Raw genomic sequence first — 72,089 nt, forward strand, 5'->3', positions numbered from 1 at the left:
GACAGATTCAGACATAAAAGATCTCTAACTGGGTCACAGTGTTGGATGGGTATACGTAGGCTTGGGAGAGAGAAAAAAGTATAGAAAGTCAAAATAAAGTTAGTGCTTAAAAAAAAGGTAAAGTCTTTAAAGAGGATCTGAGTACAGATCCTCATCGATCAAAAAATACAAAAAAAATAAGCCACTTAAAATGGAAAATTCACAGAGAATCTGAATTATGCATATTATTGTGTTTTCTTTAAATTTTTTGACTGAAAGAGTTAAGTACAGAGAGACTTTTCATTGTGTGGGCTGCTAAGCCAAACCAGCATGTCTACTCTAGAGGTACCTTGACTTTAGAATTTGGTTCTAAGGATATGATGCTTTGGAAAAGAGGTTCTTTTGTTTTCACAGAAGATGAGAACCCGTGGATTGCTTCCAGACCAATAATATGGTTTCATGGACCCCACCCTCCTGAAAGGTTGCTGTGAACACCCTCAAAAAATTACTTTGCTCAACTGCTGACTGAGAGGAAACTAGCAAGCAGGATACACCATGAAAGATCTGATTAACAGTGTTCCCATACAGCAGGAAGCAGTTTGGAGAGAAAAAACTGTGCCCATATTCCGAAATATTGTTTATAAATGTTCTTTTACATTTAAAGGGGGATAGATATAGATATGAATAATTTACATTGGTATAAATTTTGCCTTGTTGATATAAATTTAAGGTCAATTTTGTTATATGTATATGTATTTCTGATCTAGATTAAGGTATTGTGATTGTGTAGTTTATTTTTAAATGTAATGTTTAATTAGGAAATATAAGTTGTTAATGGATAATCATCAATAATAGTCAAGCTTGTAGTCATGTTAGATTTTCTAGATATATAGAGATATATTTCAGTTAGATAGGCATTCTTCATATCTTTCAAAGACTACAGAATATGGCATTTAAAATATTTTAATAACAGGGCTGTTCATGACAATGAGACACGTCTGCTCCTGGCAGCACTAATCTACTTCAAGAGGAAGATAGGCATTGAAGAGGCTCCTTATGGAGTTGGTTAGCCGTTTGGGCAAGATACTACTCTTGCCTGAACTGTTGCATAAACTGGTCACAATAAACCCACAGAGAGAGGACTGCTGAACTTGCCTAAAGATGAGATGATTTTTCCGGGTTCCTGCTTCATTAAAGAGTCTGCGAGACATTCTGCAGAATACCAAAGAAAATGATTGAACTGTCTTTAAAATTTCCTGCTTCCTGGAAATGTCTGCTGGATACTACAGGCCTAAAGGCTGAAGATGGATGCCCCAACAGTACAAAAGAGCTTTGGGTGATTGTACAGGCAGCGATATGTCTCTGTCATTTCTAGAGTTTCGCAAGTTGCTTACTTCTTGTTTACTTAGGTAATATTATATCCTTCTGAAGTCTTTGATGGAGTTGAAGAATGGATACTTATAGTTTTCCTTAGTTATCATAAAAGATAAAATAGATATAAATATTGTAACTAATTCTTGTGTGATAACTGTTTTATTATATGTAATTTTGCTGTGTTAAAGTGAAAGCCTTTCTATTTTGTTTAAACAGAAAAGGGGGAAATGGTGTAGGAGGTCCTTCTGTATTTCTGTTGCTTTTGTTGGTTAAATAAAGAAACTGCCTTGGCTGTTTGATAGGGCAGTACTTAGATAGGCTGGAAGACAGAACTGAATGCTGGGAGGAGGAAGGCAGACAGGGAGAACCGCCATGAAGTCACCAGGTCAGAGATGCTGAATCTTTCCCAGTAAGCCACGACCTCGTAGTGATACACAGATTAACAGAAATGGGTTAGATCAGGATGTGAGAGTTGACCAAGAAAAGGTCAGGTATAATGGGCCAGGCAGTAATTAAATTAATACAATTTCTTTGTGGTTATTTCGGGGGTTAAGCTAGCCGGGCAGCGGGATGCAGCCTGCTCCTCCATACTACAGTGAGGGCATAAGGCCCTCACTGTCTGACCTCAGTGGAGGAGCTGTTGGCAATTGCTGACTCCTGAGGGAGACAGTCAATCTGGTTACCTTCCAGGTTCCAGTCAACTCTCCTACACCCCTAAACATTGAGGAAACACTAAGTGCATTGAAGAAAGAACAAAGAAAAGGCCCACTATGTTGTGAGAGTAACGTGTTTCCAAGGGTAAGGTGCAATAGGTGAAGGAATATGGAACTTTAAGTAAAAGATGCAACATGCGTGTATTAAATCTCCCCAAATATCATTTTAAAGTTTGTTGGTTTTGTACATGTCCAAACTTATTTTAGCAGTGATTACAGTACCTGAATCTGGCTGTCATGAAGTTTACAGCGGGACAGCACCCTTACAGGGAAGGCCTCATGAGGGAGCAAGTGAGAGGACTCCCGGAGGGCTGAGATGCAAGGACTAAGAAGCTCTGCATCAGTTTGACCTCTGGGAAGAGACAGGGATGGCTTTGCACAGATGAGATGCAGCCAGAGACATCTTGTTTCTTCTTGACTTTGTCATGCCTACAACAGAGGAACCATGTACAGTGGCTTCTCCACCCTCCCCTCTCTCCTACATCCACAGTGATCACAGCTGCTTTAGTTCCTGGTCATCCATCATCATTAAACTTGGGAAAGTTTAATGTCAACTGAACTTGGTGGGTAGAAAGTTACGAGAGACCACATCCTATAATTCCTATCATTTTGTTTTTAAAACAGTTCGTTAACATGTAAATGTGCAAATTAGAGGAATCACAGAGAAATGTGCTTCTGCCTTCAAATTCCATCTCAGTTAATAACTAGAAAGACTGTGTGGTAAGGCTCTCTTTTTAATAATGTCTATGATGTGATCAGCAAGGCACCTAGAAAAAAATGCTGGGCTTGCTATATATGTGAGTCAGTGTTTTCTTACTGCTCGGAGTCTCTGCAGACCTGGGTATCAATTTCCTCAGGACACAGAGGGAGGTTTCCTCATGAATAGAAATGGCCTTATTGGATATATATTTATTCAACAAGAGTATGATTTTTTTTCAGAGCTGCTTTCTATAGAATAAGGGATTAACTTATGTGAGAACTATTGCAGAGACACAGTCTCAGGAGTAGATAGTATAGCAGAGATTCACAAGCTCAGGGAAAAATAATACAGCAAAGGGTAATGCTGTCCAGAGCAGATAGTATCGAAGAGACAAACACTCTCAGGAGTTAATAATATAGCAGAGACTCATAAACTCAGCGGGAATTTCTCGTTTCTCTTAAATTTAAAACCCCTTTCTTTTGAAAGAAAAATAAATTTGAAGGGTCTGAAGACAAGAATAAAAGTATAGAAATAAAAATATAGACACTAAAGATTAGAAGGTAGAAGTTTAGGATGTAGGAAGAAGGACACATAAAGCTGTAAACCTAAGTAAACTATCAACAACTTTCTCAGCAGATCACAGATCAATCTTCACAGGGATTACTTTCTCGGATGCCTGGGAAACGTTAGCTATTTACAACTGACTGTTTTATTACAAGGCCAGAGCATCTCCCTGTAAACTGAGGGTAGTGTCTTGACTGTCCTTAACAAACAGTAGGTGTGAACTGAGTTTAACCCTTAGGAGACAGAGATATGTGACCTCTGACTCAGATACTGTCTCTGTTATGGGAAACTGGCACTACCAGAGGAGAGGCATGACCTCAGTTTGTACTTGGGGATACCAGGAGACAGTGGATAAATAAAAGAAGGTTTAGTTAATGAGCTCTGATAATGAAGGTTGTAAAGTATGGCAGTCAATATTTGAAAATTTACCTAAAAATAATATGAAAGACTTTTCTTCTAAGTTCTCAGTCCAAGAATCCTAATTTATTAACCTTCTAGTGTTACAAGCAGCCCCCTTTCTGACGAATTGCTAAAGATATATGTTTTCTTGCAATTAGTGACTTTCGTTGTAGTCTCTCCTAAAACATATTTCATGATGGCTGCCTAATTACTCATGGACACTAGCACTCACTCCCCTCTTTAGGGTCTCCGCTGACCAACCCAAGGGTCAGGGGCAAGGTTGTAAAATTCTTTTGTTCAGGGATAATGACTGGTGCCCCTGCTATAAAAAGTAGGTTCAAAAACCAGCCGTTTGCCACAGCCTAACAAACACCATTTCTGGCTGTGGTCTCAGCTAGCTGATAAGCTTCTGTGCCCCGCGGTGTTTTATTTTTATTTTTTATTTTTAAGTTTGCTTCTGGTTTTCCTGGGATCTGGTTTCTGGAATAAAGTTTGCTTCTGGTTTATTAGACTTGGTGGTGTTCTCATCCTTGTGCGACCCCCCTGGACCCAACAAATTCACATGTGAAAATTAGAATCTGAAACCTACAGTGTTGTGGACTGTTTAGGGAAAAATGTGTTTCATTTGCTTATGACTTTAACTGTGTAAGGTTGTGTTACATTTGTAAGTACTACTTTTTTAAAAAATGTAAAAATGCCTTGTATCTGTTTCAGCTTGTCTTCCTAAGGCACCTGATTAATAAAACATGGAACCTCTGATACCTAGGTGTAACACCTGATTCTGTGTTACCCCCTCGGTACAGTTCATGTGCCACTGTATCTTATGCAGCCGGACAAGGGCCTGGAGATTGAAAGAACACACAAGAGACCTGGGTCATTCGAGAGGAAATCAGCTGAATGCTGTTTATTCAACTTTTGGGAAATCCTTATATACCAAACTGCTGCACAAGGAATTCCCCCCAGGCAGGTGGGAAATTGCCATACCCAAGATGGAGTAAACAATGCCCTACAGCTAATCACCAGGCGGGGCAGAGGGAGCACAGGAACAAACAGAATGTTTGAGCTGGCTGACCAGAAACTGTCCTCAAGTAACCTCAGGAGCAGGGGCAGACCTGGGGCTTACACTTAGGCCCGAGAGGGATAAGTGGAGCTTACCGGGCAGACTGAATAAATGAGAAGAGGAATCTGGGGTGGGGATAAAGAAGAGAATGAGGGAAAGAGGGACATGCTGGGACCAGTAGCCAGGCAGCCTCCAGTGAGCCATTGGGCAGCAGGAAAGCACAACATAGAGAGAAAAGCAAAGTACGAGGTCCCAAGGCAAAATATAGGCAAAGAGAGTCTAAGTTATAGGAGCTAGCAAGGATGAGCCTAATTTTTGGCCAAACAATTATAAATAATAAGTTTTCGTGTCATGATTTGGAAGCTAGTTTGTTGGTCAATGGAAAGCATGTTAGACTACAGAAGTCATGAACTTCTGTACAGTTAGAACAGACATTGAGAGCAGAACCTGTTGGGTCCAGGGGGGACGCGCAAAGATGAGAGCACCACCAAGTCTAATAAACCAAAAGCAAACTTTATTCCAGAAACCAGATCCCAGGAAAACCAAAAGCAACTCAAAAAAAAAATAAAAAGCAAAAAGTAAAACACCGCGGGGCGCAAAAACTTATCAGCTAGCTGAGACCACAGGCAGAGTTCAGGCTTCTGACACTGTGGCAAACGGCTGGTTTTTGAACCTACTTTTTATAGCAGGGGCACCAGGCATTATCCCTGAACAAAAGAATTTTACAACCTTGCCCCTGACCCTTGGGTTGGTCAGCGGAGACCCTAAAGAGGGGAGTGAGTGCTAGTGTCCATGAGTAATTAGGCAGCCATCATGAAATATGTTTTAGGAGAGACTACAACGAAAGTCACTAATTGCAAGAAAACATATATCTTTAGCAATTCGTCAGAAAGGGGGCTGCTTGTAACACTAGAAGGTTAATAAATTAGGATTCTTGGACTGAGAACTTAGAAGAAAAGTCTTTCACATTATTTTTAGGTAAATTTTCAGATATTGACTGCCATACTTTACAACCTTCATTATCAGAGCTCATTAATTAAACCTTCTTTTATTTATCCACTGTCTCCTGGTATCCCCGAGTACAAACTGAGGTCATGCCTCTCCTCTGATAGTGCCAGTTTCCCATGACAGAGACAGTGTCTGACCCAGAGGTCACATATCTCTGTCTCCTAAAGGTTATACTCAGTTCACATCTACTGCTTATCAAAGATAGTCAAAACACTAGCCTCTCCTCTGGTGGTGTCAGTCTCCCATAACAGAGACAGTGTCTGACTCAGAGGTCACATATCTCTGTCTCCTAAGGGTTAAACTCAGTTCACACCTACTGTTTGTTAAGGACAGTCAAGACACTACCCTCAGTTTACAGGGAGATGCTCTGGCCTTGTAATAAAACAGTCAGTTGTAAATAGCTAACGTGATGGAGATTTCCCAGGCATCCGAGAAAGTAATCCCTGTGAAGATTGATCTGTGATCTGCTGGGAAAGTTGTTGATAGTTTACTTAGGTTTACAGCTTTATGTGTCCTTCTTCCTACATCCTAAACTTCTACCTTCTAATCTTTAGTGTCTATATTTCTATTTCTATATTTTTATTCTTGTCTTCAGACCCTTCAAACCTGAGTATTTCACATCGTATTTGACACTGTCTGCACTGAATATATTTATTTACTAGTACACCATGAAAACTACAATTCATGGCAGATTGGAACCTGAAAATCAGTTATTTTAGGTCCTCTTTGACAACCATGTTCACTACCTGCTTAAATCCTTCCTCATCCCCTAATAGTTAATCTTTATTCTTTTTCTCAACTACATAGTACACGCATACATATTTGTTCACATATGGACATGCATTTATGGTGAACTACATTTTTCAAGTTGGAAAAATATCTGGATGCGTTATCTGTGTTTATACAGACACCTTTACACCTGGAGATAAACAATGATTGTCTTTCTTGGCCATAGGCAGCCCCCTAGCTGTTGTTAATCACACAATGTCTTCTTACTTGTTTTTTGATCTCCTTTTCCCTGTCTCAAAGTAAAGGGCACTGGCTATGGACAGGAGATTTAAAAGACCCTTCGAGATTCAGATGCTTGGGGCTGATGTGGGGACACCAAATCCTAGCCTCAAAGACACATGTTCATATATTGTGGAGGGCCGGACCACATTCTCCATTGCTTCTAGGAACAAAGGTAGAGATTGACCTCTGTGACCCCAAGGTGTGGCGGCACACGCCTTTAGTCCTGATGCCTGGGCGGCAGAGGCAGAGTGACCTCTGTGACCTCAAGGCGTGGTAGTATACGCCTTTGGTCCCAATGCCTGGGAGGCAGAGACAAGCAGATCTCTGTGAGTTCAAGGTGATGTAGCACACGCCTTTAATCCCAGCGCACGTGCTTTGTAACTCTCTACCGCTGCATCCCTGCCTACTCCCGAGGCATCTTCTGGGATAATGGGCAGTGGACCGATCCAAGAGTGACACGTCAGAAGCGAGGACTGTTTCCTTTATAAGGGCTGGGTTCCCCTCATTCGGGGTCTCCGCTTTGGAAGCTGATGCTCTCCCTCTCAAGAGACATTAAAGCTTTACTGCAGAAGTATCCTAAGTGCCCCGCGTCGTTCTTGCTGGCGAGACCGTAGCGCGGGACAATATATGTGTAATATTAGCAATACTCTGAAAGCAGTCGTTTCTATGCATTTAAAAGTAAAAATATAAAGAGGAGTAGTCAGGCTGTTGGGACAGAAAGCAAGGCAGACCACAGTTATAAAACAATGGAATCTCAAGGACAGAGGGAATGCCCTATTAAGAGGAAACCGACTTGAAGACCTATTAGAAACAGGGGCATTAGGGAGCAGTATAACTTCTTTAGCTGGAGAGCCGCACAGCTAAGGAGCCCCCAGCATAGAAAAAGTGGTCCTACACCTATAGTCACTGTGAGTTGGGAGCGGCCTCCCTGGCTCCGTAGTCTGCTGGATGATTAGGGTTTCAGGAGGGTAAAGAGGTGGAGGGTGACTGCTGGGCTACTGCAGTCATGGCAGCTCCAGCTCAGGAACCTCCTGAGACCCCACAGGCTGTCCTTTCTGGGTTCCCTCACCTCGGGCTGTGAGCACAGCAAATTTGCCTTGTATTCAGTCAGTGGGTTCCTTTAAGGTAACCGGAGATTTAATAAAGTTTCTTCAGAGCCTGTTGACCTCAAGCGCCGAAGTATCTGGGATCACTAAGTGCATATTGGATAATTTTCAGCAATTAGAGCAGTTATCAGGATAACATGATGGATGGTGAATGTCACGATATGTAGAATGTATTAAAATAGAAAGGCCACTAGGTGTTGGGCTGAAGAAATATTTTACAAATTTGTCCTTTTGAGGACCTTCTCAGGCTGAGAGATTAATGTAAGAGAGGTTTTGTGGAATAGATTCTTGTGTACACTGTGAAGCTAGGTTGTTGTTAGGGCAACTTCTGATAGGTTTAATAAAAAGCCAAATGGCCAATAGCCTGAACTTCTGAATAGAGATTTTTAGCTTCGCTCAGATTTCTGGGAAATGTAGTCCCGGCGTCAGTGACGTCACAAGGCGCGCTTTAGGAAATCACATTTCCGGATTTGGTCTCGACCTGAGCGACTTCCTCAAAGTTGGATGAGAGTCCCGCCTGCCGTACTTTCCTGTTGCGTCTCTGACGTGGAGGTTGGTCCAGGGTGCAGCGCAGTCTGAGGCACTGTGTGCGGGGTGCGGGGCCGTCTTGGAGGGAGCGGACCTGGGCTGGGTGGGAGGGCGGGAGAAGCTGCCTTGGAGGTGCTGGGCTCAACTGGCTGGGACGCCGGAGGTTGCAGGTCAGGGCTGGGGTGAGGGCGACAGGGACTGCGCCCTGAACAACGGTTTTCTTAGGACGCCACGTGCAGCCCGAGTCCGCCTCGGGCTTCTGGGACAGGAGAGCTGCGCGGAGTAGATGACAGTGCAAGGTCCAGGGTTGCAAGCTAAGAATGGTCAGCTGACTGCCTGCTCCTGAGGGTGAGCTGGGAGCTCACTGAGCAGCTTTGGTGGGGAAGCCTGCTTCACTTCTGACCCATTCTCACAGGGATGCTGTCAGATTTCTCAGTATCTTATTTTTATTTATTTATTTGGTTTCTCCAAACAGTGGTTCTCTGTAGCTTTGGAGCTTGTCTTGGAACTAGTTCTTATAGACCAGGCTGGCTTCGAACTCACCAACATCCAACTGCCTCTGCCTCCCGAGTGCAGGTGTTGGCCTGTGCCGCCAACCCCCAGCTGTGATTTCTTTGTATCTTTAGAGCAGTCGTGGTTTCTGATCCTTCCTTTACTTTGTAACTGGCCTAAATGTATGGTCTTGAGGTTTATGAAGTTTTTATTCTCCAGTAAACCTCTCTGCCTATGCAATAATCCGAATCAGACCACATCAAACCAAATCAAAGCCCAGGTTTAATGGATACCAATGCTCCCTGATGGCTTTCCAGCCACCCAGAGAGAGGAGATGGGGAAGACTGGAAAACCATGTGTTTGTGCTCTAGGGTGCTGTTTAAATACTCTGTGGGAGTGGTGTTGAGCATCTCTGGGGAGGGGTCATTGTTTGGCAGCCTTTCTCTGGGTGGAGTCTGGACTGAGGCAACTCCCAGAGGAGGGGGCTTGGGATGGAACTTCCACCCAAACATTCCAGATTCAGGCTCTATGGATGCCAGGGGCTGAAGTGACCTTAACTGAAACATTCCAGATATCTGTGTTGTGCCCAGATTGCTACCCCCAGAGAGACCACCAGAGAGGCCCAGACTGTAATAAGCCAGGTTTATTTAGCATAATATGCATTAGTTCAATTCCCCCGCTCCATTGCGATGAGTTCTAGAGGAGTTAGATGAGACTCTAGATGAGTCCTCTGTGGGGTAAGCTTTTAAAGGTGTAACTACAAAGAGGTCTTTCGAAGCTCCTTTGGCAGGGGCACAAGTTCTTTTGCTCTGTCACATCCTGCTGTGTCATCTAGTTCTTTGTTTTTAGAGCAAAGCCACCTCGTTCCTGTGTCAGGCCATCTTTATCAGCCTGTACCAGGTGGTTGGGCATAATTTCTCAGGTGGAAGGGGGGAAGACCACTATCTTCCTGGGAACAAGCTAGTCTGGGTTTCTGTTTTTAAAACATTCTGCTAGGAAATTTCTTCTCGCCCCTTTGAGAATGAGGGGTGAGGGCCTCACACCTTTGGGCATTGGTTGATGTAGGGGAGGGGAGAGTCAGGAATTGGTGGGCTCACACTCAGCGGGAGGTGTGGCTGGAGAGGCATCTGGTTCACTGTCATCCTGGAGATCTCAGGCATCTGTTCCTTAAGGGAGACGAGAAGGCAGGTTGCTGGGAGAACAAATAGATTGTTATTATCAGCCTTATGACTGGGGCAGCCACGGAAAGGGTGATTAACTGCCAGAAGGAGTGGGATGGAGAAGCGCCCTGGGACAGGAGAGGCAGGTGAGTGAGGGAGACAGTTTACCTTGTGTTCATTTGTTCTGATGGCTAAAGAACTAAGAAAGGAAAAATATCCGAGGGACCTCAGGTCTCTGGCGGTAAATTCTGGAAGGAAGCAGCAAGGTCTGCCAGGACCAGCTGCCATAGAAAGCTGTGATTAGGGGCGAGAGAACACACATACAGCTCACACACAGAGGGACCGACCCTCTGTAGGAAGAAGGAACTGGAGAAGCTGACTCCAGGCCTCATCTTGAGGACTGTGTTTTCTTAAAGCCTTGAAATGTCCCCCATCCGTAATGTAGGGCGGACTAACTGTGAAAACGACAGGATGTCTGCTTGGCCCACAATGGTTGTGTCAACGTCTTGATGTGGCCTTGAGCTTGTTGAGCTGGTCCAGAAGCAGGGTCCCTAGGAACAGGTGAAAAGCTCTCATGGCCTTGTGTTACAGCGCCAGGCTTTTGTGTCCAGTCAGCAGGTGAGGAGAACTCCCAGACCTGTATGTAATCCTGTGATTTTAGTAACCAGACCTGTGATAGAAAAGAAATGTCAGTCTCCTCTGAGGCACATCCCTGTCATCTCTGCATTTGTGAGGTGGAGGCAGGGCCCTCTGGTTCTCCCCTGCAAATTCCAGGGTAGCCTTGGATACTCGAATCTGTGACGGGGAGCATATGAAGTTTAAAGATGTGATAAATACTTTCTATGGTGCTTTTCCTTAGATATAAAAATGTAGCTGTCACTGCTGATAAAGACACTGCTCACTGCAGCACAGAGAGCGTTACGGAAAACTAAAACGTACAAATCCAGAGAACTATTGTCTTGTGATGCCCTGACCCAGTAGATACACCACACCACAATTCCTGTGCAGAAGGACCCTCTGAAGAGGGTCTATATTGATCATGAGAGCCAGGGGCTCAAGAAGTCTGATGTGAGATTGTGCCTTCTAGAAGGGAAGGGAAGCTGCACCCATGATACCCCAACAATATGACTGCCTGAACAAGCCCTGAACAATGGCAGTGACACAAGATCCCCTGCAGGGGGCGATCTGGTGGCTAACAGAGAAGTATAGGCTCATAAGGACTGCTAATGGAGGGAGAATTAGTCTTCCACGGGGATGAGTCCACTCACTATTCATCCGGTAACAAGTGGTCAGTCCCCAAAACATACACACAGGTAACACTGAACAGACATTTATATAGTAGGTGTGTACAGTGTAGATATGTACAGTTGTGTGCTGTGTGCTGTGTGTAACAATATTAATTAGAGAAGAATGAAAATGTATCTGAGACAGGTTATTGGGGTACATGAGAGAAGTTGCACTGAGGAGATAGAGGGGAAAGTGACATTTCAGTTCAATAATTTTTACAGAAAAATTACACTCCTGCCAGTTAGGACAGTTGGTAAAACTGAAAGTTATTTCAGACAGATACAGATAAATAGCACATTACCTCATCAGTATCTTAAATGTAATAAATTGAAACTCATATACAATAGAGATTTGTTAAACATAAAGCATTGTAAGTCACAGAAGCTGGAGTTGTAATGATTTTTTTTTCTATTTACCAGTGATATCAGGAAGCAAATACTTGGACTTTTTGTGAATTATCATTTTAACTATGTAAAGAGGTCTTCCATCTGCTTGTGGAATATTGGTTTAACTATGGGAAGATGTGCTGCATTTGTTTACTTTGCCTGCATAAGGCACCTGATTCATCTCATAGCTAAATGACCAATACCTAGGTGGGAGGTGTAAGCGGGTCTTCCATGCAGAGAGAGTAAGGAAGAGGGGGATTCATGGAGGCAGAGACAGGGAGACACCAGGGTCCAGGCAGACACAGAGGAGGCAGGAAGGCAGGACATACAGAATGAAAGAAAAGTAAAAGCCCCAAGGGAAAATGTAGATGAATAGGAACAGGTGAATTAAATTATAAGAGGTAGTGGGACAAGAGTAAGATAATGGCCAAGCTTCCATGATTAAAAAGAAGTCTCTGTGCCATTACTTGGGAGCTGGTGACGGGCCAAATAAAAATGTTAACTGTACTTCCTGAACAATGAGTGTTCTGGGACAGCGTGATGGGAGGGAGAAGCCCCTTGACTGTTTCCCAAGTGCTGGATGTGCCTTATGTAGGGTGCATTTCAGAAGTCTGGAAGGTAGTGTTTGAGGGGTGAACATACCATAACTGAGAATCCAAAGCTTAACCATGAGATTATTACAAATACCTCTTTATTCATTAATTGCTGAAACTTCCTGTAGTGATCAAAAGAAAAAGTGATGTGTGACTGTTTTTATAGATCATTTTGGGACATTACTTAAAATATATAAAAACATAAAGTCTAAAATTAGGAAATTTTGACATGTGAAAATAGCATCAGCGATTCCATTTCTCAGCTACGCACACTGATGCTCAGGTGTCATGTGTGCAAACATGCTTGGGAATAGCGCAACCCCCTTCTTCAGTACCTGTCAGAGAATAGACGGGAAGGGGAAAAGGCGAAAACGAAGTGATGTGTATTCTATTCTTAATCTCAAGCAGTACTGTTAGTCCTATTCTTGCCTATTTTCCCATATGATCAGATACTTAACTGGTATTTAGTCCGTGAGTTCGTCCCCTTGCTGCTCCTTTTCATGTCCCATGCCACTGTCATCTGCATCATTACTGAACTCTGTAGAAATCCTGAGCCCACAGCACAGCCAGAGCTGCTGCATCAGACTCTGTATTTTCATACACTTCACTGTCATGGTTGTGCGCATGAACTGTTCAGAAATCCCTTCTCCTTCACGGTGACTTCCTGTGAGGAATACATATACATAAATGTGTGGTGTATAGTCGTACATGGCACTGAATGCATGTTCTGTGGATGCATTCATTTTACACGTCTTTCTCAAATGGATCATGTCTAACTGGGCTTATGGGCTTGTTTACCTTGTCTTCACTACCGATGGTCAGTGTGAGATCATGTGACCACTTCAGAAATGTCTGAGGAATATTACTACCTGTGGAAGAACATTTCTAACTCTCTTTCATCCTCGGAGAAATCCACAGACACGTGATGCCTGTCTGAGGGTTTCTATTGCTATACTAAAGTCCGTGATGAGAGTCAGCTTGGAGAAGAAAGGGTTTATTTTAGACTCCAACTCCAGGTAACAGTCCATCACTGAGAGAATTCAAGGCAGGAATCTGAGGTGGAAGTGGGGAACAGGCCACAGAAAAACACTGCTTTCTGACTCCAAGACTGCTTTCCTGGACCATGTAGAACTGCATGCCCAGTGCAGGCACCACCCATAGCAGGCTGTGCTGTCTCATAGGAATCACTAGTTAAGAAAATGTCCCTAGACTTGGTTACAGGACAGTCTTGGTAGAAATTTTTTCAATTATTTCTCTCTTTTCAGATTGGCCCTAGCTAGTTTCAAGTTCTGTACAGTTCAGTGCCTCTTGTCATTTAAATTACTTATCGTTTTAATTAAATTAATGTGTGGTATCATTCACTGATCTTTATTTCAGGAAATGCTCTCCTTCTGGGATGTGGCCATCGAGTTCTCTCCAGAAGAGAGAGAATGTCTGGAGCCTGCTCAGTGGAATCTATACAGGGATGTGATGTTGGAGAATTACAGCAACCTTCTGTTCCTTGGTGAGGATCTCATCTATTGTGACTTTTTATTTCACCCTCAACATATAGCTTCTTCACTTTGTATGGTTTCTCATAGGAGCATTTCAACAGTCAGGTTCATATCCTTCATTTTCAAAATAATTAAGGAAATTGCTATGTTAAAAATCGTTTTGGGTCTAAAGCGACGGCTCAGTTGTTAAGAGCACGGACTGCTCTTCTAGAGGACCTCTAAGTCATAGGAAACTGCTCTTTTGTTCCTCGCCGCCCAGACACAAATTATCTCATGGAAACTATATTAATTACAGCACTGTTTGGCCTGTTAGCCCAGGCAGGAAATCCCACATCACTGGCCCTCCTATGGCAGCTCACAATTGTTTGTAAACCCAAGGTCTGACATCCCTATGTTGTGTGATGTTTTAATTGTGTTGTGTTCTGACAAATAAAGTTTGATTAGAGTCGGGATAGATTAGCCACTAGCTACCATAGAGATAGGAAGACTGTAGAGAGGGGAACAGGGCGTGGAAAGGTGGGGCTGACGCAGTTTCTCTGCCTTTTGGATGGTGGGATGGAAGAGGTAGGTGCTTCTCTGATACTTCAGTTTCTTAGCTGATACCTGATTGCTGATTTTTTATTGATAAAAATTAATTAGATTATCAAATCAGCCTCACACAGACATACATCCATAGAAAACACTAATGCATATGAAAAATTAAAATAAATAATGAAAACAGGAAGATTCCTTACACTGTTTTCTTCTTTCTGAGTTTAAACATTCTGAGTTGGATATGTGTTTCCCTCACTCTCGTCGGACATTTAGAAATTCAGTGGCATGAGAGGTGGAGCTTACTTTCCACTTGAAGTGTTTTACAATTCAGTTTTACTGTTTTTCCCTTGAAATGAAACTCAGAATCTGGATGTTGTAGACTCCATCATGTGTTGTAGTGATCGTGTCTGAAAACACTTAAGGAACTGATTGTCTGCAATCATTTGTCACCTCATCTCTGTCCTTACAAGCCATGTACAGGAAGGAACATGTAAATTCCGTGTACAAGAACACACAACAACTTCTTCTCTTTATCTACAAACAGGTCTTGGTGTCCCTAAGCCACACCTGGTGACATTTCTGGAGCAAAGATCAGAGCTTTCAGATGGGAAGAGACAAGCAGCAGCCAGCGTGCACCCAGGTGTGTAGGAATGCGGGGTTCAGGGGCAGAGCTGAGACCCTGATATCCAGCAGAAAGTGAGGCTTTCTCATTTACCTTGACACATGATACCATGGGAATCGTTCTTTAGGTCTCTCCTTGTCTCTGTTGTCTCAGTTTTATGAGGGTTTGAGTCTCTTAAGCTTTGGATTTCCCCAATTACAAGCTGTGCTTCTACTTACAGTGACCTCCAAGGTCTTTCCTTTTGTTGATTCTCCATTGTAGTGTAAGACTGGGGAAATAGAACTCAGAGTTGTAAAGACCGAGTCTTTTATTTATAGAGGTTGAGAGCAGACTCAAGCAAAAAAGTTCTCTACACAAAAGTAACCATAGTGGGTTGATAAAGGCAAACCCACAATTCCATCACAGAGAGACAGTCAGGGACATAAGGTTCAGCGGTGTCGATTCTGTTGGCTAGAATAATTGGGGGGTTGGAAGCAGTTGAATAAAACTCAGAAAAACTGGATGCACTTTGGGCAGTGCGTTCCCCACTGATCTTTGTGACGTGTCAAAGCATTGGCATATCGTATAAAGGGGATGTGTTGGGCCTCTAGGTATGCTAATTTAACAGAGGCGGTTTGGTTTTTTTTTAACACTTTTACCCCCAGTTGCAGGGGTAATAGCAGGTCATGACCATTAGACAAAGGAAGATTAGGACAGAATAACCTTCAAGGCCTTACACTGTTGATTCAGAGATGCCCATCCAGTCAGTTATTGGTACAGTATTTGTGTGCCTCTCTTTCATCGTAGTTATTAGATTTAAGCCTTTTAGTGAGATGTAAGGCTCCATGGGTTTATCGGGATTTTTTTTTTCAAGTTAATCTATTTATCATGTACAAGGATATCATGTACCAGTATTTGGATACCTATGCAGTAACAACTTGTTAAAGAAATTTCAAACTTATATATGTCAATCTGTTGTTTCCAGATACATCAGTACTGGTAATATGTTTTATGTCAGATATATTCAGGGCTGCCACCCTAGGTAGAAGTATAGGAAGCATTATGGCTAAGGTTACCATGAGTTAAATTGGATGAAGATGTTTTGTGATCACTTCTTTTCAAGGTCTCTGGTACATTCTGAAACATATTCAGTGTATATTTTCATTAGCTTCCAGGTTTATAATGGGATCAGTACTGATGAGTTTAGGCAGTGTTTTTCATCAGTAGCTCGATGGATCAGCTCTGTGCTGGCATCCAATCCCAAATAACCATACTGCGACTCTATATTAATTATAAATGCTCGAATGACAGCTCAGGCTTATCACACGTTAGGTCTTTCATTTTCATTAACCCCTGTGTCTTCTACACTCTTACACATGGCAGTGCCTGTTCTTCATGTTGTATGTTTTCCCCTTGCTTCTCAGAGTCCTGGTCACTGCTCTGACTCTGCTTTTCTAATGCCAGGATTTCATCAGCCCCCAAAATCCTGCTTAGCCTTAGACATACCAGTTTTTTATTAACAATAAAAGCAACACATCTTCACATGTGTTTAGAGAAAGATTATTCTACAGCATTTTCCCCCTTTTGTCTAATTGAAAATGATGGTTGTAGCTTTAACATAGATCAAAGTATACATAACAAAAATAGGCTCTCGTGTTGTTGGAAACAAAAACATAACCTCTTTTTTTTATTTTATTTATTTATTTATTTATTTATTTATTTATTATGTGTATATCATTCCTTCCATGTGTGCCCACATGCCAGAAGGGGGCGCCAAGTCTACATTATAGATTGCTGTGAGACACTATGTGGTTGCTGAGAATTGAACTCAGGGACTCTTGAAGAGCAGTCAGTGCTATTAACCACTAAGCCATTTCTCCAGCCCCCATAACCTCTCTTTTTTCTTTTTTCCTTGTAAAGTCAAGACATGTTTAAAAAAAAAACTATATCGGTTGCTTTAATCCAGCAGTTTTCACAATCCAGTGAGTCTCAGCAGCTCTCATCCCTTCATTAGCAGTCAGAAAATCTACAGACAACACAGTAACATATTGATCCAGACCATTTGTGTAGTTTACTTCTTTGTGTGTCTTTAACTTTCATATTACTTTATTCCCTTTTCAAGGACTTTTGCTTTATTTTAAAAGTATTTTATATATATATATATATATATATATATATATATTCTGACCATCTATACTATTTTTATTTTCTCTCACAAGACTTTGTGCATTTTTAAACACTGTAAGACATTTAAATATTTTTTTTTTACCATCTGGATCTTTTTTTCCCAAACATTTGTAACTTTTTCTGTCTATATGACCCAAACCCAAACTCTGCCACCCATTGCATTGGTGGAACTCCAGCTGGTGGCTCAAATCTGTAGGATGCTGTCACATAGCAGGTTCTTATTTCAGTATCTACACTCTGTCACATGGCATTTCCGTATTTCAATACAGTATGTTTACCTTTTTCCTCTGCATCTTCTGGCAACTCTTCTCACTCTGCCATTCTTCTTCCTAGCAGTCTCTCTATCCAGAAAATTCTGCCTAGCCGTCAACCCATCAGTTTTTTAATGATGGGAATAATATATATTCATATTGTACGAAAAGATGATCCACAGCAGAGGAGCTGGTCCAGATGTCTCTGGCAGGTAGCTCAGGATGGCTGCTCTGGGTGAGCTTTCACAGTCCACTCACGTCCTCCTCAGGCTGTGTTGCTTTTGTTACCTGATGTGATGGGTCCTCACTTGGCACATGTGACTTAGTTTGAATGAGTGCCCAGAGTTTATCCTGTTGTGCTGACGGCCCCTCTGGCAGAGCCTCAGTCATGTCTACCACTTTGCTAATGACTGCTTACAACATCTGCCATTGACATCTCACCTGTGGGATCACCTTTGTTAAGAGGAGGACGTTCAAAGCCAGGGTACAGGGCATGGCCATTTGAACCACCATGACACTCCCTTAGCCAGTATAAGGTATAAGGGTCCCCTCGGTATGCTCAACTATCAAATTAGGAGACATCGAATACAGAGAAATTGCAATGAGTGTCTCCATTGCCTGACACATTTAGAATGTGGTGCAGAATCTGAGATCCTCCTCAGCATGAAAGAATTCATCCTTTTCCCATGGGACATGAGGAGTGATTCATCTTCCCAACATGTAAAGAATGGGATTTCCTGGTCTGGTTTACAGACTGGAAGGAGAAAGCAGCAGCAAACACTGAACTCCTATTCCCTGTGCATCCTTATCCTCTGTTGAAACTGGAAAGCCAATAATCCATTAAGTCTGTGTCCATCTGAGTGAAGGGTGTGTCCTGCCATGCAAGTGTAGTCTAGATTTGACTCTTTTTACTCAAGCATTGAAAAATTCAGTTTGAATAAACAAATTTCTATGTTTTTGTTTTGTTTTGATGTTCTTGTTGTGGTTTTTCAAGACAGAGTTTGTCTGTAGCCTAAGCAGTCCTGGATCTGGCTTTGTAGACCATACTCGCACTGAACTCAAAAAGATTTTTCTGCCTCTGCTCCTAAGTGCTGGATTTAAAGTGTGTGTCACCACTCCAGGCCCAATAACCACTTATTTTAAGTACATCTGATTTTAATATTATTCCATATTAAAGGAAAAAATTGAATCTAAGTTTGTTTCAGTTTTTTACCTTACGATTACCTCTGATGACAAGTACAGAGAACTGGATAATGGAAGGTAGAAATAGTTTTCTCCCTCTAATATTGTGTTTGAGGCCAGCCTGGTCTAGATAGTGAGTTACAGGAGAACAAGGTCTTTATCGAAAAACCTTGTGTTCTAAAACCAAAACAAACAAAAAAGGAAAGACGTAATTTTGTCATATCTTTATTGACAGATATATTGTCTCAACTAAATTTGCATCATTCATAAGTGAATCTGAAGAGTTTTTTTTGTTTGTTTGTTTATTTTGTTTTACCATGATTCAATATGTTTCAGGTATGTATATTCTGGTCTTTCAAATAAAATATAAAATAATGTCCTGAATATGAACTATGAATTTCATCTTTACGTAGAGTGTGTTCATGTGCAGCATATCTTTTGTACTCCAAAGTAAAACTATATGTGCAGGATAAAATGTTTATTTAGACTGTGTCTCAAATTCACAAAGCCAAAATTAATTTTCTATTTCCTGGACTCAGGTAGTTTTCTAATTTTATGGATGTTCTGCAATATAAAATCTCTATTCATTTGATAAATTTATTTCTGTTAGTAAAATCCTCTTGCAACTTAGCTATTTAACTTGAATTAAATGCCATTATGTCTATATTCTATTTGGACATTCCATTATTCTACTATAAGTATAGATCATTTGTATGTACAATATGTTATCATTTATACTTTGTACCTCTAAGTACAAATGACTCTATTTTTTTCACTGCTTCATTATGTATTAATAAGTGTTTTCTTCTAAAAAGATAAGCATTGTAAGTATGAAGAATATTTTCTAACCTTTGTTCGTATCTCAACTTTTGCTCAAAAGGAACAACACCCGAAGATTATAGCATTTTCTCCAAGACCGTTGATTATAACTCACTATATATTCAATGCCAGAGAATTCTTACAAGGGAGAAACCCTACAAGTGTGAAGAATGTAACAAAACCTTTCAGTGTAACTCATCCCTTAGGAAACACAGGAGACGTCATACTCTAGAAAAATTCTACAAGTGTGAAGAATGTAACAAAATCTTTCATCGTCATGCATACCTTAGGAGTCACAGGAGTGTTCATACTGGAGGAAAACCCTACAAGTGTGAAGTATGTCACAAAACCTTTCATCATACCTCACTCCTTAAAAAACACAAGAGAATTCATAATGAAAAGAAACCCTACATCTGTGAATACTGTGCCAGATGTTTTAACTCATCTGTATCCCTTAGAAAACATAAAACAATCCATTCTGAAAACTGTCATTATACCTGTATATACTGCAGCAAAAAGTTTTCAGATTCTAGGGATCTTCAGCGTCACCAAAGAATTCATACTGGAGAGAAACCCTACAAGTGTGAAGAATGTCACAAAACCTTTCATTGTAATTCATCCCTTATTACACACAAGAGAGTTCACACTGGAGAGAAACCCTACAAATGTGAAGAATGTCACAAAGCCTTTCATTGTAACTCAAACCTTAGTAGACACAAGAGAGTTCATACTGGAGAGAAACCCTACAAGTGTGAAGAATGTCACAAAACCTTTCATTGTAATTCATCCCTTATTACACACAAGAGAGTTCACACTGGAGAGAAACCCTACAAATGTGAAGAATGTCACAAAACCTTTCGTTGTAACTCAAACCTTAGTAGACACAAGAGAGTTCATACTGGAGAGAAACCCTACAGGTGTGAAGAATGTAACAAAACCTTTCGTTGTGATTTATACCTTAGTAAACACAAGAGAGTTCATACTGGAGAGAAACCCTACAGGTGTGAAGAATGTCACAAAGCCTTTCGTTATAACTCATACCTTAGTAAACACAAGAGAGTTCATACTGGAGAGAAACCCTACAGGTGTGAAGAATGTAACAAAACCTTTCGTTGTGACTTATACCTTAGTAAACACAAGAGAGTTCATACTGGAGAAAAACCCTACAGGTGTGAAGAATGTCACAAAGCCTTTCGTTATAACTCATACCTTAGTAAACACAAGAGAGTTCATACTGGAGAGAAACCCTACAAGTGTGAAGAATGTAACAAAACCTTTCATCTTAACTCATCTCTTAATAGACACAAGACACTTCATACTGGAGAGAAACCCTAAAAAGGTGAAGACTGTGACATATGCTTTTCCTCAACTTTATCTTTTCTATGACATAAAAGAAATACGCATTTTGAAGAGAATACCTAGAATTGTGGGGAATGTAGCAACGACTTTATTAATCTTAATATCCTTATTCAACACATGATATATTTAATGCAGGAGAGAAATCCAACAAATGTTTTAGAAAGTTTACTTCTTCAAACCTGAAAACACATTAAATGATTCATTCTGACTGCAAATTTCATGAGTGTGTGAAATGTGGTAAAATCTTTGCCAACAAATCAGGTATTATCCACCTGAAATAAGTAAACCATTTTGGAATGTCAATATCAGCATGATATATATACATATATATATATATGTATATATATATATATAACTTACAAGAGCACAAATACTAAGAATCTCATCAGAGAACAGCAGAGACTTCTCTTTGCTGTAACCCCCAACAGTTTGTTCTAGCAGTGTGTTTGAAACTTGCCTTTATTAATGATCTCTATCTTTTATAACTATAAATGCTTCATGAAACCTTTACCATGCCATAGCTTTGTCCATTGGTTGCCCAGAATATGAGATCTATGCTATGTCATAGTTACTGTTGTTTTTCTCAATGAAGTCATCCAAGCTGTTGTAATTCTTCCTTGGTGTAAGAAGCTCTGCCTTTCTGAACTAGCAGATTTTCACTTAACATTTTAATCTTTATTGGTAACCCTTATTAGTCAAATAAAAGGACAGAGACAGAGTTAAAATTGTTTTAAAACTCTTACCGTCTAAGACACCCACAGGAAGGCAGCAGCTATGGCTGCAGAGGTGCAGTCATCAGATGAGGCAGCTTTAGTTTCATGTTCAACAGCTGTGTCTCAGATAAAAACAGTGCCTGTAGTGCAACAATGGCATTAAAACTCTGGGGTAACCAATCATTTGCTGACTACGTTTGAAGTTCCTTCTACAAACTGTAACTCATGTGATGTTATTTTGGTGATAATCTTGTACCTGACTAGGTGATAAATCCTAGGGAGTACTTAATGCAGTCATTCTAATGAGTGAACAGTAACTAAATGAACCCAAGTTCTCATCTTTATACCCACAGTCGGGCACCTCTCAACCCTCACCAGAATGTATTAATTGTGTGGTAGATGGAGAAGACTACACAGATGGAAAACGATCAAAGCATTGAGAGTATTCGTCTGTGGAGGGCCCTACTCCAAAGGTGACACCTGTACCACACATTGTCAGTGATTTCCCTGGCACACACCTAAAGCCAAAAGTCATGGAGAAGAGTTGAAAAGAATGTCAGAGCCAGGTATAGTAGACGTGTGCCCTGAAGCAGTAGAAATGCTGAGACATTTCTAGAACAGCGAAACATTGATAGTAATTTTTTGCATGAGCACCCTCTGACTATGACTACGTGGATAACACTAATATAAGCTCAACTACAGCATACAACAAGCATGGGTGCATAAGGCCCTCACTATCTGACCTCAGTGGAGGAGCTGTTGGCAGTTGCTGACTCCTGAGGGAGACAGTCAATCTGGTTACCTTCCAGGTTCCAGTCAACTCTCCTACACCCCTAAACACTGAGGAAACACTAGGCGCATTGAAAAATAACAAAAAGCCCACTGAGTTGGGAGATTATCATGTTTCCAAGGGTAAGGTGCAATAGGTGAAGGAATATGGAACTTTAAGTAAAAGATGCAACATGCGTGTATTAAATTCTCCCCAAATAAATATCATTTTAAAGTTTGTTGGTTTTGTACATGTCCAAACTTATTTTAGCAGTGATTACAGTACCTGAATCTGGCTGTCATGAAGTTTACAGCGGGTCAGCACCCCTACAGGGAAGGCCTCATGAGGGAGCAAGTGAGAGGACTCCCGGAGGGCTGAGATGCAAGGACTAAGAAGCTCTGCATCAGTGTACCTCTGGGAAGAGACAGGGATGGCTTTGCACAGATGAGATGCAGCCAGAGACACCTTGTTTCTTCTTGGCTTTATCATGCCTACAACAGAGGAACAATGAACAGTGGCTTCTCCACCCTCCCCTCTCTCCTATGTCCACAGTGATCACAGCTGCTTTAGTTCCTGGTCATCCATCATTAAACTTGGGAAAGCACTGTAACTGTCAACTGAACTTGGTGGGTAGAAAGTTACGAGAGACCACATCCTATAATTCCTATCATTGCGTTTTTAGAACAGTTCATTATCATGTAAATGTGCAAATTAGAGGAATCACAGAGAAATGTGCTTCTGCCTTCAAATTTCATCTCAGTTAATAACCAAGAAAGGCTTCTGTGTGGAAAGGCTATGGGTTTTTTTTCATTTCATGCAAGTTTATTTTAATATAAATTTATTGAAGTCATTTTGGTCCCAGCATGTCCTTGGGTTTCACCCACTCATCAAACTGCTCTGCTGTGAGGTAGCCAAGCTCAACTGCCCTTTCCCTTAAGGTTGATCCTTCCTTGTGTGCAGTCTTGGCAATCTTTGCTGCTTTGTCATACCTGATATGAGGATTAAGAGCTGTCACCAACATTAACAACTCATTCATTAGCTCGTTGCTCCTCTTGGCATTGGTCTTGGAATTCTTTTTTTTTTATTGATATTTATTGAGCTCTACATTTTTCTCTGCTCCCCTCCCTGGCTCTTCCCTCCCCCAAGGTCCCCGTGCTTCCAGTTTACTCAGGAGATCTTGTCTTTTTCTACTTTCTACTTCCCATGTAGATTAGATCTATGTAAGTCTCTCAGTGTCTGCAGTGTTGTCTAAATTCTCTGTAATTGTGGTTTGTAGGCTGACTTTCTTTGCTTTATGTTTAGAAACCACCTATGCGTGAGTACATGTGATAATTGTCTTTCTGTGTCTGGGTTACCTCACTCAAAATAATGTGTTCTAGCTCCATCCATTTTCCTGCAATATTCACGCTGTCATTTTTTCTGCTGTGTAGTATTCCATTGTGTAAATGTACCACATTTTCCTTATCCATTCTTCAGTCAAGGGGCATTTAGGTTGTTTCCAGGTTCTGGCTATGACAAACAATGCTGCTATGAACATAGTTGAGCACATGTCTTTGTGACACGATTGAGCATCCTTTGGATATATACCCAAAAGTGGTATTGCTGGATCTTGAGGAAGGTTGTTTCCTAATTTTCTGAGAATCGCCACACTGACATCCAAAGGGGCTGTACCAGCTTGCATTCCCAACAGCAATGCAGAAGTGTTCCCTTTTCCCCACAACCTCTCCAGCATAAGTTGTCATCAGTGTGTTTGATCTTTGCCATTCTTACAAGTGTAAGATGGAATCTCAGAGTTGTTTTGATTTGCATTTCTCTGATGACTAAGGATGTTGAACATTTCCTTAAGTATCTTTCAGCCATTTTATATTCGTCTGTTGGGAGTTCTCTGTTTAGGTCTGGACTCCATTTTTTTTTTAAATTGGATTATGTGATCTTTTGGTGTCCATTTTCTTGAGTTCTTTGTATATTTTGGAGATCAGTCCTCTGTGGGGTTAGTGAAGATCTTTTCCCATTCTGTAGACTGTTGTTTTGTCTTGTTGACCGTGTCTTTTGCTTTCCAGAAGCTTTTCAACTTCAGAAGGTCCCATTTATTGTTTCTCTCAGGGTCTGAGCTGCTGGGGTTATATTTAGGAAGAGGTTCCCTGTGCCAATGCGTTCAAGTGTACTTCCCACTTTTTCTTCTATAAGGATCAGTGTGACTGGCTTTATGTTGAGGTCTTTGATCCATTTGGACTTGAGTTTTGTGCATGGTGATGGATGTGCGTCTTATTTTCATTCTACATGCTGATATCCAATTATGCCAGCACCACTTGTTAAATATTCTTTCTTTTTTCCATTTGATATTTTTTGCTTCTTTATCAACGATCAGGTGTTCGAAGATGTGTGGATTAATATCCGGGTCTTCTATTCTTTTCTATTGGTCCTCCTGTCTGTTCTTATGACAATACCAGGCTGTTTTCAGTACTGTAGCTCTGTAGTAGAGTTTTAAGTCAGGGATTATGATGCCTCCAGAAACTCTTTTATTGTACAGGATTGTTTGGCTATCCTGGGTGTTTTGCTCTTCCATATGAAGTTGAGTACCGTTCTTTCGAGGTCTTTGAAGAATTTAGCTGGTATTTTGATGGGCTTTGTGATGAAGAAAATCAGTTATGTCCTCTTTCACAACCCATGTTCACTACCTGTTTAAACCCTTCTTCATCCCCTAATAGTTAACCTTTATTCTTTTTCTCATCTACATAGTTTATACACATACATATTTCTTCACATATGAATAGTACATGTGTTCCTGTCATGCATTTATGGTGAACTACATTCTGCAAGTTGGAAAAACTGATTGAACATGTTATCTGTGTTTATACAGACACCTTTATACCTGGAGATAAACAATGATTGTCTTCCTTGGCCGTAGGCAGCCTGCTAGCTGTTGTTAATCACACAATGTCTTCTTACTTGTTTTTTGATCTTCTTTTCCCTGTCTCAAAGTAAAGGGCATGGCTAAGGACAGGAAATTTAAAAGACCCTTCGAGATTCAGATGCTTGGGGCTGATGTGGGGACACCAAATCCTAGCCTCAAAGACATATGTTCATATATGTGTAATATCAGCAATACTCTGAAAGCAATCATTTCTATGTATTTAAAAGTAAAAATATAAAGAGGAGTAGTCAGGCTGTTGGGACAGAAAGCAAGGCAGACCACAGTCATAAAGCAATGGAATCTCAAGGACAGAGGGAATGCCCTATCACAGTTAGAGGAAACCATCTTGAAGACCTATTAGAAACAGCTGGCATTAGGGAGCAGTATAACTTCTCTAGCTGGAGAGCCACACAGCTAAGGAGCCCCCCAGCATAGAAAAAGTGGTCCCACACCCCATAACTACTGTGATTCGGGCAAGGGCCTGGAGACAAGAGACTGGGTCATTCGAAAGGAGATCAGCCGAATGCCATTTATTCAACTTTGGGGAAATCCTTATATACCTAGCTACTGCACAAGGATTTTTCCCCCAGGCAGGTGGGAAATTACCATACCAAAGATGAAACAATGCCCTGCAGCTAATCACCAGGCAAGGCAGAGGGAGCACAGGAACAAACAGGATGTTTTAGCTGGCTGACCAGAAACTGTCCTCAAGATGCACCCCAGGAGCAGGGGCAGATCCGGGCCCTACACTATGGTGTACCTGACTTCAAACTCAGTCATCCAGGATGCATGACAGTCCACTTGAGGAGATCTCAAATGCCTTAAGAGACAAACTTCTGCTAATGTCTATCAACGAAAGTTAGTAGTAGATCATTGAGGAAAAGAAGATACTCTCTAAGTGTGGCTGGTGACTGCTCTGAATCTGTGCTTCCTGTTCCCATCATTCTCTCTGTGTCAGGTTGTCTCATCCAGTCTCTTCTTGCCCTGCTACTGGTCAATCAGTTTTTCATTAACAATGAGCATAATTCAAATAGGGATAAGCACTTGTTTGAATTACAAAGTCAAGAGACTTTGGGCATTGACTGTCTTTCCTAGGAAGAGATGAAAGTGAAACTTTCAGGGGTTTCCAGGGTGGAAGTTATGGTGTGTAGTAAGGTATTTCATTGTCAAATTCCAATAAGATTATTTGATACTTCTTATATCTTTTAATTTTAGAAATTAGCATTTTTTTCTGTCCAGATTTTGAGAAAGTGAGATACATTCGAGACAAATGATCCGACCTTCGAAATACTCTCACATAGAACAAATTTCAGTATTAGAGAAGGAAAGGAAATTGAGCACAATAGATCAAACCTCTGCAGAGGGAATTCTAACCATGGATAATGGGCAAGTTGTCCTTGCACACGCCAGTTTAAGCCAGGAACTGTTTCCTACCACTCTGGAGAGGAGCAGGGGATGTAAGCATGAACTCAGCATACCTGGTGCCAAATATACACCTGGGTTTGTGAAAAAGAACACACACAATGCAACAAAATAAAACAAACAAAATCACCAGGGTAATATTCTTAAAATTCTAGTTGAACTCTCATAAAAACTGAATTTATTACATAGATTAACAGTTGAAAATTTCAAGGGACTTAAGGACAGGTCGCAAATCCTGAGACAGATTATGAAGTTCTTTGGAAGTAAATGTCAGAGGGTTGGTTGAACGTTAACCTTGTTCAATGATTGTCCTTATGTCCCTGAAAAACCTCCTGCACTGAAGAGTTTCCAGTGTTCCCAGGAAAAACTGTTTTACAAGCTGTGGAGTCGGATCCATGTATGAACCAATCTGAGTCAGTACAGAGGTACATGGATTATTTATATGCAGGACTACGTATTAAGACAAAGCCTAAATCATACTCAAACTTCTTTACCAAGACTATCTTATTTATATTGTTAGTTTTAAAAGTATTTTGTAATTCTTGTTCTTATTTCTGTTTTTTTTTCCTTTTCTTTGTTTTTAGTTTTTTTCTTTTTATTTACAGAGAATGTCCCTAAATTTCCAGACCAGGTACGGATCATGTCGTATTGTCATAAACCTCTGAGCATTTGGAATCACATTTAGGTACATTAGGACTGATTTCATAATTATCCTTAAAAGATACTTTTTGTTCCCAAGTTAGTGTATTGTGTATTCTTACTTTCTTGTCTGGACCGCTAGCCCGCAAACAATGACAGAGAGACTTATTATTAATTATCAAAGCTCGGCTTTAGCCTAGGCTTCCCCCCCCAACTAGCTCTCACTAGCTCTCATAAGTTATTAATCTATATTCTGTCTCATGGCTTTTTTTTTTTTTTTTTTTTTTACCTGTCCACCATTCTGTATCCCTGGCTTGGTCTGCATCTTGCTGACTTCTCTGGGCAGCTAGATTCATCTCTTCCTCTCCCTTCCCAGAAATACCACGTGTCTTCTGCCGAGTTATGTGCCATTTAACTCTCTATTAAACCAGCCAGAAAGTGCCCTGAATAAGACAGATCTTCACAGTGCACAAAAAGATTACCCTACACAGTATTGTCTGATCATTTTAAAGTACAACCGATTCAACATGATTTTTAACGCTGCAGTAATATTTCTAATATTTCTGTCAAAGTCTTGACTCCCATTCACACATGTTGGGCTGTGGATCTGAAAGTGCACTATCAAACTGCTTCCCCATGGCTGTTTGAAACCAAATCAGTAGCCACCTTGTTAAGAAACCACATTTTGATACATTAAGTCTCCATACCTTGTTTTTGTTTTCAATCTTTAATGTACCTAACAAAACAGGTTTCAGCTATGCTGAACTTGTGCCCCCATGAGGTATGCCCACCGTTTGCCTTGTAAGAATAACCTGTGATATGATTGCGCTTTTGCTTTAGGAAAACATTTTTCCAGATACCTTGATGATAAACCCCGCTCCACACAATGTATTATTGAACTTGTTTTTTCTTTTATTTCCTCCTTTCTAACAGCCAATAATATGGACAGCATGTTCTTATGTTTTTTGTTTTAAAACTCCAATCCTTCCCACAAAAAGGCACCTAAAAGGGCAATGAGGGCTGCTCTCTGAAATACGGACGCTGGGAGCAAACGTCTACTGGCCTCTTCCTGGTGCTCCTGAAAACAAAGCTTGCTTTAATCAGACATTCGAACAATTCGTTCCTCTCAGGCCTAACAGCTGTCCAGCGTACTCTGTTTCTTCCTCCCACACCCAACTGCGTGTAGCCAAACACAAGTCCAGGAAGAGTAAATATCATCCCTCAAGGATTGCAGGGATTCCTTCGCGCAGACTTCTGGGAAATGTAGTCCATCTGACTATGACATCACGCGAAGACGTCCAGAAAAGCTTTTTCCGGCTTTTGGTCTCCACACGTGCGACTTCCTCAAAGTTGGGCGAGAGTCCCGCCTGCTGCCCATTCCTGTTGCGTCTCTGATATGGAGGTTGGTCCAGGGTGCAGCGCTGCCTGTGGCCCTGTGCAGGATGCGGGGCCGTCTTGGAGGGAGCGGACCTGGGCTGGGTGGGAGGGCGGGAGAAGCTGCCTTGGAGGTGGTGTGCTCAACTGGCTGGGACGCCTGAGGTTGCAGGTCAGGGCTGGGGTGAGGGCGACAGGGACTGTGTCCTGAGCAATGGTTTCCTTAGGACGCCACGTGCAGCCCGAGTCCGCCTTGGGCTTCTGGGACAGGAGAGCTGCGCGGAGTAGATGACAGTGCAAGGTCCAGGTTTGAAAGCTAAGGATGGTCAGCTGACTGCCTGCTCCTGAAGGGGAGCTGGGAGCTCACTGAGCAGCTTTGGTGGGAAGCATGCCTCACTTCTGACTCATTCTCCCAGGGATGCTGTGAGATTTCTCAGTAACTTTAGACCAAACGGTTTCTGACTCCTCCTGTACTCTGTAGCCGGTCTGCTGTAACGGATTTGAGGTCTTGATTGTGCCCCCCCCCCCCTTTTTTTCTTGCCAGTAAAGAATTAAGAGAGGAAAAACCCGAGGCTCCAGAAGTCACGGGTAGGAAATTCCGAAACACGGACAGATATTCCAGAATCAGCTGCTATAGAAAGCTGTGACTAGGGTGAGAGAACACACATTCTGCAGACGTCTGGAGTGAGAGACCCCGTGCAATGCAGAATGGGGACTAGGAAAACTTCTGTGTCAGGTCCGCAGGTGAGGAGACCTCCCAGACCTGTGTGTAGTCCTGAGATTTTAGTAACCAGACCTGTGATAGAAGAGAAACGTCAATCTCCTCTGAGGCACATCCCTGTCATCTCTGCATTTGTGAGGGGAGGCAGGGCCCTCTGGTCCTCCCCTGCTTCATAGCAAATTCCAGGCCAGCCTAGGCTACCTGAGTCTGTGTCAGAAAACATTTAAACATACTTCATGTATGGGATAGTGTCTATCCTTAATTTCCTGCTTATTACAGTGAGCACCGTGACAGATCCGTGCAGCCAGCGCTTTGCTGGCTTAAGAACTACTTCTGTCTAACTTCTGCTGACCCAGTCCAGGGGTAATTTCAACTTTTGTCACTAACATGTTTTTGTTAAAGACATTAAGTTTTGGTGATTAGACAATTGTTTGCATTTACTCTGTAAAGAATTCTCTTTGCCTTGCTTGAATATTCCTATATGCAATGAATGTTCGTTCTTTTGCATATTAATCTGTGTTAGCTGCTCTCATAACCTGATGCAACTTTCTTCTGGTTTTCTCTGGTTTCCTCCAGCTTGCTCCTTTCATATCTAATCTGAAACTCCATTATTCTTCATTTCCATTCTGTAGTTCTCGACTGATGCGGTTACTGTAGTTACATTCCTGGGTCTTTGTCTGCAGCTGCAGCTGGCATGCCTCCCCCTGTCCTAACAGCAGAGGCTGCACTGTGAGCAGATGCTTCTTACAGTGAGCCAGAACAAAACCACTCCCTGCACTGTCCTTCCTGTGGGGGCACTGCATAGCCAACCAGTAAAGCAGACTGCTTATGGTGGGTCCTGCTCCTCCGCAGGTCCAGTCCAGTTCCCCTGGTTGGCAGCCCTGTGTCTTTCCTCCCAGGCTTCTTTCACTATGCTCTATGTCAGTGTGAGGGAAGGAGTTACTTGTGTTTACAGCTCATGTATGACCCGTGCTGTGTTAGACATGTCATCTCTGGAAAACTCTGGAGCGGAGGTGCTGGGTGATGACATTCAGTTCCTGCCAATTGATCTGAATGATTATGTCAGAGGCCATGGAGAAACCTTGCAAAAGATTTGAGCAGGGGTCAAACACATGCAAGGAATAAACCTAAGGAGGACATGTTTTCATTACGTTGTCAGTTCGGGTTATAGAAGTGTCTGCCATGGTGTCCTCCATAGTCGTTTTACATGTAGTAACATATCAGTTACATATGTTGAGTTCAAAGTTGTGCCTGTTTGCCCTGCCTATTCTCCTAAAAACTGCACTCCATTGTTCTCTTCTTTGCAGAATCTATTGTAAGCATGAGTCAGACCTGCTACTGTATGTGAGACGCTCCTCTTGCTGTTGCTTTCTGAAGACTCAGGAACAATATGCAGGCTGTTAAAATTCACAACTACATTTGCACAGCTAATGTACAGAGATGTGATATTTATTTTTAAACTAAATTCTCATTCTGTCATCCATGTTTTCCATAAAGGACATTACATTTAGTCTTCCATGCTTTTTTTCATGGTTCCAATTCCATTCTCTGAGCCATAGTATTCCAAAAAAATGGTAGCTTAAAGCAAAAAATGAATGATGTTCCATTCCACGTTTGTTGAATAAAGAACTGGGACAGAGATCTAGAAGTTGCTACTTGATGACGTGTGTGCTGCATTGTAAGCACTAGGTGGTTTAATCAGTCCACAGGCTGCTGCGAATGGAGGGTCACTATTGTTAAGAACCTGACCAGGTAGCCGGTCCTCTCTTTGCGTCTGACTTGGACTTCCCACCAATGCCCTGGAAATGTTTGGTTTTGTCTGGCTCTCTGAAAAGACATCTCTTAGGGACAACGAGAGGAGATAGTAGAGTTCTCAGAACATCGACCCTGTCCATCCTGTTGTTCTAGGAACAGCCTCTATTCAAGCGGAGGGCAGATTTCAACCTCCCAACGGTAGTAAGACTGTGTAGCGATGTTTAATGAATGACAGATTGTTCATCTCCGACCAGGCATCATTTGCATTTCTTCTCAAAAAAAAAAAAAAAGAAAATTTTGCCAGTTTCATAGTCCTCTGAAATGTTTGCTCTTAATAGTATTGGGATAAACCCTCCTAATGCTATCCTGCTTACAGGCGCAGTACTCACTACCCACAGCGTCTCACGGGAAGCTAGTTCCAAGACAGCAGACACTCCCCTATGTGGAACGGTGTCCCCTTCTGCTGGGCTCTATCAGGGAGTATCTTTCAGTGAGTTCTCTGTTGAGGACCTGCTCTAGTTCTCTCAGAGAACAGCCTTTTCGCCTTCCCTCTGTCCAGATGTTTGCTGTTTCCTTAGTGATAAGTTGCCCTACTGTAGGCAATCTCATTGTTTGAAGAAGAAGAAGAAGAAGAAGAAGAAGAAGAAGAAGAAGAAGAAGAAGAAGAAGAAGAAGAAGAAGAAGAAGAAGATTTGAAGATGTACTGGCAACGTCCTCATTGTTACTTAACCCTGTGCCCTTTATTAACAGATATTTTTAGTGTAATCATTCCTTACAGAGTAGATCTTTCCCCTGCACCAAAAGTCTTGAGCATGGCTCCTCCCTCCTCCTAGTGCTGAAAACACCGTACACTTCAGGCACAATCCTCAGTCTGACCAGAGAGTCTCCGGCCTAAGGATGAGTGTTCATAGTACTAGAAGGTGCTATAGGAGAGACGTGATACCCCAACAGTCGGAGTGCCTGAACACTGACAACATTAATATCTGTGATATCCTGTAGATGAGAATTTCATGCGGTACTACCCCTAAAGATGTATAAAAAACCACCCAGCGGTGATGGCTCATGCCTTTCGTCCCAGCACTCAAGAGGCAGAGGTAGGCAGATTTCTGAGTTCAAGGCCAGCCTAGTCTGCAGAGTGAATTCCAGGACAGCCAAGGCTACACAGAAAAACCCTGTTTGGAAAAACAAAGCTAAACAAAACAAAAAACCAAACAAACAAACAAACAAAGTATATGCATCCTGGGTTTCCATTGCTGTGACAAAACATCATGACCAAAAAGCAAGTTGTGTGTGTGGGGGGGAGCAGGGTGTATTAGCTTAAACTTCAGTATTACTGTTTATCACTGAAGGAAGTCAGGACAGGATCCTGGGGGCAGGAGCTGATGCAGAGGCCATGAAGGGGAACTACTTACTGACTTGCTTCCCCTGGCTTGCTCTGCCTCTTTCTTACAGAACACAGGACCAGCAGCCCAGAGATGGCACCACCCACCGAGGGCTGGGCCCTCCCCCCATTGACCTCTAATTGAGAAAATGCCTTACAGCTGGATCTCATGGAGGAATGCCCTCGGCTGAGGCTCCTTCCTCTGATGACTCTGGCTTGTGTCAAGTTGACACACAAAACCGGCCAATACAATATGTGCCAAAAAATTACTGAGAGAGGGGGAACTGGTCTTCCCCAAGGATGAACCCACTCTCTATTCATTCAGTGTGTAGAATACAAGCATATCACACTATTTCACATTATTCTGCTTTCTTATAGCATATAGGGTCACCTGCCCATGGCGGGCATCACCCATGGTGGGTTGTGCTGTCTATTGTCAATCACTAATGAAGACAATGCCATAGGCTTCCCTACAGGGCAGTCTTAGGACTCTCAACTATGCTTCTCTCTTCTCAAATGACCCTAGGTAGTATCAAGTTGACAGGAAAACTATTCAGCTCAATGCATCTTGGTATTTATATTATTATTTGTGGTTTTAATTAATTATCATTCGCTGGTTTTTGTTGCAGGAAATGCTGTCCTTCTGGGATGTGGCCATTGAGTTCTCTCCAGAAGAGAGGGAATGTCTGGAGCCTGCTCAGTGGAATCTGTACAGGGATGTGATGTTGGAGAACTACAGCAACCTTGAATTCCTGGGTGAGCATCTCATCTATAGTGACTTCTTATTTCACCCTCAACATATAGCTTCCTCGCTTTGTATGTTGTCTCATGGGAGCATTTCAACAATCAGTTTCATATCCTTCGTTTTCAGAAAAATCAGAGTGGTTAATCCATAGCTCAAAGCTTTCCAGTATTTCCTTGTGTTTGAACTGTCAGTGTTAAACGTGTATTCCATTCAATAATATGTCTACTGGGACTGCTAGAAATTCAATGCCATGAGGTACGGAGCATACTTGTTAATTAAAATATTTCACAACCTAGTTTTAGTTGGGGTGTTCTGTGCTGCATGGGTCAGTTAAAATAAGAGGTCACGCCAAGATGAAAGTTTAAGGCCTGTATGGCAGCAGGAAGGTCCAGCCTGAGATGAACTGAACGCTGAACAGCCGCCATGCAAAGGCATAATTACTTATTCTTACACAATGTTATTTTTTGGCTAAAGTACTTCCTCACACCAAGGTTCCTAATCTAATGTATTTGTCTCTCTAAAGGAAAGCATCAAATGGCCTATGTCTTTAGTCCGTTACTCTATGTCATTTGTAACATGAACTAATCTCAGAGCCTCAGGAGGGCCAGAGGCATCTTGTGACCACAGTCGTGCGAAGGCTGCAGTGTCCCTTCAGGAAGCAAGTGTACAAATCACAGAAAACAATCGCTGTATTCCACAAAGATTCCTTACTGTTCTCCACATTGATTCTCCATGATCAAAGTACGTCTAGAAAGCAAATATTCATTCTAAAGTTTACCCTACAATGAAGTGAAGAGTATTAATCCTAATGTCTACCCCAGATATAGTGACTGCAAAATTCCTACAAATTTTAATGTTTTTCCCTTTCAATGAGACTCAGAATCTGGACATTGTACATTCCTTCATGTCCTGTAGTGGTCCTGCGAGGAAACATGTATGGAAATGATTGTCTGTGGTCATTTATTTCATACCTCTTTCCTTATAAAGTGTACTGGAAGGGACTTGTCAGTTCCCAGTTCAAGGACACTCCAACCATCTTGTTCCCTTTCCTACAAACAGGTCTTGTCATCTCTAAGCCACACCTGGTGACATTTCTGGAGCAAACACAAGGACCTGGGGATGGGAAGAGACCAGCAGCAGCCACCGTGCACCCAGGTGTGTAGGATTGAGGGGTTCAGGGGCAAAAAAGTAGGTTTTCCCATGTGCGTTGATAGGAGGTGTTGTTGTGGAGATAATCTCTCCGTCACGTCTTTGTTATCAAAGGAAGATGTCTCAGACATTCATGATGGTTTAGTTCTCCTAAGCTTTGTAATTCCCCCATCGTGAGCTGTGTATGTTTTTCTGCAAATCTCCAAGGTTTTTTTATTTTTTTTATTTTATTTTAAATATTTATTCATTTATTATGCATTCAATATCTGCCTACACGTGTGCCTGCAGGCCAGAGAGGGCACCAGATCTCATTACAGATGGTTGTGAGCCACCATATGGTTGCTGGGAATTGAACTCAAGACCTTTGGAAGAGCAGGCAATGCTCTTAACCACTGAGCCATCTCTCCAGCCCCCGGTTTTTTTTATTTTTTAATTCTACATTGTAATGAAGACTCAGGGAAATGCTGTTCTATGCAGAAGACTCATGTATTTGCTGGGCTTGTGAGCAGACTCATGCCAGAAAGATGTCTACACCAAAGTGAGCATGATTGGGTTTTTAAAGTCAAACCCACAATTCCATCACACAGAGGCAGACAGCGACAGAGGCTGAACAGTATCAGTTCTGTTGATTAGAACACTTTGGGGGTGCGGAGCAATTGGATAAAACTCAGACAAGCAGGAGTCAGTTTGGACAGTCCATTCCCTGCTTAACTTTGACATCATGTACAGAGGACTGTATAATCGAAGGCTGTATAAATTTTTCTCTCCCTCTAATATTTTCTCTGTACATGAATTACATTTGTACTGACCATGACTATAAACACAATTTTGGGAAGACTAAGTATATTTAATCTCTCAGTAGGTGACTCAATAACTCTTAGGTCTCAATCGTCTTTGTTCTAACATCTTACTGTAAATTAGTGACTCTTATCAGATTAGGATATGCTAAATGGAAATAACTTATCTGTTAAAAATTTCAGCCCTAGAATTTCCAGTTGCTGAACTGAAGCTGTCTTATACTGAAATAAACCTTAAATATAAATACAGTCTGTGGAGGCACTGGGAACTCCACTCTCCCCAGCTCTCTGTATTGTCGCTGCACAAAAGCTCAATCAGTCCCCCTGACCTACATTCAGTAGCTTGATAAATCAGAAAGAAGACAGTCAGAGGAGACGAGGAAGCCTGGCCTTTTTAAGGGAAACCTGTAAGAATAAAAAGATGTACAATTAGTTGTTCTTGTCGTGACTCAGTTTCTCTAAGTGGGTGCAGTTTAACAAAGTTAGCAAAGACATAAGTGACTAGATAGTATTCTTTAATTCAGTGTTTTTCTTCAATATGAATACAACTTTATAACCTTAGGGATGATAATAAATTTCGATCATTAAGTATATTATCTTTAAGTCTCCTCTCCATAACTGTCTTACATAGACAGGCCTAAAGTGACTTCCTTCAAGCTTTAAAGGTTTTGCCTTTTATTTATATAATTAATCTAAGTAATTTAACCTGTTTATCAGAGATAGAACCTCAGCTATATCTTTGGTATCTTTTTAAATGATTTCACTGATCCACGCAGAGGAACTTAGTGTGCCAGCAAGAGGTTTAGAGTCAATAGACTTGGGTGAGAACAACTTTTGTAGAACCGAGAGAGGAAAGATAGAACAGGAATTCCATCTGTAACCGAGTACAGAATCCATTGAGACACATCACTCCCTTGGGCCCAGGCATCTGATTCTTTACATATACTCCCTTGATTAGGCAATTTCAAATGAGATATCATAAGTTTAACAAGTAAATTTACCCTTTGATTTAAGAAAATATCCCAAAGGGGAGGTTGTTAGTATCTATTTGTATGTTGTCTGTTAGTCAGTACATATAACAGCTTTATGTATAACAGTACATATAACAGTATACATCACATCACTGCAGAGGTCCATCCAGCTACCCAGCTTTAGTTTTTCTGGCCTGTACACCCTAGCATCTCTAGGAAACCTTGAAACCCCGTGCAATTGAGTCCCAGTTCCATGCAGCAGGGAGGTGAGGGCTCAATGTTGTCCATCTCCTCTGTTTTTGAAGGGATATTATCATTTAACAAGCCCGGCTGTGGTTGCCGTCAGCGGGCACAGCTAGAGTTATGAAGATGGTGTTCAGCTTAGAGGATACTGTGCAACATCCATTAAATTAAAAAGGTTGAATCCGAACTGCACAGCGAGGGTCATGTGACGCATTAATATTACCTGTGCGCATACTGTTAAAGTGTTATGTCATGGAAGTTTCCAGGTCAGCCTTATAGTAAACATAACACGGTTGTCTTTATGATTTAGATAGTATGTAGACTGATTTAGTTGATGTTAACAGCATCTAACAGAATTCAGCTGACTATGATTTTGGCATTATTATTGATTGCATTTAGACAGAGGGTCTCTTTTATCCTTTTTAATAATGAGCTGCCCATTGGTTGTTTCTACTCTACATTTCTTTCTCTCGTGAGGTAATTAATAGTAGCCTCCCTCGGAAGAAGTTCACCTCTTAGCTCTTCTTTTCCTGAGCGGTCCTGCTGTTCTCCTTCTGCCTGTCATGGAGTCAGGGAGCCAGCCTGACCAAGAAATAGGGCATTGGGGAAAAAATTGAAGAGAAATGTGCTTGGGTTTGAAGTGGTTGGGGAATATCTTTTTACCAGAGCCAGCTTTTCAGTGAGCTAAAACAGTATTTAACAATTTATAAAACTATTATCTGTATTTAAATGACATTTGTTTCTCAATAAGACTGAACATAGTAATTTAGATATCCATGTGTCTCTAGATGTAAGCAGACAACATGAATAGTTTTATGTGTTTTGCCTTTTATAAAGATTTCAGTATTTAGGATAATATACTCATTCTCGTTAGACAGGGACATGCTGACTTCTTTGTGGGTCAACCGCTAATCATTAAATACATAAGTACCTGCAGCCTAGAGACATTTAAACAGAAAACCATAAACTAGACATTGAAGCAACTCAGAAAGTTCTGGAAGCAAAAGTAAGAGTATCTAGGCTTGGTGGAGCCGAGACAAAGGCTGAGCTCAACCACAGGGCTAAGGAGTCCCAAGAGCAGATAGAATGTGTATCTTAGAGGAAGCAGGCTTGCAGACCCAGTAGAAAGGAACCAACTCAGATTGTATCTTCTGTCTTCTGCACAAGCAGCATGGGACTCCAACACATAGAAAGCTGCACCATCTTTTCCACACACCGAGCTAGAGTCCAAGACCTACGTGTGCTCTCTTGGCTCCTTGCTCTCTCTGTGGTGGCTCCACTCCTGTCTACCCTGCAGGCTCTGGTCTGGTGACTACCACAGTGACCTGTGTTCCACAGTAGAGGACGTACTGCCCCTATGTGGACCATCTCGCACATCACTGTATCAGAGAGATCCTATAGCTCGGTCCTCCCCAGGCAGAGTATTCCTTTAAGGGAATGTGACTGGGAGTTGATGAGGCTTGGGTTCTTTACAAGACCTTAATGTTTTGTGTTGTGAAACAGTGGATCTTCCACAGCTGCTGGGGAGGCTGCCTGAGAACATTTTCTTAGCAGGATTGTTTAGTTGGTGGAGCATTTGGGTCACATTCAGGAAAAATTGAGTCCCTTTGGGAATTTCAGTAACAGACTCTGTACTATTTTCTACACATCAGAAAAAAATGCACACCTTTCTAAATGTCTAGGTGTGAAACCATTGTAAAAAACTAAGTTCACATATTTCTTTCAAGTCACTTACACTCATGTTGAGGAAAGTGACTCCCATCAGAGTTCTTAGTCTTTGATGAAGATATTTTCTAGATTGTTCTTTATCATACACTCAGTAATAAGGATTTAGAATGTATGCCCTTTGTAGAAATATATTCTAAGATTAAAATTGTCTGTAGCTAGGAGAATCTAAGCTTTCAAACTTTTGTGGGTTCAAAATTTTTCTTTACTTTGCAGTTTTTTTTTGTATTATATTGGAGGTGTGTATAGCCTAATATCATTTGTTATACATTCCCTATATATTTCAGTGGATGGATAAAACACATTGATAAAGTACAGGGTAAAGGACATTGTAGGGTTATAGAATAGCCATGAGCTCTGCTTTGTGAATTTCTACTTCATGGGTAAACAGTCTCCTGTTTTCATACGCTGTTCATTGTCTCTCTCACTTAGGGCCTAATGTCTGTTCATTCTTGTAAATGAATAAATCTTACAAATACATAAATTTTTTGCTTGGGCATGGTAGTCTACTCCACTAGTCCCAACACTTGGAGCCAGAGGAAGGTGGATCTCTGAGTTTGAGCCAGCCTGGTTTAGAAAATCAGTTCCAGGATAACAAGATCTACACAGAGAAACCTTGTGTTGAAAAAGCAAATTTAAACAAAAGAGGAAATAGTTCATTTTTTTTTCATCTATTAGTTGACAAATATATTGTCTCAGCAAAACTACTCTAATTCACAGATGAACCTGAAGCTTTTTTTTATCATGACTTGATATGTTTCAGATATATATTTTCCTGTCCTCCAAATAAAACATAAAATCTTGTCCTGAATTTTGAGCTATATTATCTCATCTTGTTGTGGACTGTGGTGCCTGCGCCACCTGGAACCACAGCTGGCAAGGGCCTGGGGATTAAAGAACACCGGCAGCACGGGTCACTCATGAAGCAAGAACGCCAGTTTTATTGTGTTCCAAGGCAGCTTACGTAGTGCTCTCCTTGGCCAGTAGCCACGCCCTAGCTCTCAGGATTTTCAGCTGCAAGCCCACCAGAAACCACGTCCTTGTTATCAGGAACTCATGAGGGTTCTGTGCTCAGAGCAGCTATAAGCATAGAAAAACAAGATGTTTACCTCCAACAGGCAAAAAGGTCATAGAAAGTTCAGGGTCTGTGGGTCTGCAGCTCCCAACAGTGGACTTTTTGTAGAGCATATCCTTTATGCCTTTCAAAATAAAACTCTATGTGGATGATAAAGATTTTGTATTTTGATGATGACTCAGAATCACACAATCACAATTAACTTTGTTTAAGGCTTGACTACTTTATAATTTCATAAACAGATAATATCTCTATTGTTTAATAGGCTTATTTCTGCTAGTAAAATGCTCTTACAACTGAGTTAGCTATTATACCTATGCTCTATTTTGTTGTGCCTGTTATTCTACTATGAGTATAAATTATTTCTAGCTACAATATTTTATCCTTCATCCTCAGTGCCTGTTGGTTTGAAATATACTGTAGTTTGTCACTGATGTTTCAATATGTAGTAATAAATCTCTCCACGTAAAAGTATTGTAAGTATGATGAATATTTCCTAGCTTTTCTTCATATCTCAACTTTGCTTAACAGGAACAACATCCAATGTTGATTATAACTCACTACATAGTCAATGCCAGAGAATTCATCCAAGGGAGAAACCCTACAAGTGTGAAGAATGTGGTAAGGCCCTTAGTTCTTATAAAACACTTTCAATTCATCAGAGACTTCACACTGGAGGAAAACCCTACGTGTGTAAAGAATGTCACAAGGCCTTCAATACTCGCTCATCACTTTTTATACACCAGAAAAATCATACTGCTGAGAAACCCTACAAGTGTGTAGACTGTGGCAGATCATTTTACTATCTTTCGATGCTGAAACAACATCAAAGGATTCATTCTGGAGAGAGACCCTACAAGTGTGAAGAATGTGGCAAATCTTTTTGCTATCCCTCATTCCTTAAGCAACATCAAAGAACTCATTGTGGAGAAAATCCCTACAAATGTGAAGATTGTGGAAGAAGTTTTTCTTGTTCTCTACGACTTCAGGTGCATCAAATAATTCATTCTGGAGAGAAAACATACAAGTGTGAAGAATGTCATAAAGCTTTTCGTTATCACTCATCCTTTTGGAGACACATGAGAGTTCATATTGCAGAGAAGTCATACCAGTGTGAACTGAGTGGAAAAGAATTTACTAAGCCTGCCTTTCTCTTTGGGAACAAGGCAGCTCACACTGCAAAGAAAGCCTACAAGTGTGAAGAGTGTGGCAAGTATTTTTGTTCAACTTCATCCCTTAGACGACATCAAACAATCCATTCTGAAGACAATCCCTACAAGTGTGCAGAGTGTGGCAAAAGGTTTTCCTACTTTGCACACCTGCAAGAACATCAGACAGTTCATACTGGAGAGAAACCATACAAATGTGAGGAGTGTGGTAAATGTTTTTCCTCATCTTCATCCCTTAGACGACATCAAACAATCCATTCTGAAGACAGTCCCTATAAGTGTGTAGAATGTGGCAAATGGTTTTCCTGTTCCAGGAGTCTTCGGGAACATCATGCAATTCATACTGGAGAGAAACCATACAAGTGTGAAGAATGTCACAAAACCTTTCGTAAATACTCAACCTTTTGGAAACACAAGAGAGTTCATGCTGCAGAGAAATCCTACGAATGTAAAAAGTGTGGGAGCTGTTTTTTCTCATCTTCAACCCTCAGACGGCATCAGGCAGTTCACTCAGAAGACTATCCCTACAAGTGTGAAGAGTGTGGCAGCTGTTTTTACTCATCCTTGTTCTTCAGACGCCATCAAATAATCCATTCTGAAGACAGTCCTTATAAATGCGTAGAATGTGGAAAACGCTTTTCCTGTTCCAGGAGTCTTCGGGGACATCAAGCAATTCACACTGGAGAGAAACCTTACAAGTGTGAACAGTGCCATGAAGCCTTTCGTAATAGCTCATCCCTTTGGAGACACAAGAAAGTTCATACTGCAGAGAAATCATAGCATTGTGAAGAGTGTGGCAAATGTTTTTCTTCCTCTTCATGCCTTAGATGACATCAAACACTCCATTCTGAAGATAACCCCTCCAAGTACGCTGAGTGTGGAAATGCTTTTCTACTTTGCACACCTTCAACAGCACACTGGAGAGAAACCATCAACGGTGAAGAGCTGGTAAATGATTTTACTCTTCTTCATCCCTTAGGCAACAGAGAGAGAGAGAGAGAGAGAGAGAGAGAGAGAGAGAGAGAGAGAGAGAGAGAGAAAATTTATTCTGAACACAGTCTCCAAAAGTATGGGGAATGTGGCAAAGACTGTTAATCTTTATAAGCTTATTGGACACATGATAGTTCATACTGGAGAGAAATCCTACAAATGCCTTAAAAGTTTACCCTTCTTCAACCCATAAAATACATAAAATGAATCATTCTGACTAGAAATTCTGTGAGTACCTGGAGAAACAAGGGTGGAAAGAGGAGTCATGAGGAGAGGCCAGCCAGTCAGCAAGGAAGCAGGATGTGTAGAAAATGAGATAATAAGCCATGAGCCACGTGACAAAGCATAGATAAGGAATATGGGTTGATTTAAAAGTAAGAGTTCTGGGACACTGTCTCCTAATTCCCAGTTCTGGGAGACCTGGAACGGGTGTGTAAAGTCGGCTCAGTGACAAAACTCTGACCATCTGTTTCAAACAAGTGGCCCAGATAGCCTGAGCCATTTTTATTTTTACAGTTTCAATAGTTTGCCTAAACATTTTTCCAATCTTATTTATTCTCTTAAGTTTCTAATTTCTTACAATAGCTGCCAACTTTTCCCTCATCTCATTCCCTAATAATAACAATAACTGCCAACATATTCCCTCACCTCATTCCCTTTCCGGCCCCAACCTTCCCACTGCTAATCATTACCTATTTGACTCATAGCTTTAATATTAGAAGCACAAGCAATCTAGCAAACAACAGAGGAAGTTTTCTGACTAGGCACACCTACAGGTAGAACAGTGTGTTTCACGGGCTGCATTGGTGGTTACAGAAAGAGAATTTTGCCCCTAGCGGTTAATATTTCACTCCAGTCAAATCTGTACTCATCATAGTCAACTCATCAGCCGAGGCTGGACCACTTCATTCTGTACTCTAACATCTCCTCTAGGGAATATACCAGGAGTTCCCACCATCGTGTAAGCTACATAACTAAAAGCTTACTCTTTCTAGCTGGCCCTGCTTACCTCTTGTTCCCATGTGTTTCTCCTCCCAGCTTTCTACAGCATTGGCACAGCTGTTAAGGACGAGGGCATTGTGGGCTTCTGTAATTATGCTTCATTCCCAGACTGTTCCACTAACCCTTGATATCATCTATTTATTAGCATCTCTCTAAGATCCTTGTGGTTAAAATCATTCTATCTAGAACAGTTATGCAAATTTGTAATATTGTCCTGAACTTCTGTGACTGTTTCAGGATAGTCACAAGGTGCATTTAACATCCTGTTCTTAAGAAGCCTGAATTCGTGGTCACACCTGAAACATCAAAGACTTTAGGGGCTAACTCAAATGCACTCTGTCTTTTTAACAACATCCCTTCTGGTTCACCCAGAGGAAAGTCTTCAGCGGGGAGGTTTTCCTTTTGTAAATAGCCATTTCATCCATAGCTCTAAGAAAATGAAACTCAAATTAACCAGCAATAATTTGTATAAGGGAAGCAAGAAGAGTGCTCCTGAGGTCCTGCCCAGAATTGTGCAGCAAACTAGCCATGGGCCTTGCCAAAAATGGGTTAGATTCTCCAGGGCCTTGCAACAAGGAGAGTTTGTTCAGGCTGTTCTCAGGAACCCCCAAGAAATCCACATGGCTCCCATCATCTTTTTTGTTTTTAAATTGAAGTTCATGAACATCACGAAGGACTATGAGAAAGGCAAGTCTTAATTTATATAGAGGGCTGGAAAGAGAATGATTAAAATAAAAAATAAACCAAGAGCAACAACCAAATTAATGATAAATGTCCAAAAATGTTTTATAGTTAAAAAGAGGTAATTGAATTTAAAAAATGAGATGCTTTCTTTTCGGCAGAAGACATCTAAAGATGTCGTTGTAATTTGTTCATGGAGAGAATGAATATTCATATCTCCATTAGAACTGTTCCATATTCTTCTAATATCAGCCTGAATTTGTTCCCATGGATAATTAGAACCGTTGTAAGACAATGGTGTAACACAAATCCATTTATAATTTGTATGACAAGCTGCAGTAAGTCTAACTTTAATATTTTGAATCTGTGTACCTATGTATAAAACTGCCTCCTCCAATGTTTTAACCCTATTGACCAGGCCCTTATCAATAGATTATTGAGTAAAGAGAGTATCAGAAACATTTTTTAGACAATGTATTAATATGATCAGCCATATGTACTGTACAATGGCCATAGTAGAGGCAGTTATAGTTCCAATAATAGAAAATAAGGCAGAAATACTCAAAGACTGAAATAAAGCATTTGGGATGGAAAAGCAGATTAGGAATAGTTTCCATAGCATATATACCCAAATTATTATACCAAGGTCAAAGGTTAACAAGAAGAAGAATATAGGGAAGTTTGTGGACAAATAAAATAGTACCTAGGGACATAGTTAGATTGATACAGTTAGTAATAAAGCAGTTAAGACAAAAAATTGGTAAGAAGTGTCATATTTTGAAACTGAAAGTGAGCCATGAACACCTTCAACAAGGATTACAAAAGGTGTGTAAGCCAGAATAAATAGGAGGTCTGTAAAGGTCTTTTAATAAAAGTATAGTTAGTAGCCGCAAAGAGTTTATATAAATGTCTTTGAAGATAGAATCAACATGAGGGCTTAAACATGGGAATGACCCATCCTGGGAAAACCAATGATCCACAGGAGTTGGTTTTAAAATAAGATCGTCCTACCAAGAAAAAGTGAAATAAAATAATTTTTTTGAAGTTGGATATTTATTCAGTGGGTTATGGAGGGAAAAGGAAGAAGGAGAAGAGAGGAGAGAGAGAGAGAAACAGAAGGGGGAGGGGAGAAATGAGGAGAATGGAGTGAGGCAGGAGTGTGAAGTAAAATAATTTCTATAATCAATACCTGGATTGGAAAATGACCAATCATAACTCTTTTTATTTGTGTCCTTTATAGTATAAATGACTCCTTTATTCGGGAAAATGCAAGACAGGGTACCATGTGATAGGACTAATATTTTCCCAAGTGTGATTGTATTTAGCATTATTTAAACAGGAGGGCATGATGATAGGAGACTTTTGATGCATATAACTTGGCGCAAAAAAAAAAAAGTATCGTAACACAAAGGATGGATTAGGGGCTGAGTGAAAACTCCAGAGGTAGTCCAGTTATATCCCAGCAGGAGTTCATGGCTAGCAAGGGTTACTTGCTAACCCTCTGGCGCCAGGCCGCCATGACATTATGCTACAAACTTTTCTTTGGTAGTAGCCAAAACTGTTAGAAGGAGCCTATCCGCTGCAGACACAAAGCTCAGTGTCCCAAAATGATGATTGTCCCTAGATCTGCCACACCTAGGGGAATCGGCTAACAAAGCCCTACAGGAAAGACTAATACATCCGAAGGGAGGAGAAATTCCCGCAGGGGAGAAACGAAGAGACAACCTGTTTGCATAGCCCATACAACTTCAAATGTCAGAAACCCTATGATATACAAAGGCATCTGAGTCACCCCCATCAACTTGGAGTCATTCACCACAACTTTAACTTCCTCATAATCCCAAACGGCAGGATGGAACAAAGGTGGCTCAGGGACATAGGTCCAATGCTGCTCCTGAGCCTAGCATAATGCTACAAGAGAAAATAATACCTGAATACTAAGCAAAGTCATCATAGGAAAAAAGAAATTGAGGAGAGGGTTACTTCTGAACCATTTCTTCAGCATGCGATGTAAGTGCCTTGATTTGCCCCCAAGTTGGCAAAGAAACCTTCCAAGTTGCCTTAGCATGTCACACCGACTGCAAACTGAGTTGTGGAAGCCAAGATAGATGGAAGTGGGCCAACAGCTTCAGATTAACACGATCCCGCCCGTGATCAATGGCAGTAGCCGAGGGCATGGTTAGGACTGCAGCAGAGGTGTGTGCCATCTTTGGATCAAGGGGCAGCGGTGAAGTTGGAGAACCCTACATATGGCTGAATCAAACAGTCTGGAACCCAGAGTGGTGTATCAGCATCCTGTGGAAAGATACAAGCACCCCCTCTTCTGGAAGTCAAAAGACCATCCAGTCCCTTCTATTTTTTTTTTTTTGGGCAGATTTTTCCCTTTTACCATAGTTTTGTGTGTGTGTGTGTGTATGTGTGTGTGTGTGTGTGTGTGTGTGTATTTGATAATCAGGGTATTTCTAGGAAGCAGAAATGCCTTCTGAGTCTAAATTAAGATAATTAAGTACAAAGAGCATGGTTTAGAATGTAAAAGGGGGAGGAATAGTTATACTCTCCCTGTTGAAGCTTGTGAAATTGGGAGTGGGCAGGGATGTGGTCCACAAGAAAGCGCAATTCTGTGCTCGCATTGAGGACTGTAATGCCCGCAGCAAAGAGAAAATCGCGGTCTGTGAAGCAGGAAGCAGAGCAGTTTCAGTGTGAGGAGATAAGCAGGCACTATCACAGGAGCCAGTGGAAAGAGTAGACGTTTGATTAAGCAAAATTGCTAACACTTTCGAACCAGCCCCTATCCCCACTTTCTGAGCAGAACGTTCGTTAGTTTGAAAAGAAGTTGACCCCTCATCAATCAGATGAAAAGAAGTTGACCCCTCATCAATAGCAGATGCAGCAGCACCATGAGAAGGGCCATCTGTAAGCACTAACGGAGCCAGTGAATTAAAGGTTCTATTTTACAAACTTGGAAAAAGAAAAGGGTGCATCTTTAAGAACCATAAAATTGGGTGAGCTGGCCATTGTGCCAATCTGTCAGATGTCTGAGTCAGTCGACAACGTAGTCAGCTGGCTCGCAGTGAGGGTGTTATCTCAAAGATATCTTTGCCAAAAGGCTCTTTGCTACTTTTACTATTTTTCCCAGTAAGATGGAATTTTGCATAAAGAAGAGCAATTCATTTGATAGTAGCTGGCGGATGAATCCATTCTAAAGGTCCTTCTTGCTATACTCGGTAGTTGCTTGATTTCTTTAAGAATTTATGCAAGGAAGTGGTTCTCATTTGGATTGTCATCATTTCCCAAATCACAAATTACTTGAAAACAGGAGAGAAAATCCCTAGCTTATTGTGCCTGTTTTAATGTTTCCTTGAATCCCATATCAACAGAAGATAGGGAAGATTTGTACATTACTTGAGAAAATACTTCCTTAGTCCTCAAGGGAGCTGAAGGTGCTTGGGCAGTTCTAAAAATATTAGCAGTAGTTGTACTCACCAAGATAAGATAGATAATGGAGTATTTTCTCTGAATTTGTCAAATGCTAATGGATTCACATTGTTAATGTAATTACTGCATATATATATATATTTGTGTATAGTTATTGTACTTGTTGTATATAGTTTTTCTATGTTAAATAAAACCTTTGTGTTTTGTTTAGACGAAAATGGAAAAATGTTCTATATATTGTTTGTGTCCTGACAAATAAAGCTCACCTTGATATCAGAGGGTTGAGCTAGCCACTATTTAACCATAGAGGCCAGGCAGTGGTACATACACCTTTGATCCCATCACCTAAGATCTTATACCTTTGATCCTAACACATGGGAGACTCATGCCTTTGATCTCAGTACTTGAGAGGCACATGCCTTTAATCCCAGCACTAGGGAGGTGGTGACAGGAATATAAGGCCTGTGGTGGTGTGGGAAGTCCTTCTGTATATGTGTTGCTTTTTTAGGTAATGAATAAAGAAGCTGCTTTGGCCCATGATAGGGCAGAATAGAGCTAGGTGGGAAAACTAAACAGAATGCTTTGAGAAAGTTGGATGAGTCATTGAGATGCTATGTAGCCACCAAAGGGGAAAGACACGAGCCAGCAGCAAGAATCTTGCTGATAGGCCACAAGCCTCATAGTAAAATAGAAAATAATAGAAATGGGTTAATTTAAAATGTAAGAGCTTGCTAGGAATACACTAGAGTCATTGGCCAAGCAGTGTTGTAATTAATAGGGTTTCTGTTTGAATATTTCAGGCCAGGGTGGCTGGGAATGAATGAACAACCTCCAACTACACAGTGAAGACAGGATCTTAGGCCCATTCATTCTGAGATTTCACAGAGACAGGACCATCCCACACCCACACCCCCTATTTTCAGTCTTAGAATTTGGTGAGACAGGATTCCCCCATTCAGTGTGAGGATTCGTAGAGACAAGATCACCCCCTTTCGGTCTGGGGATTCAGAGGTAAGAAATGTGGCCGCTCTTTTGCCTCTCTGATCTTTCAGCTTTTGCCCAGGTTTTTCTTGATAGGATCACGTTTCACACTATGACAAGTTTGGGGAGAAAAGGCTTTCATTGGCAGAGGGTCCCACAACGCTTTTCATCATCGAAGGGAGTCAGGACAGGAGTTCAAACTGGGTGGGAACTTGGAGGCCAGAAGTGCAGAGAGCCGGGGTACTGCGAACTGGTTTGTTCTCTGGGGGTGCTCGGACGGCTTTCTTACGGCATGCCATCCCACGTCAGTCATTAAGAAGTTGCCCTGTACTCATGTCTACAGTCAGATCTTACGGAAACATTCTCCCAGTTGAGGTTCCCATCTCTTAAATGACTGTAGCCTGCTTCAGGTTGACATAAAACTAGCCATCATGGCTTTTAACAAGACTGGCCATGACAGCTGGCTGGACCGACCTCTGAATGAAAAGTTTACTAACCCTGGCCTAATGGTCAGGCCCTGTATAATTAACTGGTTGTTAAATTTTGACAATTGAAAGATAGCCTGAGTAGAAATGGTTTCAAGGGCAAGAAACTACACCTTCATTAAAATTGAAGATTTTTAAAGTAAATAAGGCAAATAGGGAATCAAATGGCTTAGGAGAGGCTAGGTCAGTTTGACACTACACCTCCTCCACTCTGGAAACTCTTCATTCAAGTAAATTGCATCTCCTTTGTTCATAAAAAGGATTCTTCAGCACTGGAAGAGGACCTCAATCGGCAATTCTCAGCCTGTGGGTTGGGACCCTTTGGCTAACCTCTATCTCCAAAAATATTTACATTACAATTTATAACAGTAGCAAAGTTACAATTATGAAGTAGCAATGAAAATAATTTTTATGGATGGGGTCATCACAACCTGAGGAACTGTACTAACGGGCCACAGCATTGGGAAGGTTGAGAACCACTGACCCAGATAAGTACAAACAGTCCCTCTTGAGAAATGCCCTTCTTTAGTGTTTTACAAGTCGAACGGTCCCTCCTTCTGTGATACTGAAGGATATAGTGTAAGAAACAAAACCTCAGTCTACACCTTGTGTGATGTGAGTATTCCTTTTCACCTTTCAAAACCCTACCTTTCTCACTGACCTAAGAGCCTTTCTGAGGTGAGAGACTACTCTTGGTACTCTAGTCTTACATGGTTTAATAATCATAGTGACTTGTAACTTTCTCACAAGGGTTATTTCATTTGCAAGTTCTGAGGGAAAAGTAGAATTCTTATTTTAAGAACTGTGGCTGTCAGATTAGGTGGCACCAACATAAAAGATCCATCTGGCTAACATTCATAGTAGAGCACAGTCTAGGCGTGCTACTGTGGGAGGAACAGTCTCACCCAGCCGTGAACCCAGGGAGCAGAATAAATGCTCTGGCAGGTTGTGTCCATAGAGTAATAATGGCGGGAAAGGTGTGGAAGTAACCACCATTTTCTGATTGGCTTCAAAGCTTATTCCACAAATGGTAACTGATGTGATGTTATTTTGGTGATAAACTTGTGCCTGATTAGGTTATAAGCCCTAGGGAGAATTTAATGCCGTTATTCTAATGAGTGGACAGTAACTAAATGAACCCAAGTTCTCATCTTTATACCCATAAAGTGAGGCACCTCTCCACACCCCCCTGGAAAGACTGTGTGGTAGGTAGAGAATAACTCACAGACTCGCAGTTGGTCAGGGTGCAGAGAACAATAGCCTGTGGGGGGCTCTAGTCTAAAAGTGACACCTACATCCATCACACATTGTAAGGTGTGTAAGCCCCCTTACACACTTCTAACTCCAAAAGTCAGGGATGCATGAGGGAGAAGAGGTGGAAAGAACGTCCGAGTCAGATATAGTGAGTGTCTGCTAGAAATGTCAGTGCCATCTCATGCATGGACATGCTGTGGTTAATACTACCTGGACAACCCTATGCAGGCTAAACCCAGCCTTGCAACAAGCATGGCTGCATAAGGGCCTCGTTATGTCTCACCCTGAGTGGAGGGGCAATGGCTCCTGAGGGAAACAGTCCATCTGAGAGTCTTCCAGGGTCCGGTTGGCTGTCCTACACCCCACACATGGAGGGGGCACTAAGTGCAATGAAGAAACCAAGAAAGAAGAAGCTCACAAAGTTGGTAAGTCACGTAGTTTTTTGTTTTTATTTTGGTTTTTGGTTTTTTCGAGACAGGGTTTCTCTGTAGCCTTGTTGCTTGTCCTGGAACTAGCTTTTGTAGACCAGGCTGGCCTCAAACTCAGAGATCCGCTTGCCTCTGCCTCCTGAGTGCTGGGATTAAGGGCGTGCACCGTTTTAAGGGTAAGAAATAATAGGTTAAGGGATGTGGAGATTTGAGTAAAACATGTAATATACACTACAGACCGAGAGGCCAGCTGCCAGATTTGCTCAAGGGTAGTAAATATTCCTCAGAGTAGCAAGGGCTTAGGAAAACTTTCTTGTGTCTCTAAAAAGGTCTTTAGGAAGGAACCCAGTCTCATATGATCTGAAGATAATTTTCTTTATTACTGCAACCTGGAAATACTCTCACACAGGATGAAAAACTCTAGCTTATATAAGAGCTGCATATATTTCTTAAATAAACAGCGGAGGAAGTGCCATTCTATAAACACATAAGAAATCGCATTTTTTTTCTTTCCGGCTTGAAAAAGTAAAACTGATCATAGCCAGGGCAATGTTTGGGTGTCAGCCAGATACCTTGAGTTTAGTATGTAAAGCAGGCAGGAAAGCACAAGGTGAGAGACGTGGACCTGGAAGCATCCTGAATCTTAAGAAACATTCTTCCATTCTATGGACCTGAAAGCATCCCAAATCTTAAGAAACATTCTTCCACTCTGCATAAACACTTAGCTAGACCTTAAATTTTATAACATAAAAATGAGTTAGGAATATGTGCAGAAAGTCAGTTACTGAGACAGGGAGTTGTGTCTTATGTGCCAGACAATTTGCAAGCGAGAAACTGGGACTGCAGTTGTTGCTTGCCTGACCTTGTTAGCCACGCGAAAACTTGTGCTTGAACACTTCCTCTCCAGGGCATCTAGCCTATTTTAAATTTGCTGAGGTCTTAGCTAAAGGCCTGGCTATGAAAATCTATTGTATTAACCGAAATTACACAGTATAAGAAGTCATCCTTCTGACAAATCAGACATAATTACACACAGAAAGTGTAAAACACCTCACCAAAAGGCTGTGGGAAGAACCCCACAGCTGCTGTTCTTAGGGAGGTAAAGTGGTGGCATGTGAGGAAGTTGTAGACGCAAAACAGCTGATCCCCACAGCCAGTGACCCCACGGACTTCACCTAGCAGGGCTCATCAACAGAGAATTATTCACCCAGTAGGTCGGCCTGCTGAATACTGTCACCTGCTCTATATTCTTCACTGGCCTGCTGTGAATATACATGTATTAAGTCCTGCCAAAATAGAGTTTTAAAAACTGTTGCTTTTGGATATATCCAAACTTAATTTGTTTTAGCAGTGACTACAGCACATGACTGACTGTCATAATGTTTCCAGAGGGTCAGCATCCTACTGGAAAGGCACCATGAAGGAGAGAAGGAGAGGACTCCCAGAAGGGCTGAGGTGCTGAGGACTAAGGGGTCAGTGTAACCTCAGGGAAGAGACAGATGGCTTTGCAGAGACGAGATTGGGTCAGACTCACCTTGATTCTTCCCTTTGGCTTTGCCATGGGTACAACAGAGGAAAGCTGAACCGTGGCTTCACCTTCCTTTCCCTCCCTCCTACATCCATAGTGATCACAGCTGCTTTAAACCACTATAAAAATAAAAGTTAAAATAAAGGATAGACATCACACACCTCTCATTGAGTTTTGTTAAAAACAGTTTATTAACATGTTAATGTCCTGGCACATTAGAAAAAACAGTGAAATGAACAAATCTCAAGAGTACATCACAACAAAGCAGTCTAAGCTTCAGGCTTTAAATTACACACTAGGTCATAACAAAGACGCAGGTGTATAGAAAGCTTCTGTTTTTTAGAATGTTTATGACATGGCCAGCAGTGCACCTTGAGCACAGATCAGGTGAAGTTACACTTTCTTGTCAGGACTACCAGGGTGCAAATAACGACATGGAGACATTTCTTCAAACGATGACATGCCACATTACCTCATCTCTCTACTGCCCATCCTTCTTCCACGTCTCTACACTGCCCATCCTTCTTCCACGTCTGGCTGAAGACTTTCCCCTTTTTTTTTTCTCCCAGTGTTCTCTCTGCCTGAAAGTGATGTGTGATCCTAACTAATATTAATAATAAAAACCCGGAGTCAGATATTAGGAGGTGAAAGCTGAAGGATCAGAGAAGCAGAGCAGCGGCCACCAGAGTTCTTACCTCTATGAAATCTGAGACTAAAAGGGGCTGAGATTCTGTCTCCACTCTGCCTTATCCATTCCCCTCTGTCCATGCAGACCTGCAGACCTCTATGGTTAACTAGTGACTACCTCCACCCTCTGATATCCAGGCTAGCTTTATTTGTCAGAACACAAACATAGTATCACAACATTAAAGTTCCATCTATATTCTCCTGCCCAGCTATTGGCCTTCTTGTTACACCAATTAAAGCAATACATCTTCACACAGGGTACATACGCCCACAACAATCAGCTTTGCTATGGGAATGTGAGTCAATGTTTTCTTCCGCTAGAAGTCTCTGCAGACCTAGGTAACAGTTTCCTCGGATCACAGAAGTTTCCTCGTGAATGGAAATGACCTTTACATATATACATTTGTTTTACAAGAGAATGATTTTTCAAAGGAGCAGTTTCGGAGGAAGCTTATGTGAGAAATATAGCAAAGACACACTCCCAGGAGTAGACAGTATAGCAGAGACACCCTCCCAGGAGTTGTTTAGCAGAGACTAACAACATCAGGCCTAAATAGTATAGCAGAGACTGAATGTCAGGAGTAAATAGTGTAGCAGAGACATACTCTTAGGATAAAATAATATATTAGAAACATATACTCTGAGGAATAAATAGTATAGCAGACACTCACACTTTGGGAGTAAATTGTAAACCAAAAGTATACTCTCAGGAGTTAATAGTATAGGAGAGACTCATAATCACAGGTGGCAGTTCCCATCTCTAACATTAATTTTAAACTCATTATTTAAAAATTTTAAAGACATAAAAATCTACATGTGAAAATTCACAAGACTGGAAAACTTCAGAGCTCATGAACATCTATAGAGTTAGAACAGGCAATCAGAACAGAAGCCAGGGCAGTTGTTGTAAGGGCTGGAATGGAGGCCTATATTCCACACTGCCTGGCGGTCAGAGAATCCCAACGACCTACAAGGTGCAATTTGTATCTTCCACACAGGAGGGGATCGCCTGGCTCTTTTGAAGTAAAGCCATCCCAGCAGGTGCCAGGATATGTGCTGCTCTGCTCCTTGTATTGTAAATTATGAGATCACCTGGAAAGGATGTGTTTTCAGTCTACACAACAAAACAGACATAAGCAAGACAGGACTTAAGTCATTTTCCCTGCACCCCGACCCCCGCTACCTACGAAACAATGCTGATGAAGTGATAAAGTTTGTGTTACCTTCCCCCCCTCAGTTTACGTTGATATAAAAAGCTGTTTGAAAAAGAAACGTGGTGATTTCAGGATTTGAATCACCACGGAGACTCCCTCCCTATACTGTCGTGTGAACTGTGTCCTCATTGTTCCCACGCCTCCACTTTGGTGAGAAGAGTTTTATATTGGGGCTGAACCCCGACAATTTGTATTGGGTGTGACTGTGTTTCTGCACTTATACAGCATGGAAACTAGAATCCGTAATGGAGTGGGAACCCAGAAACCAGTTATCGTATGTCCCCTTTCACAACCCATGTTCATTACTTGTTTTAAATCCTTCCTCATCCCCTAAACTTAACTTTTATTATCACCTTCTGTATATTATATATGTACCAACATGCCAATATCTTCACATACGTTCATACATTATTGTCTAGGTTACACATGTGAGGGACAACATACAGTGCATTCTTTTTATGACTGTGTGACCTCACTTGAGATACATTCTAAGTCCATCCATTTTTCTGTAAAGATCATGATTATAGGTTTTTTTTGGGTTTTTTTGTTTTGTTTTGTTTTTTGATTTTCGAGACAGGGTTTCTCTGTAGTTTTTGGTGCCTGTCCTGGAACTAGCTCTTGTAGACCAGGCTGGCCTCGAACTCACAGGGATCTGCCTGCCTCTGCCTCCCGAGTGCTGGGATTAAAGGCGTACACCACCACTGCCTGGTGTGATTATAGGTTTTTAAAGAGCTAAATAGCATCCCTGTGTGTGTGTAATAAACATTGTCATTTATATATACCAAATTATCCATTAATATAGTCGTGGACACCTATGTTCTTTCATGTTCTTTACTGTTGTGAGTAAATAAACGATAAATGTGGGGTACAAGTATCTCTATAGAATGGTGAGAGGTTCCCTGAGCATCAGCCCAGGACTGAAATAGTGGGGACACTGTGGAGACAAGAGCCCTGGTTCCAGTGGTGTGAGGTCATTATGGGTGTAAGATGTGGATCTGGAAGGTTCCAGTGGTCAGTGCAGCACCCATGGTCTATGCTGTTGTGGTCTCATAGGCTACCTTGGGTCAAATAGCAGTTTAATATTTGTCTCATTCCATCAGAGAATGCTACTGATATTCAGTAAAGACAGGTCCAGACAGAAAAAAAAACTCTAAACAGGTTACAGTATGTTTAAAAGATATACATATGCTTTAAAAAGAGAAGAAGAAGGGTATAGACAGTCATAGAAAAGAGTAGTTAATAAATAAGATAAAGTCTTTAAAGAAATGACTTATATTATAGAAAGTGGGAAATAATACTGACGTTACTGAACAATGTATTTCTAAGCAACAGGATAAAGAATGTACAGAGTGCAGACAGAAATTAAGACTGCAAACAAGATAACCAGAGATAGATCGAGGGCTGATAGGAGAAATTGTTAGGCACACAGGCATTAAGACATGGATGATGAACAGCAGAATCCATGTAAGCATAGAAGAAGTTTAGAAGAAGGGCTGAGAAGTGTTCAAGGAAACACACATGGAATCAGAACAAGATGGACCTTAGTCATTAATATACCTGCTGTCGAGACTGATCTCTGGAGAATACACAGACTCCTATCCTTCAGGTATAGGTAAAGGCCATGAGCCCAGGTAAGGTATGACAAGGAAGATGAATACATCTCTAACTCACAGCAGGACAACTATGTCTGATGAAGTTGTCCCAGTGCAGATGACTTTCAAACTGAATTATCCAGAATGCACGGATTGTTCACTCGACGAGATCTTGAGTTTCCTGGGAGACAAACTTCTGCTGCTGCCTCTCAGGAGACTTCTGTAGTGGATTATGGCAGTCATAAGACCCTCTCTTAACATGTGTCTCCATAATTTGGGAGTAGGTCCTTGACAGTGAACAGTGCTGAAGAGAAGCATTCATTGCTCCCCCACTCAAGAATTTGTGATCTGACCAACAGCAATTTCCATTCGAGGGAAACATCCCATTCCGTAGGGGACCTCATTAACCTTAGAAAGTAAGCATGTGATAGATATGGGGAATTCCTAGACATTTGCAAAACACACAGAACCCTCCCCGCTGGTGCTATATAAACAGTAAGGACTGCAGGGGTGGAGGCTTCCTCATCAGAGGGGCTCCCTGGAAGCCATACACTGAGCTGAAGGCATTCAACTTTCCTGAGTTCTTACCCAGAGTCCACTCAGATGTTCGGTATTGCTGACGTTTCTCCTTTGAATTGTGTGTGTTCCCATTCTAATCCCTCATCCACACTTCTGTCTGCAATCTCAGTAGTAAACTCACTGATTCATGAAGATTGGGATGTTAGTGGAGTCTTGGCTGTCTCTGTTAGAGCCCAATCTGAGGTGAATAGATGTTCCTTCTCTTCTCCAGTGGAAAATCACAGACTAGATTGTCTTTTTGATTGCTGTAAGACAACACGTTAATAATGTGCTGCTCCTGGTCTCATTGTGTAAAAGTTCACTGTTAGAGAGCCTAGCATCAGGTAGGCAGACATGACCCTCAGACAGCAGCACAGAGCTAACATCATGATCCTCCTATAGGAGACAGGTAAGGCATAGGATTCTGTGACCTAAAAGCCCATCCCCAGTGACATAGGCTTCTGAGAAGGCCACACCCTTTAATCTTTCCCAAACAATTCGTACCAATTGGAATCCAAACATTTAATTGTATGAACCTATAGATGCCAATATCGTTCTAAGCCACACTGACTTTAAAGTAATAGACAATGTAAAATCTCCAGGAACTGTATGAGAGATTAACTCGATTATTGGGAATCCTGGCACTTTGTATGGAGCCCGCATTAACTTGCTCTGAGCCAAGAGCACATCCATGGACGTCTCTGTCTTGCGGAAGTGGAATTTCATTTGAAAGGTGGAGGCCCATTGTAGCGGCTTCGTGCTCAAAACTATACTTCTAGGAAAGTTTCTCCAGGCTCGGCCCCCAAAAGAAAGAAAATGTGCTATGGGGCTGGCACTGTCCCAAGACAGAAGTGGAACACGACAGCATTGCCCACCTCGTCCTAGATTTGTAAACACTAAGGTTGGATGTGTAGGTCAACACGGCCCTGGGCCACTCCACCATATCACTGGTCAGATGTTCAGTGCCCCTCCTAACAGTCCCTGTGGGGTCACACTTCATGGAACATGCTGGTGACAGCTAATGGAATTGGAACTGCAGCATATAGCCATGGCAGAAATACAGAAAATTCTAGACTGGGGCTGTCCGTATTTCAGTCCCGCGTCTGTGATCCAGGACCAGGGTCCCTTCACTTGGGAGGTGAGCACAAGCTCCTAGCACACCGGGCGGTGAATATTGATCTGAGTTTGTGAACAACTGTGGAGACAAAGGGAAAATTCTAGTAGCGCTCCCACAACAACGGAATTGCTTACATAGATTATTAGTTGAAATTTTCAAGGGACAGAAGGACAGGTGGCGAATTCCTGAGATGGATTATGGGAGATCTTTGCAAGTAATTGTCAGAGAGTCAGACATTTAACTCTGTTCAGTGGTCATACCGGCTGTCTCCCTCACCAGTCCTCTACACTGCAGAGATACCAATGTTCACACAAAACTGTTGTGCAGCTGTGGAGTCAGATCCACGTACGGCTCACACGGAGTGTCAGTACAGAGGAACGAGGATTATTTATTTGTTTATTTGTAGGGCTGCATATTAAGTCAAAGCCTACATTATACTCAACTGCTTCAACCCGTGTTTGTTTCGTTTTGTTTTGCGTTGCGATTTCCTTTTTACTTAGATACAAGGTCTCTTGCTGTTTTTCAGTCTAGCCTTCTTCCCAGGTCCAGGAGCAGCTAGGAGCACGGTCAGACATACCACGACTGGTTTCAAAATCATCTTTAAAAGATTACTTCTCAGTCTCACAATAGTGTATTCTTTGTTATTTTAAAGTAAAACTGCGTCAACGTGATATTTAAACGCTCTAGTAAGATTAAAATCACAATATATGAACCAGAAAACTTACAAGGCGAATTTCTGTCAAAGACTCGACTCATATTCATAATCTCGTGTTGAGGATCTGGAAATGAACACCAGCGTCACTGCATATAGCTGTCCTGCTCACTGCATTTCTTCCTCCCACCCTCTGCTTCAGGCAGGCAAACACAAGTCCAAGACAGTAGAACTCTCCCAGCCTGGGTTCCGGGGATTCTTTCGCACAGACTTCTGGGAAATGTAGTTTTCAGCACTGTAACACCTTAGGGAGCAGTCCAGGAAACCCCTTTCCGGCTTTAGGTCTCTACAAGTGCGTCTTCCCCAAAGTTGGGCGACAATCCGGTCCTATTGTGGTTTCCAGGTGCGTCTCTGACGTGGAGGTTGGTCCAGGGTGCAGCGCTGCCTGAGGCACTGTGCCGGGTGCGGGGCCGTCTTGGAGGGAGCGGACCTGGGCTGGGTGGGAGGGCGGGAGAAGCTGCCTTGGAGGTGCTGGGCTCAACTGGCTGGGACGCCTGAGGTTGCAGGTCAGGGCTGGGGTGAGGACTATAGGGACTGTGCCCTGAGTGATGGTTTCCTTAGGACGCAGCGTGCAGCCCGAGTCCGCCTTGGGCTTCTGGGACAGGAGAGCTGCGCGGAGTAGATGACAGTGAAAGGTCCAGGGTTGCAAGCTAAGGATGGTCAGCTGACTGCCTGCTCCTGAGGGGGAGCTGGGAGCTCACTGAGCAGCTTTGGTGGGGAAGCATGCTTCACTTCTGACCCATTCTCACAGGGATGCTGTCAGAGTTCTCAGTATCTGCAGAACAAACGGATTTCTGGTCCTTCCTGCCCTCTTTAACTGGCCTAGGGTACTGGTCTTGAGGCCTTGATCGTGTTCTTTTTGTCTGCCAATTAAAGAATTAAAAGAGGAAAAATCTGAGGCAAAACAAAAGTCTCAGTTGAGAAATTCTGGAACACAGCAGACAGATCTGCCAGGATCAGCTGCTATAGAAAGCTGTGACTAGGGGCGAGAGAACACACATACAGCTCACACACAGAGGGACCCTGGGCAGGAAGAAGGAACTGGAGAAGCTGACTCCAGGTCTCACCTTGAGGATTGGGTTCCCTTAAAGCCTTGAAAGGTCCCCCATCCCTAATGTAGGGCGGACTAACTGAAAACGGCAGGATGTCTGCTTGGCCCACAGGGTTGTGTCAACGTCTTGATGTGGCCTTGAGCTTGTTGAGCTGGTCCAGAAGCAGGGTCCCTAGGAGCAGGTGAAAAGCTCTCATGGCCTTGTGTTACAGCGCCAGGCTTTTGTGTTAGGTCAGCAGGTGAGGAGAACTCCCAGACCTGTGTGTATTCCTGAGATTTTAGTAACCAGACCTGTGATAGAAAAGAAACGTCAGTCTCCTCTGAGGCACATTCCTGTCATCTCTGCATTTGTGAGGGGAGGCAGGGCCCTCTGGTTTTCCCCTGCTTCATAGCAAATTCAAGACCTGTGTAGGCTACCCGGTTCTGTGACAGAAAACACCTGAACATATTTCATGGATGTGATACTTTCTATGGTTCATTTCTTGTTTCTTACAGTGAACACCATGGCAAATCCATGTAATCCCCCACTTTGCTGACGTAAGAGCTATTTCTGCTTAACTTTCATTCACCCATTCCGGGTGTAATTTAAACATTTTTACTAACATACTTTTGTTAAAGACATTAAATTTTGATGTTCAGACAATCGTTTGCGTTTACTCTGTGAAGAAGAATTCTCTTTGCTTTGCTTGAAGATTCCTATATGAAGCGAATGCTCATTCTTTTCGCATATTAATCTGTGTTAGCTGCTCTCATGACCTGTTGTGACTTTCTTCTGGTTTTCTCTGGTTTCTTCCAGTTTGCTCCTTTCATATCTAATCTGAAACTCCATTATTTCTTCATTTCCGTTCTGCAGTTCTCGACTGAAGTGGCTACTGCGGTTACATTCCTGGGTCTTTGTCTGCAGCTGCAGCTGGGATGCCTCCCCCTGTCCTAACAGCAGAGGCTGCACTGTGAGCAGATGCTTCTTACAGTGAGCCAGAACCAAACCACTCCCTGCACTGTCCTTCACACGGGGCACTGCAGAGCCAACCAGTAAAGCAGACTGCTAATGGTGGGTCCTGCTCCTCCGCAGGTCCAGTCCAGTTCCCCTGGTTGGCAGCCCTGTGTCTTTCCTCCCAGGCTTCTTTCACTATGCTCTATGTCAGTGTGAGGGAAGGAGTTACTTGTGTTTACAGCTCATGCATGACCCGTGCTGTGTTAGACATGTCATCTCTGGAAAACTCTGGAGCGGAGGTGCTGGGTGATGACATTCAGTTCCTGCCAATTGATCTGAATGATTATGTCAGAGGCCATGGAGAGATCTTGCAAAAGATCTGAACAGGGTCAAATGCATGCAAGGAATAAACCTGATCAGCACAGTTTTTCATTACGTTGTCAACTCTGGTTCTAGGAGAGTCTGCCAGAGTCGTTATCAAATGCAGCAACATATTTTGAGTTGAAAGGTACATGTGGTTGCATGGCCACCTCAGTCAATATCTGCATTCTGTTGTTCTCTCCATTCTGTAGTCTCTATATGAAATTAAGTCTGGTCTATGAGAGTGCATGGCCCAAATCTGTATTGAATATACTCCATACAGTGTTGCTTTGAGAAGACTCAGAAACAATGTATGAACTATTAAAATCCACAAATATATCTAGACATCTAATGTAAAATGCAAAGTAATAATCTTTTGAAATTAAAATTATAATTATTGCAATTTGTGTTTCCAAAGCAGATATTACATTTGGCCTCCCATTTTTTTTAAATGGTTTATTCCACTTTCTGAGTCATGAAATCATAAGATGTGGTGGCTTAAAGCAAAAATAAATGGCTCTTTCATTCCTCACTTACGGTATAGAGCTGAGACAAAGACCAGGAGCTGATCCTTCATGATGTATGTAGTGTATATTTTAAGCCTTATGTCATGTAGTTAGTAGTTAGATTGTTTTGACTGGAGGTTCACTACTGTTAGAATCCTGAATGGGAATCCAGTCCTGTCTATGCATCTGGCTTTGACTTCCCACCGATCTTCTGCTAGTCTTCAGTCTTGTGTGACTCTCTGAAAAGATATTTCTGAGGGACACCGACAGGAGATGAAAGAGTTCTTAACATATCTACCCTGTCCATTCTGTTGTTCTAGGCTTGTATCTCAGAGGAACCCCCACTCATGTGGAGTATATCAACCTCCCTATTAGAGTGAGAATATGTAGCAATTTTAATGACTGACAGTTTGCCCAACGCAGGCGAGACAGTGGCATTTCTTCCCCATAGGAAGTTCATTTTACCAGGCTGAAATTCCCTGGAAATGGTTGCCATTAATTGTATTGGCTAAGATTCTTCTTAAATGCTATCGTGTTTCCAGACACACTCCCCTCCACTTGCAGCATCTCATAGATTGGCATCAGACAGCAGATATGCCTCTCCTGTGGAATGGTGGAGCCAGGCCTGGGCAACTTAGGGAGTGGTCCTCGCAGTTAATTCTCCCTTGAGGACCTGCTCTATTTCTCTCACAGAAGTACGTTTGCATCTACTCTCTGCTCTGGGCTCTTTCCCCTCCCCACGGTGACCCCTTGCTCTTGGTGACCGTATAGTTAGAAAGGCTGTCATCCGTGATTTCCTCCCCTTTCTTTGCAAAGGCAGGAATGTGCTCTGGTAGGAATGTGACACAAGACACAGAGGATTGGAGCTGAGCCTGACCGAAGGTCTCCTGCCTAAGGATGAGTTTTAGTCCTGCTTAGCTGTTATGCCCCTGAACCACACCCATGAGCAGCATGGCATTAAATCCCTAAAGGTGCCCCAGTGTCTCCCACATCTCGGCATCAGCAGCCGTTGTCTCTGATGACTTCTTGTTCCTAAGTTACAGAGGAGAATGTACTGGAGCCACTAAAGCGGCACAGTTGCTAACTGCATTCCAGATGCTTTTCCTTAGACCTACACTGAAGTGTAGCTGTCACTGCTGATAAAGACACTGCTCACCGCAGCACAGAGAGCGTTACGGAAAACTAAAACGTGCAAATCCAGAGAACTGTTGTCTTGTGATGCCCTGACCCAGAAGATGCACCACACCACAATTCCTGTGCAGAAGGCTTAGGGAATATCTCAGGGGAAGGGTCATATTGATTATGAGAGTCAGGAGCTCCGGAAGTCTGTCGTGAGGTTGTGCTTTTTAAAAAGGGAAGGGAAGCTGTGCCCATGATACCCCAACAATATGACTGCTTGAACAGGCTCTGAACAGTGACATTGGCACATGATCCTATGCAGGGCACAATCTGCTGGCTAACAGAGAAGTATAGGCTCATAAGAACTACTAAGAGAGGGAGAATTAGTCTTCCCCAGTGTGAGCCCACTCACTCTTCATTCATTAACAAGTGATCAGTCCTCAAAACATGCACATAGGTAACACTAAACAGAATTGGTCATTCATATTGATGTAGTTTTATGTATGCATGTGTATGTATGTGTGTGTGCTCTGTGTGTAACAATAATAATTAGAGAACAATACTTCATACATTCAAGACAGACTGTTGGGGGACATGAGAGAAGTTGCAGTGAGGAGGCAGAAGGGAAAATGATGTACTTGTAGTTTAATTCAATAATTTTCAGGGAAAATAAAGTCTTGTCAATTGTGACAATGTTGGTGACACTAGAAATTATTTTCAGGCAGACAAACCTAAATAATATATGATCTCATCGATATAATAACTATTAAAAACTGGATTTCACAGAAGTTGGAAACTTATTAGTTGTTCATCAATAAACCAAGGCTTGGGGACTTTCTAAGAAAATGGATGCTGTGGAACAGTGAGATAGGAGAAGCCCCAAGTGCTGTTGCCCTGACTACGGGTGTGTGTGAGCGTTATGTGGTGTACTTTTCAGGAGCGTTGAAGATTGCGTTTGAGGAGGTGACTGAGAAAAACAATCCAAATCCTACCTATGAATTTATTAGACAAGGACACATCAATGCACATATTGCTGATAATTTTAGTGCATTAGTAAAAAGGTAAAATAAAGGATGACTATTTTTATAGGTCATTCTGGGACTTTACTCAATAAGATACTAACAACATAAATTCTTAATTTAGAAAATTCAACATGTGAAAATAGCAGCAGTTGTATTCCTCAGCTATGCACACTGATGCTCAGGTATCATATGTGCAAACACTTCCTTTAGGAATATCACTTCCTTTAGGAATATCTGTACCTGTCAGAGAAAAGGTAGAAAGGAAAAATGATGAGAAGATCCAGTGGTGTGTATTCTATTTTAAATTCTCAGTTGTTGGTCCTTCTCTTGCAGTTTAGAAAACAAAGTTCAATAGCTTAGATGGTATTTAGTCCGTGAGTTCTTCCCCGTGCTGCTCCTTCTCATGTCCCGTGTCGCTGTCGTCTGCATCATTACTGAACTCTGTAGAAATCCTGAGCCCACAGCACAGCCAGAGCTGCTGCATCAGACTCTGTATTTTCATACACTTCACTGTCATGGTTGTGCGCATGAACTGTTGAGAAATCCCTTCTCCCTCACCGTGACTTTCTCCAATATATAATGAATACATGTGTGGTGTATAATAGCACAGGGCATGTGCATGTGCTGTGGATGCACTCATTTTATATTTCATCTGTCTTAAAATGGATTGTGTCCAGCCGAGCTTATAGGATCCTTTTCCTTGTCTTTCCTTTTGACGGGTCAGTGTGAGATCATGTGACCACTTCAGACATGCCTGAGGAATATTACTACCTATGTAAGAAACACTTCTAGCTCTCTTTCATCCTGAAACAAATCTGCAGACACGTGATATCTGTGTTAGGGTTTCTTTTGTTGTCATAAAGACCATGATGAAAGACATCTTGGGTAAGAAAGGGTTTTGCTGTGGGATAATCCTTTTGTACACTGTAAAGATTTGTCACTTGAATTGGTATAATAAAATATTGATTGGCTAGTAGTCAGGCAGAAAGTATAGGTAGGGTGACCAAAACAAGGATGATGGAAAGGGGAAGGGCAAAGGCTGAGGAGTCGCCAGTAGATGCAGAGGGAGCAGGAGATGAATGTGCCATGCTTCTAAAGGTACCTCTATGTGGCAAAAGGTAAATATGGAATATGGGTTAAATTAAAATGTGAGTGCTAGTTACTAATAAGCCTGAGCTGTCTGCTGATCACTTATAATTCATATTCAGTCTCTGAGTTGGTTCTTTAGACTGGGCGGTTGGGACAGGAAACGTCCATATTCAAGGTTTATTTTAGACTCCAGCTTCAGGTCACAGTCCATCACTGAGGGAAGTCAAGGCAGGAAGCTGAGGCAAGTACTGGAGCAGAGACCACAGAGCACTGCTTACTGACTTGCCCTGCCTGCTCCCCTGTACCATGAAGGACTGCCTGCTCAGGGTGGGCACCACCCATAGTGGTCTGTGCTGTCCCATCAATCACTAGTTAGGAAAATGCCCCAAAACCTGACTACAGGGCAGTCTTAAGGAGGCATTTTCTCTAGTGTTTCTCTCTGCTCGAATGGCCCATGTCAAGTTGACAGAAGTATCCATCCCAATGACTCTTGATGTTTATGTTATAATTAATGATTTTAATTAATTTAAAGTGTGATATCATTTATTGGTCTGTGTTTCAGGAAATGCTCTCCTTCTGGGATGTGGCTATTGATTTCTCTCCAGAAGAGTGGGAATGCCTGGATCCTGCTCAGTGGAATCTGTACAGGGATGTGATGTTGGAGAATTACAGCCACCTTGAATTCCTGGGTGAGGATCTCATCTGTAGTGACTTCTTATTTCACTTCACATTGTATGGTATCTCATGGGAGCATTTCTACAGTGATTTTCATATCCTTCGTTTTCAGAAAAATTAGGGAGGTTGCTCCATAGCTAAAAGCATTCCACGGTAGAGGCATTTCATTTGTATTTTAATAAATAAAACTTACCTGAAGACTAGAAAAGCAAAGCAGCCAGCCACTGGCTCTTACCTTGACCTCAGTCTGAAAATGGTGATCCTGCCTCCAGGAAACCTCAGAATGAGACCAAGAGCTGTCTCCCTGTTTTATCATCCTCTCTCATTCTGGGATTAAGGGCATGTACTGCTACTTCCTGGTTTCTATGGCAATCTAGTGTGGCTACTGGGATTAAAGGTGTGTGTCATTGCTGCCTCGTCTGTAAGGCTGGCCAGTGTGGCTGTCTTACTTTTCTGATCTTCAGGCAAGCTTTATTTATTAAAATAAAAATGAAATGCCACTACATCCCACTGTTTGAACTGTCAGTGTTGAATGTGTATTTCATCTAGCAGTCACTCTGGTGGGATTGTTAGAAATTCAGTGGTGTGAAGCATGGAGCACACTTCTTAATGGAAGTGTTTCACAACTCAGATTTGATGGTTTTCCCTTTCAATGAGACTCAGAATCTGGACATTGTACATTCCTTCGTGTGCTGTAGTGGTCCTGGGAGGAAACATGTAAGGAGCTGACAGTCTGCAGTCATTTCTTTCACCATCTCTGTGCTGGAAGGGCCATGTCAGTTTCCAGTAGAAGGACACTTAATCTTATTCCTCTTTCCTGCAAACAGGTCTTGCCGGTTCTAAGCCATTCCTGGTGACATTTCTGGAACAAAGACAAGGGCCTTGGGATGTAAAGATACAAGCAGCAGCTTCTGTGCATCCAGGTGGGTAGGGAAGAGGGGGTCAGGGGCAGCATTGAGGTCTAAATATTTCAACAAAAAGGCAGGCTTTCGCATGTGCATTGAAACCTATGTTGTTGTGAAGATAATTCTTTTGGTCTCTCCTTGATTTTGTTGTCAAAGGACATCTCTCAGACGTTTATGATGTTTTAAGACTCTTAAGCTTTGTAACTCCCCAGTGATGAGCTGTGTATTTCCAGAGACTTTCATGGTTTTTTTTGTTGTTGTTGTTGTTGTTGGTGGTGGTGGTGGTGGTGTTGAGTCTACACCGTAACGTAAGAAATGCCTGAACATCTGTATGCTGTTCTACAGTCTGAGATGTGGAGGAGCCGTTGTAATACAGTAGGTTCTCACAGAAGTTTCTTTTGTATTGTTTACACTCATTGTAATGAGTGGTGTCTCGTCAGAGTTCTTTGTGAGTGAGGAGAGTTTTCTAAAGTTTTTCCTGTTACATTGTCAACAGTAAGGATTTAAAATGCATGCCATATGGATATGTATTCAAAGATGAAAACTGTCAACTAGAAGAATGGCTTTAATAGCTCATCAATAAGCTTTCAGAATTTTGTGGGTTTGCAGTTTTGTTTTTTTTTTTACTTTGTAATCTGCTACTCTGTTTTATTATTTAGAAGTGTGCATTGCGTGTAATTATTTGTTTTATGTACCGTGTGTATTTTGGTAGGAGGATGAAGCACATTGGTCAAACACATCAGGACAGTGTAAGATAAAAATATCTAGTGCTCTGGTTGTGAACGTTCTTCTCACAGGGAAACAAGGATTTCCCTTTTTATGCCTTGTTCATTGTCCTCTCCACTCAGTGCTACGTGGTTATTTAGTCTTATAAATGAATGGATCTTTAAAAGAGGTAATTTTGTTACCAGGCCTGGTGCCCCACTCCATTAATCCCAGCACGTGGGAGGCAGAGCCAGGTGGATCTCTGAGTTCAAGGCTAGCCTCATCTACATAGCAATTTCCATGATAGCCAGGGCTACACAGAGAAACCCTGTCTCAAAAAACCAAAACCAAAGAAACAAAGAAATAGATAATTTTATTACCTGTTCATTGACAAAATCCTCAACAAATTTCTGTTATTCACCAGTGAACTTGAAGTTTTCTGTTGATATCTTTCAGGTATTTATTTTCTAGACATCAATAATAAAACATAAAATGTTGTCATAAATCTTTAGGCTATATTATTTAATCTTGTTGTGGACAGTCTACGAGTATGCAATATATCCTTTGTATCTTCCAAAATAAAACTCTATACTTACAATAAAAAACAATTGCATGTTTTGATGTTGATCCAGTCTCACACAATCACAGTTAGCTTTCTCTTTTCCAGGCCTGGCTACTTTATAATTTCATGGATGTTTAGCCATTTAACATCTATATTGTTTAATGGGCTTATTTCTTAGTAAAATCCCCTTACAACGTATGTAGCTATTTAACTTTGAATAATCTGGCAGATGTCTATGGCCTATTTGCTTGTTCTCTTCCTTCAGTAGAAGTATAGACTGTCCCACCTACTCTGTTTTGTGAATTATGCTCAGTGTTGGTGTTAAAATATACTATAGTTTCTCATTGATGCTTCAATATGTAAATGTAGATATCTCTAATTTAAATATAAGTCATGTAAGTATGAAGAATATTTCCTAGCTTTTGTTCATATCTCAACTCTTGCTCAACAGGAATAATACCCAATGACTGTAACAATTACAGCAGGGACATTGATTGTAAATCACTCCTTATTCAACGCCAGAGAATTCATACAGGGGAGAAACCCTACAAGTGTGAAGAATGTGGTAAGGCCCTTAGTTCTCATAAAACCCTTTCCATGCACCAGAGACTTCATACTGGAGAGAAACCCTACACGTGTAAAGAATGTCACAAGGCCTTCAATACTCGCTCATCACTTTTTATACACCAGAAAAATCATACTGATGAAAAAACCTACAAGTGTGAAGAATGTGGCAAATCCTTTTACTATCCTTCAATGCTGAAACAGCATCAGAGAATTCATTCTGGAGAGAAACCCTACAAGTGTGAAGAATGTGGCAAATCCTTTTGCTATCCCTCATTCCTTAAGCAACATCAAAGAACTCATTGTGGAGAAAATCCCTACAAGAATGAAGAATGTGGCAGAAGATTTTCCAGTTCTGCACATTTTCAGGAATATCAAACAATTCACACTGGAGAGGAACTCTACAAGTGTGAAGAATGTCACAAAGTCTTTCGTTATCACTCAGCTCTCAGGATACATAAGACAGTTCACACTGGAGAGAAACCCTACAAGTGTAAAGAGTGTGGCAAAGGTTTTTCCTCACCTTCATGCCTTAGACGACATCAAACTATTCACTCTGAAGACAATCCCTACAAGTGTGAAGTGTGTGGCAGATGTTTTTGCTCATCTTCTTCCCTTAGACGACATCAAACATTCCATTCTGAAGATAATCCCTATAAGTGTGTAGAATGTGGCAAAAGGTTTTCCTGTTCTGCAAGCCTTCAGGAACATCAAACAATTCACACTGGAGAGAAACCCTACCAGTGTGAAGAATGTCACAAAGCCTTTCGTTATCACTCAGCTCTCAGGAGACACAAGAGAGTTCATACTAGAGAGAAATCCTACCAGTGTGAAGAGTGTGGCAAATGTTTCTCCTCATCTTCATGCCTTGGACGACATCAAGCAATTCACACTGCAGACAATCCCTACCAGTGTGTACAGTGTGGCAAGGCCTTTGTTAATCTTTATAGCCTTACTCGACACATGATAGTTCATACGGGAGAGAAATCCTACAAATGTCTTAAAAAATTTACTTCTTCAGACCTTAAGACACATCAAGTGACTTACTCTGAATAAAATTCTGTGAGTGTGTGGGGTGTGGTAAAATCTTTGCTAATCATTCAGATCTTACCCAACTCTAATTAACCCACAGTGGAGAATATTAAGTTACTCATTTTGAATGTCGACAGGAACATCTAATTCCCAGGAGCACAAATGCCAAGAATGCCGTCACACACCAGCACAGAGTTCCCTTTGCTGCGATCTCCACACCAGTTTGTTCAAGCAGTGTGTTCGAAACTTGCCTTGATGAATTTCTTTCTTCTGTATCTATAAATTTCCATGAAACTGTTGCCATGTCATAACTTTGTCTGTCAGGTGCCCTAAATCTGAGATCTGGGCTGTAGCAGAGTTACTGTTATGTTTCCCGGGGAGTGGGGGTCACACAAGCTCCTGTAATAACTCCCCGGGGTGTGTAAGAATCTCCATAGACCCATATTTCTCACTAAGTTGGATTCTGGTGAGATGGTCTACATTGGTGCCGATCTGGGCTGAATGGGCATTTCCGTTTGCCTTCCTAGGAAATGCTAACAGAACACATTATCGATCATATTTGATTCTAGGGTAAAGAATTCCTTATTTTCTTTAAGTTCCGAACCCCATTTCTCATGTGACTCCAACTGTCACATCATAGAAACTTCGACCCATACTGAAATAAGGACCTGAGTCAATTGCACTCACTCAGCAGGAAGGATGCATTTGATCACTGGCTATGGGATCACTTAAGACACACTGTAGACACAGATCTTACTTTACTGTTGATACAGACCCGAAAAGTCATCTCAATCTTGAGTTTACTAAGTTACTGTGAACTGTTAAGGGCAATTAAAACCTTGAAGATGATGGGAAGTCACCTTCTGAATGAATGTCTGTAATGTGCCCAGAATTGGGTTTCTAGTCATGCTAAGTCCAGATGAAATTTATTTACACATATGAGATTGGAAGGAGAGGCTAATTTATGTCTCTCATTGTATAGCCTCCTGCATATGCTATTGTATATTCCAAAGCATGCACCTCGAAACAAGCTTAAACTTAATTTGTTTAATATGACATACAATTAAAAACCAAGTATAATTATACTTTAAAAACTCCTGGTGTGGGCAATAGAGTGCTAATGCTAAAGGTGCTCATTTTACAGTACTCTTAGATGACAGCACCCCAGGCTCAAGCAGCACCATTCCCGTGTATAGGCCGCAGTCCCTGCCAGAGCAATTTACATGTTCACCCCGTGACATCATCATGCTGTGAGACTGTCTGCTGCTTCTGTCTCTCCTGCGACATCTGCGTGAGTCACCAGGCTCCGCAGGGTGTTAAGCTTGGTCAAATGATGGGTTGCCTCAAGATAAATAATTCTACGGGTGCAGTATCTGCCTTTCATAAAAATCAAAGATTTGAAAGTCACTGAAAGAAGTGGTACATGAAGTAACATAGGCTTTGTCAGGCTATCCTGGTTATACCGCGTCTCCTCTGGAGCCTCTGCAGGGAAATCAACTTGTGATGTTGTCCATACACAGAAGACATTTGTTTTCTAGCGCAAAGGTAGAAACATAAACCAGAGTGGTCAGGCTTGTTGCGGCAGAAAGCCTGGCAGATCCCAGTCATAGGGCAAAGGAATCTCAAGGACAGAGGGGATATCCTCTGCAGTCAGAGGAAGCAGACTTGGAGACCTATTAGAAACAGCTGGCATTAGGGAGCAGTAAAACCTCTCTAGCTGAAGAGCCACACCGCTAAGGAGTCCTGCAGCACAGAAAAAGCGGTCCCACACCCCATAGGCCCTGTGAGCTGGGCCTGGCATCCGTGACTGCTCAGTCTGCTGGATGATTAGGGTTTCAGAAGGATAACCAGAGACTTAATAAAGGTTCATCAAAGCCCTGCGACCTCATGCCAAGAAGTATCTGGGATAACTAAGTGTATACTGGCATCAGTTAGAGTCTAAGGGACATAGAGAATGGATTTCTTTTCCTAGGAAGAGAGGAAAGAGGAACTCTCTGAGGCTGCCAGGGGAGAAGTTATTGTGTATAGGAAGATACTTGGTCGCCAAATTTCAATAAGATTATTTGATACTTCTAATATCTTTGTATTTTATAAATCATTTCTGTGTCCTGATTTTGAGACGCTGAGGTAAGCTCGAGGCAGATGCCCTGACTTTCAAAATTCTCTCACGTGAGTATTTCAGTGTTAGAGAAGGAACGGAAAGTGAACATACAACAGACCAAACCTGCAGACAGAATTCCAACAGTGGATAACGGGTGAGCTGTCATTACACACACCAGTTTGAGCCAGGAGCTGCGTCCTTCCAGTTGGGATGGGAGCAGGGGCGGCAAGCATGAGCTCATAGCAGTGTATATGTACTCGAGTTTGTGAAAAACCAGGTGGATACTGATAAAATCCTGGTAGGGCTCACACTAAAGCTGAATTTCTTATATACGTTAACATCTGAGTTTTACAAAGGACTTAAGGGTGGGCGGGAACTCCTGCGATGGCCAATGGGAGTTCTTTGTAAATAAACGTTATGGAGTTACGTTTAACTTTCTTCAGGGCGTTATATGCGCTCTGTGTCCCTGACCATATACTTCAGTATTTAGGTTCCAAAGTTCTCACAAAAACTATTTTTCAAGCTGCGGAGTCTGTTCCATGTATGACACACACAGAGATTCAAGATAGAGGAACCAGGATTATTTTTTTTTTCTAGTACTGCGTATTAAAACAAAGTCTACATTACAGTCGAGTGCGTTAACGTTGACTCACTACTGAAGTAAAGAAAACAGCAGGTGCCAGGTACAAATTCAAGAAGAATGCGGGCGAGGGTGGAGGTAGGGAGCGCGGGGATCCCATACTACATACTTGGCTTCCAGGAAGATTCTTGCACAGAATTTTGGGATATGTAGTCCTTGTGCTTGTGACGTCACAAGAAGCCGCCCAGGAAATTCCGATTGAGCTTTCGTTTTGCAACAGGTGTGTTTTGCTCAAAGTTGAGCGAGAGTCCCGCCTGCTGTGCATCCCTGTTGCGTCTCTGACACGGAGGTTGGTCCAGGGTGCAGGACAGCCTGAGGCACTGTGCAGGATGCGGGGCCGTCTTGAAGGGAGTGGACTTGGGCTGGGTGGGAGGGCGGGAGGAGCTGCCTTGGAGGGGCTGTGCTCAACTGGCTGGGACGCCTGAGGTTGCAGGTCAGGGCTGGGGTGAGGGCTATAGGGACTGTGCCCCGAGCGATGTTTTCCTTAGGACGCCACGAGTAGCCCGAGTCCGCCTTGGGCTTCTGGGACAGGAGAGCAGCCTGGAGCACGGAGTAGATGACAGTGCAAGGTCCAGGGTTGCAAGCTAAGGATGGTCAGCTGACTGCCGGCTCCTGATGGGGAGCTGGGAGCTCACTGAGCAGCTTTGATGAGGAAGCCTGCTTCACTTTTGACCCATTCTCACAGGGATGCTGTAAGATTTCTCAGTATCTTTAGAACAACATGTTTTCTGACCGTTTCTGTACCCTGTTAGCCGGTTTGCTGTAACGGTCTTGAGGTTTACATTGTGTTCATTTTCTCTGCCAGTTAAAGGATTAACAGAGGAAAAATCTGAGGGACAACAGGTCGCATGTGGGAAATAATTCTGGAACACAGCAGACAGATCTGCCAGAATCAACTGCTATAGAAGAGTTTTGACTAGGTTACAGGGATCTCATTGGTCAGTTTGAATGAGCCGAGGGGTGAATTTGAGGGCAGGTCCCATGGTCCTTGGCCGAGATCAGAGGAACCAGATAATTGATAATAACTGACCTGACCCTATCTTAAAGCACATATGGTCTTCTTTGAAGTTTTCGTTCCCATCCCAGGCCAGATGTCTGATCATAAATCTCCTGTCTTGCAGCCCGATAAGGCTGCCCTCGTTCTGACCTCAGGTATCCTGCTCTGCTCAGCACTCCGGTGTTTGTCTGAACTGAGCTTGTTTGTCTTGAACCTTTGCAAAACGACGTAACTTCAGCTAAAGCCGAGTTGGGGTCTTTCAATTGAACTTAATAATAAACGTCCAAAGTCTGATATCGGGTAAATGCTGAAAGATCAGAGAAGGAGCAGCCACTATCAAAGAACTCCCTGGAATTCTCAGACTGAATCGGCTGAGCTTCAGTTTCCTGCTGCCTTACATTCTCTCTGCCCAGCCACATCACTTCCTGTCTACACACACACACACACACACACACACACTAATAATAATAATAATATTATAATAATAATAAAAGATCTCATACATTTGAGGTGAACAAGAGAGGAGTTGGAATGAGGAGGGGGAGATTGATGTAATTATATTTTAATTTTGCAATTCTTCAGAAAAACAAACCAGTCTGGTCAGTTGTGATAATATGGCTGAAACTGGAAATTATTTCAGGCAGAGACAGATAAGTACCACTTGGCCACATTGAGTGACCATGCATAGTGTTGTAACTCACAGAAGTTGGAAATGCAGCCATGGACAGCAGGAAGCTGAGCCTTGGGGATTTACAAAACAATAGATTATCTTCAACAGTGTGGTAAGAAGGCAGTCTGTGCTGACAGTACTATTT

General features: G+C 41.9%; 2 protein-coding genes across 3 annotated transcripts; both read left to right on the top strand.

Annotated features, from left to right (window-relative positions):
• Nucleotides 1-8,360: 8,360 nt before the first annotated feature.
• LOC125415875 (uncharacterized) lies at nucleotides 8,361-46,732 on the top strand. 2 transcript variants are annotated; one of them, XM_087896998.1, is made up of 4 exons: nucleotides 8,361-8,466; nucleotides 13,738-13,864; nucleotides 14,932-15,027; nucleotides 19,489-21,001. In XM_087896998.1, exons 1-4 carry the CDS (start codon nucleotides 8,419-8,421, stop codon nucleotides 20,760-20,762), a joined length of 1,545 nt encoding a protein of 514 aa, XP_087753124.1. In that variant the 5' UTR covers nucleotides 8,361-8,418; the 3' UTR covers nucleotides 20,763-21,001. The 2 variants fall into 2 exon arrangements, with proteins under 2 accessions (XP_087753124.1, XP_087753123.1); XM_087896997.1 differs by lacking the exons at nucleotides 13,738-13,864; nucleotides 14,932-15,027; nucleotides 19,489-21,001 and adding exons at nucleotides 33,104-33,230; nucleotides 34,279-34,374; nucleotides 39,711-46,732 and having other exon boundaries at nucleotides 8,367-8,466.
• Nucleotides 46,733-57,244: 10,512 nt separating this feature from the next.
• Nucleotides 57,245-68,391, top strand: LOC125415926 (uncharacterized). The gene is given in 6 exon segments (XM_087897002.1): nucleotides 57,245-57,355; nucleotides 58,917-59,114; nucleotides 63,656-63,782; nucleotides 64,596-64,691; nucleotides 66,392-67,511; nucleotides 67,513-68,391. Coding segments are annotated over 5 exon segments (1,380 nt in total). The 5' UTR covers nucleotides 57,245-57,355; nucleotides 58,917-59,111; the 3' UTR covers nucleotides 67,547-68,391.
• Nucleotides 68,392-72,089: the final 3,698 nt, after the last annotated feature.

The sequence above is a fragment of the Myodes glareolus genome, chromosome 15, assembly GCF_982192425.1.
Source record: "Myodes glareolus chromosome 15, mMyoGla1.1, whole genome shotgun sequence".
Classification (NCBI taxonomy): Eukaryota; Metazoa; Chordata; class Mammalia; order Rodentia; family Cricetidae; genus Myodes; species Myodes glareolus.

Coding starts and splice junctions, on each gene's coding strand:
- LOC125415875 (XM_087896997.1), top strand. CDS start 8,419: ATGAGAGTCCCGCCTGCCGTACTTTCCTGTTGCGTCTCTGACGTGGAG. Junction 8,467..33,103: donor GTTGCGTCTCTGACGTGGAG/GTTGGTCCAGGG, acceptor TTTTTGTTGCAG/GAAATGCTGTCCTTCTGGGA. Junction 33,231..34,278: donor CAGCAACCTTGAATTCCTGG/GTGAGCATCTCA, acceptor TCCTACAAACAG/GTCTTGTCATCTCTAAGCCA.